Source organism: Mesocricetus auratus, unplaced genomic scaffold (assembly GCF_017639785.1).
Source record: "Mesocricetus auratus isolate SY011 unplaced genomic scaffold, BCM_Maur_2.0 Super-Scaffold_100023, whole genome shotgun sequence".
In the NCBI taxonomy this organism is placed as follows: Eukaryota; Metazoa; Chordata; class Mammalia; order Rodentia; family Cricetidae; genus Mesocricetus; species Mesocricetus auratus.
Window position 1 is genome coordinate 4,693,399 of NW_024429204.1, and position 70,173 is coordinate 4,763,571.

Consider the following 70,173-nt stretch of genomic DNA (forward strand, 5'->3'; position numbering starts at 1 on the left):
TGTGAGCTGCCTGATGTGGGGTGCTGGGACCTGAACTCTAGTCCTCTGGAAGAACATTCGCCCCGAGCCATCTTTCTAGCTGTTTGAGCAGCTGCTTCTGCAGCAGGGTCCTTTCAGCAGCATTCTCCTCAGATTCCTTTTTTACCCATGAATTTGTGTCTCCACAAGTTGGAGCAGTCGTCAACGGAACACCTGCTTTCCCTACACCTGTCTTGTCTGCCAAGATTTTAAGTATGTTCAAGCTCCTTCAATGAAGCCCGGCGTTGGTGGCGCACGCCTTTAATGCCAGCACTGGGGAGGCAGAGGCTAGGCGATCTCTGTAAGTTCAAGACCAGCCTGGTCTACAGAGAGAGTTCCAGGACAGCCTCCAAAACAATACAGAGAAACCCTGTCTTGAAACCCCCCCTCCTTCAATGAAACTTCATTTTTCATGTTTTTCTTCTTTCTGGTTAAGAGCGAAGAGCAGTGACTATTCTGCAAGCTGGATGTTAGGCAGTCATAAAATCCCTTGCCAAATAACTTAGCTCATTACCTTTGGGCTTAGCCTTAAATTTTAAAACTTAAAATTTCAGGACACGGCCAGAATACAGCCAGGCTCTTTTCCCGAATCGGATGCAAAGGACTTCTAGCCTACATCCCAATGGGATCCTTCTTCCCCGCTGAAACCTTGGGAACCAGGGCTTCACTTACATTTCTGTGGGCATTCTGGAACCCTCCCCCCCTCAGTATGGCTCATTAAGCTCTACTTTCAGCATTATAGAGTGCTCTAGCCTACAGATCCAAACTCCCCCACTGTTCCTGTAAACCTGTTTCCAAGGCTTAGGAAACACATGTTCGGGCTTATTAGACCAGGGATCCCATTTTTGCTAACAATTTTGCATATTATTTGCCTTTTTGGTTCTCATCACAGAACACTGTAATACTCCACAAAGTCAACACAAGGGAGGAATCTAGTCTGAATGAGACATCTTGCACAGCCTCGGGCATTTGAATTCCTGGTCCCTGGTTGATGGAGCTGTCTGGGGGTGTTACTGGAGGAAGTGTGTCACATTTCCAGTGTGCTTTCTGCTTCCTGCTTGTGGTTTGGTTTGTGAGCTCTCTGCTAGGTCTGTGAGCTCTCCGCTACCCGACCGCCAGCTCGGGTACACACTTCCCTGCTGTGACAGGAATGGACTGTTATCCTTCTGGAACATAAGCCCAAATAAATACAAGTTGTCTTGGCCATGGCATTCTATCACAGCAACAGAAAAGTAAATGAGCACAAAAAGGGTTATTTCTTCTCATCGCTTGTAGCACGGTGGCGAGGGTAAACTAGCTCTGAAGGCAGAAGTCTGAGAGACTGTCACACCGTATTTGTAGCCAGGAAGCAGAGAGACATGAATGTTGGTGCTTAGCTTTCTCCTTAAAAAAATATTTAACATTTTTTTTGCTGCATTTACTTGTGTGTACACGTGGGTGCTACCGTGTGGATGTGGAGATTGGAGACTATCTCTCAGTAGTTCTCATTTTCCACTGTGCGGGTCCTGGAGCTACAGCTCAGGTCATCATTCTTGGTGGCAAGTGCCCTTATGGGCTGAGCCTTCTCTCTCTAGCCCTTGTTTATTCTTTTTAAGATCTGCTTTGTTTGTATTTGCGTGTGTCTGTCTCTCTGGGTGTGAACGTGAGTACAGACAGGTTCTGGAGGAGGTCTGACGAAGCCGTCGGATGCCCTGGAGGTAGGTAGCTGGGGTCACGGGCACTCCACGTGGGTGCTGGCGTTCCTGAACCCGAGACACCTCACCATCCCTGGCCAAAGCAATCCTGTGTTGGCTCCCGGCCCAGCAGATGCTGCTGCGCTTTCGTGGTGAGCGGTCCAAGTTCAAGCTGGCTGGAAACTCCCGCAGAGACACTCCCACACTTGTCTCCAAGCGGATAAAGAAAATGTGTCATGGCACACTGTAGTAAGGACGGCCGGGGTGTAATTTCAGGAGTGCCCGTCCCTTTGTGCAAGCAGCTCCGTGACCTCCGGGCCTTCAGTTTGCTCAGATGCAATCGTAAAAGGGATTAAAACAGAAAAAACCCCAGTTCCGGAGTTCCTAAAACCCCGAGCCAGGTGCCACCCATCCTTTCAACCGGTGAGAGATGCGCATGGTTTGAGAGAGCAGCTCCGTATCTGCTGTTCTGGAGCCGGAGGCTGACAGTTTTCCTGTCCCTGCCTCTGTCCTGAACCCTTCCTTCACGACTTGCATTCATTTCGGGGCTCCTCGCCCGGACGTGGAGCTCCCGGCACGGGCTCACTGTGCTAGCTAACCCTGAAATACGGGTCGGCGATGCTGGGTGCTGAGCTCTACGGAGGTGAACACTTGCTGCACTGAACGGGAATGAACAATGTAAACGCACTAAAAGCTCACTTTTAGGGAGGTTCGCACGGAAAACAGGACGGTCACGTAAAGCTTGCGGACGGTGCAGGAGGCTGGGGAGTCCGAGTGGCGTAAACGCGTGCGCACTTCCAGGAGGGCGGGCGGCGAGCAGGGTGGCAGCCGCAGCGGGAGGAGCGCCGAGCCCCGCCCACCCGGCGGCAGCGGCGCCCGGCGTCCTCCAGGCCCCGCCCACCCGGCGGCAGCGGCGCTCGGCGTCCTCCAGGCCCCGCCCACCCGGCGGCAGCGGCGCTCGGCGTCCTCCAGGCCCCGCCCACCCGGGGGGAGGGAGGGTGGCGCGGGGCCCCGCCCCGTGGCGCGCGTGGGCGGAGCGGCGTGCGCCGCGGTCAGCTGACTGCTCCGGCGGGCGGGCACGTGACCGGCTCTGGGCGCAGGGGTCGAGGAAGCCGAGAGGCCGGAGCCGCGGTCCGGGAGGGATGGAGCGCTGAGCGGTTAACGCATTCCAGGCTCCGCAGCTCCGCAGCCGCCGCCGCCGCCGCCGCCTCCAGAGACACCTGCCCGGGTCGGTGAGCCCCAGCCCCCGGCCCTGCAGTGGCCGCCGGGGAGGGTGGGGGCGGGCGGGGGGCCTAGGCGGTGGCGTCGGAGCTGCAGCCGGCCTGGGCGTCGGGTGTCCGCGCCTCTGGGCCTAGGGTTGGTGTCTTTGGATCATGGGGGCCTCGACGGGAGCTCGGCGACAGAGGGAGTGGTGTCGTCCGTTCGGGGCCCCCTTGGGCAGGGGTCCTGGTCACTAATGGGGTGGGAAGAATGGCTCAGACGGGGATCTGGTGTGTGTGTGTGTGTGTGTGTGTGTGTGTGTATGTGTATGTGTGTATGTATATGTATGCGTATATATGTATATGTATGCTTGTGTATGTACATGTATGCGTGTATGTATATGTATGCGTGTATGTATGTATATGTATGTGTATAGGTGTATGTGTGTATGTGTGAGTATGTATGTATGTATGTGTGTATATGCACATATGCAGTTCCCACTGCGTGTTCTGGCCTGCGCGGGAGGAGAGGGAATGATAGCCTTCAGGAGCCTGCCGCAGGCGGGCGGGGGGCGGTGACAGAGGACACAGGGTCATGGTAGGCAGTGGACAGAACGGGAATTACCAAAGCCGGCTCACTAGAATGCCAGATCCCCTGACAAGGAACTTGCGGGCAGTCCTCTCATGAGGCAGATTGAATCACCTCTGAGGCATAGGAGGGGGAAGCTGGTATTCTTTTTCAGAGGAAAAAATGTAGTGTAGTGTGTGTTGTAGTGTGTGTGTGTGTGTGTGTCTGTGTGTGTGTGTGTGTGTGTGTCTGTGTGTGTGTGTGTGTCTGTGTGTGTGTGTGTGTGTGTGTGTGTGTGTGTGTGTGTGTGTGTTGCCCTGGGAGTGGAATGGTGGGGTGTTGAATAGCCCAGTCCAGGAGTTCCGCGCTGATGGTGAGAATATAGAGTCTCGGGAGACAGGATGAGTTTGTATGGAATTAGTAAAAACAGAGCGAGGATGAACGTGCCATGGAGGAAAGAACACTTGGGTTTGGGTCTTGGCAAGCTAGTGGGGTTGGAGAGAATCTAGGAGAATTTACCACTCAGGGAAGGGCCCCACGAGAGGGAAGATGCGTTTCAGGGGGAGCCAGGGGCCAGGCTTGCAGCAGACTGCACTGTGGGAAAGTGGAAGGAGTTTTGCGTGCCGCCTGCCCGGCTATGGGAGTGCTGTGTACCAGGTACTGTGGGGACAGCAGGGCTAATCAAGCCGACATGGCCTCTGGGCTCGCAGGGTTCACAGACAAGTAATAATAATAGTCACGCAGGTTGGGTGTGGTAGCTGAGACCTCTAATCGTAGCACTTGGGAGGCAGAGCCAGCCAGAGTTATACGGTGAGACCCTGTCTGGACAAATAAAAACGTTATCGGGTGCGGAGTGTTTCCCAGGGATTGGACCCCCGTGGAAGAGTCAAAGAAGGCTTTGCTGGGGGTTTGACCGGGCATGAGGCCTGAAAAGAGGTGTGTGAAGAGGGGATGAGCAGACAGGAGTGGAGAGAACGTTCCAGGCTGAGGGAACAGAACGAGAGGAGGAAGACAGCTTTCCAGAAACTACAGGGGCTGGGATGGGAGAGGTGCGTGTTGCAGACTGGCAGAGAGGCAGTCGCGTGTGTCTGAGCTGGGTCCGGCTCTCCAGGGCTTTCCTGTTAGAAGCAGAGAGGATCCAGGGAAGTTATAGGCAGTGGGAAGAGTCAGGCTGTGGCTTTAGAAGACACAGTTTTATGAAGATATGGAAGGTGGTCTAAGTCAGTGAGACTGGCCACCAAAGGATGTGTGGGTACCCTGTCTCTGCACTGAGGAGTTCAGGGGGTTACTTAGCTGTATTCGCCCTCAGAGGGATGAAGGAATTGGGGAGGGAAAGGAAGATTACATTCCACGCACCCTTCCAGGAGGTAGTTATTATGGCGCTCTAAGTGTACAGCGGAGGCTGGAGCCGTCTGAAGCTGGTTGGAGTCTTTTGTGTTTTTCCCTTTGTGAGGTCTTCTGTCGCCCTTTCCTGATTCGGTGTGTAGACAGGAACCCGTGTAGACCCTTGGGACGAGAAGCAGAGAGGCCAAGTGACTTGTCTAAGTCTAGCATAACTTCCATGGTTTCGGACCGCAGGTGGGATTCACTCAGATGACCTATGCAGTAACCACAGTCACATGGAAACGAGGGTGCTGTTTTGAGGTGCTGCTGTCTTAGATTCCAAGCCTTTGGTGAAACCACGTGGTTAGAACAGCTGCAAGGGATCCCGCACTTGCAGTTTGTGCTCTGGAGACTGCTCTGTAAGCCTGTGTGGTGCACTTGTAATTCCAGCACCGGGGAGGCCGAGGCAGGAGGACCCCACAGGCCTGAGCCAGCCTGGCACACACAGTGAGTGGCCGGCCTTGGAAAACTGAGAACTGCTCTTCTGTGAGTGTGGATCAGGGGCTTCTGTGCTGTGCAGCTGGGGGAGGTAAGGAGCAGCAGGGCGAGCCGCAGGGCTCCAGGTGTCAATCACGGTTCTTTGGCAACAAGTGAGGGAGTCTCCATTGTGCTGACTATGGGATCCTATTCCCTTTTGGTTCCTTTGCAGATACTAGGTCAGGTCTGGGGAAATAGTACTCTGCATCCTGAATGTTGAGAGCTAGGTGGTTCCTCTAATTCCAAATCCAAAACAAGGCAGGAAATAATCTCTCTCTTTTTCTTTTTTTGCTTTTTCTAGACAGGGTTTCTCTGTATTGTTTTGGAGGCTGTCCTGGAACTGGCTCTGTATACCAGGCTGGCCTCGAACTCACAGAGATCCACCTGCCTCTGCCTCCCGAATGCTGCCTCTGCCTCCCGTGCGCCACCAATCCCTGTCTGGATGTAGAGCTGTATTTTATTTTAGCTACAAGTTAATTTCCATTTGATTTCCCTTTCACCAATGATTTTAAGACAGCGTTAGCATGTTGTTCTTGGAAAGAGTTCAGTCATTAAACCAAGGTGACCCGGAATTTCTTTTTCCTTTTGTTTTGAGATAGGGTCAGATGTAGCCTAGGGTGGCCTTGGGCTCCTGATGCTCCTGCCTCTGCCTCCCAAGTACCAGTATCACAGGCATGTATGACCGCACCGGTCTTGCCGTGTCCTCCTGTGGGAAGATGTACTCGTGACAGCACACTGTCCTGCAAACGTGCTATACACTCAGTGAGTTGAGAGGGTTGGGTAGAGTAGTCGGCGGAGGAGAGTTGCTTATATTGTAGCAGGATAAAAGGTGGCTTGTTAGCTAGCTGTGGGTCTGAAGTGAGGAACACAGTTGTGCATTTAGAAATAGAATGTCGGGTGGATGCAGTATCTGCATTCCGTAGAAAGGGTGATGCCAGTTGTGATGCACGCCTTTAATCCAGCACTTGGGAGGCAGAAGCGTGTGGAAATCTATGAATTCCCTCTCAGCCAGGGCTGCGTATTGAGACCCGTAATGGGGGAAGGGGAGAGGCATTCAAAGTACACTGAATGAATAGGAAGTTTCTTTTGTGAATTAAAGAAAGAAATTATTTTTGTTTTGTGTGTATGAGTGTTTGTCTGCATGCATGTTACATGTACCACGTGTTCTGGTGCCTGTGGAAAGCAGAAAAGGGCATTAGATTCCCTGGAGCTGGAGTTCCTTCCTGGTGGTTGTGAGCCACCGTGTGTGTGTGCAGGGAACTGAACCAGCTCCTCTGCGAGAGCAGCCGGTGCTCCTGACTGCTGAGCCGTCTCCAGCAAATGCTAATGCCGTTGGCTAGCTCGTTCCGGTTCACTGGTTCTTCACGGTAATGCTGAAGGCCTTAGACAGGGCTGCCCCATGTTTAGACTCTTCTGTCAAGTTCTGCGTAGTGTCGGCACATCGGGACACCTGCAAGTCGTCCTGTGCATTTCTCGAGGAGATGGATAGGCATGCAGTGTCAGTACATACTTGGACAAATAAATGATAAAGAAGGCGAAAATAAGAGTCATACTTTTGTAAATCCAGTTTTGTTTTGATGGCTGTTAGTATGAACTCCAGAAACTGCATTGTGATTTTTAGAATTGTATGAAAACCTTCAGTAGGTCTCTGTCTCGGTGTAGCTACTAGCTATGACTTTGGACAGATTCCTTCATTTAAGTTCTCTGCTCTGCAAGATCAGTAGTAACATCTGCTCTAAAGGGATCCAGCATATTAACATATTGAAGGGGCTCTCATTACTCACGATTCAATATGTGCTGTCCTTGAAGCAGTTAAAAAGCTCAGATGAGCTGGGAACCAGCTTGTTTCAAGAGGGGAGTGGGGGTTCGGGTTCGAGGAATTGAGTCAGAGTGTTGTGCGTAGCTAGGCAGGTGTGTACTCCGTGACTTAGCTCAGCCCTGATTTTAGGTCTTTAACTCAACTTTCAGACTGAAGAGGTCACCTTAGACCAGAATGCATCGTGGTCTAGTCGGGATTATACATGACCAGCCCGCGAGAAAAGGGAAGTGGCGTTCTGGAGGTGGGGTCTAGGTGGGTTCAGGGGTTCCTGTGGTGTGCTCTGTTGATGCAGAGTCTCCTGAGTACCCCAGGGTGCTGACCCACCGGTGAGCTTCTCTGTCACTGCTGTCTCTGCCTCCCATCTCTGTGCAGGAGTGTGGAGGTCACAGTGGCCACCCAGGCTCTGCAGCTAGAACGTGGATCACCAGGCTGTACAGCCAGGGCTCTTACCATCACCTTGGTCCTGCCCTACAGGTTTCACACCGTAGCCCAGGCTGGCCTGGTGCTCCCTATAAAGCCCAGTCACCCTAACTTCAAACTGCTCCCCATCTCTGAGACGCCGAGATTCCAAAGGCAAGCCCCTTGCCAGGCCGGAAGAGTTGTATTTAATGACTTTCAGTAGTAGACACACAGCGGTGTTGGCCCATGTGCCAGGTCAAGCAGGTCTCAGCAGCTTTACCAGAAACTGCTAGGTACTTCCCGACATTGTGTTCTGTATAATGGCTTACTTTTATTCTTTCTGAAAGCATCTCGTGTAAACCAGGCTGGCCTCACCTAGAACTGTATACAGTCAATGATGACCCGCCTGCCTGCCATCCGTCCTTTTGAGAAAAGGCGTTACTGTGTATAGTTCAAACTAACCTGGAACTCACAATTGCCACTTAGGCTAGCCTTAAACTTGCCTGGGATTATAGGTGTGTGCCACCACAGCTGGGCTACAGCATTGGGTTTCTTGAAAGCATTAAATGCAGTGCAGGCTTGGGGTACTTGCTGGGACACTGTCCTGTTTTCTGTAAGCGGATACATTGTTTTTATTTTACATTCAAATTAGTGTGGTAGGAGAGTCGTTCTAGCCTTCAAATTCACATAGGCGAGAGGCTGGCGATTAAAGAGAACAGAGCTTTGGGCCCAGACTTTCCCTCTGCTTGTGAGCTTTGCTCCCGTGAGCTGCTCATGTGTGCTGCTGAGGTTGTTTTCCTGCCTTGACCCCCGTGAGCGCCCCCTCCCCCTCTCTTTACCTGTGGACGTTTGCCTGCCTCATGGAGGTCTGTGGCCATCACTGAAAGTAGCTTGATGGCAGGGACTACATCATTTGTTTTGCTTCCTAGAGGCAACCACAGTTCTAGCGACTCGAGATTAGTAAGACTCTAAATTGAAAACAACGACTAGTTAAATCAGAGACTAGACATGAAATATGCATGTGCCTTGATACAGCCGGAATGTTTACGTGGGTTCAGTGGCTGAGATTGAGAGTTGAAGTGTGGTATGTGTTGACGGTTTGCCGGCAGTGGACTTAGTTGAGAAAATGGCTTGATCACATTTATTTGTTTTATTTTTACTTTATGTGCTCTGGTGTTTTGCCTGTATAAGGCTGTCAGGTCTCCTGAAACAGTAAAGACAGTTGTGAGCTGCCGCGTGGGTGCTGGGAATTGAACCCAGGTCCTCTGGAAGAGCAGCCAGTGCTCTTAACCGCTGAGCCGTCTCTCCAGGCCGAGCTTGGATGGCCTTTATAGGCAGAGTTTGTGCAGAGTGGACCGAGTGGAGAGGCAGAATGGAAAGAGAACCAAGGGCAGGCTTGAGGCTAGGGTGGAACAGACCCAGGAAGGTTTGAGGATAAGGCAGGAAAAACTCTCCCAAGGGCTGATGGGCAGATTCACATTTCCTTCCAAGTGGGAACCAGCGCTTGGTGCGTGTGTGATGAGTCACTCAGCCTGTTACCTGGCGAGGAGAGAGTGTAGGCACAGAGCGTCTGTTGTTTGTACATGTGACATTGGAAATGCTCTGCTCTCTGTCCTGCCAAGCTCACCCTCACTCAGGGCAGGACTCACCGTGCGGGGTCTCTCCCACCTTCCACCTTCACGTGACAAGGGCCGCGGTCAGGCCTGGAGGAGAGGTCAGGCCTAGTGGAGAGGTCAGGCCTGGAGGAGAGGTCAGGCCTGGTGCAGAGGTCAGGTCTGGAGGAGAGCGCCTTTCCCACTGGGCCACTTGCTAGATTCTCCAGTGTTCTGTGTGATGCCCTTTGTAGTCTCTGGACTTCCTGGTGTTTAAGAAGAAAAGACACCTGGTAGGCTGGGAGTGTAGCTGGGCGCTGGAGTGCGTGTCCAGAACATGGGAGGCCCTAAGTGTGGTCCCCAAAACAGATGAGAGATGAAACTGAGCCACACAGGGGACCCACACTGTATTCCCAGCTGCCTCAAAAGTGAGGCAGCAGTCTGCTTGAGCCCAGGCATTTAAGATCAGTTTCCAAATATATAAGTAAATAAATAACATCCCTTTTGTAAAATAACAACGTGTGTTTAGGTAGCTTATCTAAAGCATTACTATTTTAGACATTAGAGCCTTGAAAACAGTTTCACTATGCAGCTGTCTTGGTTAGGTTTCTGTTGCTGTGATAAAACACTGACAAGACCAGCTTGGGAGGAGAGGGTTTCTTTACCCTGTAGGTTACAGTCCTCAGAGGGAAGGGAGGCAGGAACTCGAGGAATGCCGCTGCAGGCGCGCTCCTCAGGGCATGCTCAGGCTGCTTTTATTTTCTTTCTTTCTTTCTTTCTTTCTTTCTTTCTTTCTTTCTTTCTTTCTTTCTTTCATTCATTCATTCAATTTTGGTTTTTTCCGGGACAGGGTTTCTCTGTGTAGCTTTGGAGGCTGTCCTGGAACTCACTCTGTAGACCAGGCTGGCCTCGAACTCACAGAGATCCACCTGTCTCTGCCTCCTGAGTGCTGGGATTAAAGGCGCGAGCCACCATCGCCTGGTTAGGTTGCTTTTTAGATGTAACCCAGGACCATCAGCCCCATGGAGGCACTCCACCGTGGACTCCACTGTAGTCTCTGCCTTTCCACATCGATAATCAGGAGACTGGCCCTGCAGCTCGCCTACAGTCTGGAGGCGTCTTCTCTGTTGAGGTTTCCTCTTCCCGGGTGGCCCTGGGTTGTGTTAGATTGACAAAAAGCTGACCAGTACCGTACCCCAGGCTAGCCCTGAACTTTTAGTTAGAAGTTTGTGCCGACATGCCTGGCTTTATGTATTTGAATCCATGATGACAGGTTGTTATAGCTTCTTTAGCTCCTGAATGAATTTACATTTTGCCAATCAAGACAGCTTATCAATAGTGTATGAATTTTATTTCTAATAATTACCAAATAATTCATGTTCATTGTTGCCCGTGTTCTTCACAAATAGTATTGTCCCTTCCTTCCTTCCTTCCTTCCTTCCTTCCTTCCTTCCTTCCTTCCTTCCTTCCTTTCTTTCTTTCTGCCTTGTGAATTTTTTGTTGTTCGTTGTCATTCATCCTGTTTTGTTTTTTAACTTTAAGTGCCAAACACAAGGTTGAGAAAGTGGGGAGACTAGAGGATGTGCTGGTCCCCACGCAGAAGGAAATATTGGTTACATAACAGTACCAAAGGTTGTGACTCACGTACAGCCAGACTAGGTTCTGACGGAAAAGGCTCACTCTCCCATCACACACAGCTGCAAAGCTGGCCAGGCAAGGGGGAGAAACGGCTTCCACACTGTGGGTAGCGGGTAGTGCTGGTTGGAACCCAGAGAAGGACACAGCCCACAGAAGGCCCCCAGCTTTCTCCCCTGCAGATCGTTGTGCTGCAGTCAGGACGGAAACTCAAGCAGAGAAGCTGAACTTTGCTGACTCCAGGCTGGCGGATGACTTCTAGTCAGGTAAAGCTGACAGAGAAACATCAGTACCCCTGTAGGTCCAGTAAAATTGCCAGCACCATCGCTTCCCTGTTCTCCCCTTCCCCTCCTCTCTCCTTGAATCCAGGCCTGAGGGGTTGCCAGGCAAGTGTCTGTCCCTGAGCTGTTTCTGTTCCAGTACAACACTCTTAAACAGGAGAACAGAGTCCAGCAAACCAGGTGCCTTCCAGAGCAAAGCTCAACATCGGTCTCTAAAAAAAGAATGAGTCTGGGCTGATGACCCATGCTAATTTCAGCATCCCAGCAATGGGGAGCAGAGGCGGGCTGATCTGAGTCTGAGGCCATCATGGTCTATATAACCAGCTCCAGGCTAGCCAGGGTTGCACAGTAAGACCTTATCCCAATCATTTTTCAAAAAAATTACACTGTGCGTGTGTGCGTGTGCATGAACCTGTGTTAAAGTCAGAGAGGAGCTTGCAGGAGCTCCACCGTGTAGACCCTAAAGGATGCAGCTTAGTCATCAAACCTTCACCCTGAACCATCTGGTTGGGCCTCCAGCATCCTCAAAAGGAAGATCAAATCCAGTAATCAAACTGTAACATGATAATTAGGAATATGACCAATGACTTAATGATGAGCAAGGAAATGGACGTTTTGGGGTTCTTTTGTTTGTTTGGTTGTTTTTTTGGTTTTTCATGACAAGATTTCTCTGTGTAGTTCTGTAGACCTGGCTGACCTCAAACTCACAGAGATCCGCCTGCCTCCTGTGCGCCACCACCGCCCGGCTGGAAATGGAAGTTTTTCTTTTTTTTTAAAATATTTTATTTTGTTGTATTTTAGAAGCACTCTTATTTACATATCAGTCTCCCCATTCCCTTGACCATCCATCCTCCCATGCTCCCCAGGAAATGGAAGTTTTTGAAAGCTGGAACTTAGTGTACCTGAAGTAAAATGTTCCTCGATAAGAAGGACAGGTGGAAGAGAAGTCGGGCTAGAGCAGTGACTGCACACACATGGAGTTCACAGCCGTCCACACTCTAGTTCAGGGCTGCACAGGCCTTCTCTGACGTCCGAGGGTGCCGGGCACACGGTGCGTGCACACGTGTAAACGTAGTGAAAAGAAGTGAGTGAAGGCAGGAAAACAGAAATAGCACTGCCGTGCCAAGAGAAAACAGCAGAGAGCAGCGTGCGTCAGTGGCAGATAGCGCCGTGGCCTTTGGCTCAGCCAGGTGAACAGACACGCATTTAAAGAGAACACTAGCTGAAAAATTCCAAGTGAGAACTTCCAAACAGGGTAATATTTGACTATGGCAAGTCAAGTCTTTCTGTGGCACAGAAAAATATTTTTAAAGGTGATAAATTGGACATTGGCCACACCTCTCAGAGCCACCATTGAGAAAATAGGAACTAGGGGTCAGGGAGACAGCTTAGTGGGTAAAGGTGCTTGCTCACAAGTTGTCCCGTGTGCACACCTACACAGGGAAATAAAGGTGATAAAGATAAGAGTCGGCTAGGTCAGCCGTGGGCTTGTGTCTGTAAGCCAAGTGCTCGGAAAGGGAGGCAGCAAGATGACCAGTTCGAGGCCAGCCTGGGCCACGTGACACGCCGTCTCCACACCGCTCCTTCCCAGAAAGAACTCCTAGATAAAAAGAGTGTGTGTCTGTGTGTCCTTGTCACACACACATATGACAGAACAGTAGAAAGGGGAATAGGAAGAAGCCTAAAGAGACAGGGATGCTTTCTGTTGTGGCATCTAGATTTAACCTGCTTACATAGAGGGCAGTGGGGGAGGGGTTGTGTGGAATATGAACAGGGTACGGCAACATAGATGAATAAAAAAGTTACAGTGAAAGCCGGGCGGTGGTGGCGCACGCCTTTAATCCCAGCACTTGGGAGGCAGAGGCAGGTGGATCTCTGTGAGTTCCAGGCCAGCCTGGTCTACAGAGTGAGTTCCAGGACAGCCTCCAAAACAATACAGAGAAACCCTGTCTTGAAAAACCAAAAAAAAAAAAAAAAAAAAAAAAGTTACAGTGAAGCCCATTACTGATTAAAGAAGAAGACAGCTGGGCAGAGGCTGACCACTTTTCAGTCTGGTCTACATAGAGAGTTGAGGACATCCAGAGCTATGTGGAAAGACAGAAAGTCAGACCACATGGGTATAAATAACCCACATGTACTTATGTGGTGTTGCTTGGGTTATATATTTTTGTGGTACTGGGATTTGGACCTAGGGCCTCATGACCCAGAGCTCTACCCGAGTACAGTACCAGCCCCATAGTGGGGTCTTAAGTTGGGTGTGGGGGGGCATCTATGTGGAAAGGTGTCTTAGCGCTATTGGAAGATAGTGGATTCTTTCAGAAGGGCTAATCGGGAAGTCTCTAGGTTGTTGGTGGCGGCCTCCGAGACCTGCGGGGCTGTTGTCCCTCCTCTTTCTGGTCTCTGCTTCTGCCCTGGTGAGCTTTGCTCTGCTGTCTTAGCACTGCCTGGGTGGAGCGCCACCAGCTGACCCCAGACCAGAGCCTCCACGGCAGCGAGCAGAGATTTGCTCTTTATACATCAGTTATTGCCGGTTATAGGGGCTCGGGGCTAACGGTGCAGAGCTGATTGTGTTTCAGACTCCACCAGAGTACAAAACTCTAGAATCCACTAATAACTCAGTTTCGTTTGGTGTGTGTGTGTGTGTGTGTGTGTGTGTGTGTGTGTGTGTGTGTGTGTGTGTGTGTGTTTAATGGGTACACAGGAACTGGGGAGATAGCTCAGTCAGTAAAATGTTTGCTGTACAATGAGGGCCTAACTTCAACCTCTAGGGCTCACTAAAAAAGAAAAGGCAGGCGTGTCTGTTGGCACTCCTAAGCCCGGTGCTAGCGAAGCTGCGACAGGTGGATCCATGGGGCTCACTGGCCGGCCAGCCTCACCTACTTGACGAGCTGTAGGCCAGCAAGAGACCCTGTCTCAAAAAGGGGTGGTGGATGCTGCTTGAGGAACAACACCTGTGGCTACCGCCTGGCACCTATACACCTACACACGTGCACAAAAATGTGAGCAGTGATTTTAAAAGAAACTATAAAGGATGCACAAATCTCATTAGCCCCCATGGAGATGCATTGTGGGAATGAAAGGTAGGATCCCCCTGCAAGCACCGAAAGACTGAAGATGAGGCCGTGAGTTAACGTCAATGAGCAGGTGGGCTTGAGGGCTCTGGTATCAGAGCACAGGATGTTCTCCCTGGAAGACAGTTGGCAGCTGCTGTAAGGTCAGATATACAAGTTACCTGCTTAGACTACACTTCTGGCTGGCCAGGTGGTGGTGCACACCCTTAATCCCAGCAGAGGCAGAGGCAGGAGGATCTCTGCAAGTTGGAGGCCAGCCTGGTCTACAGAGTGAGTTGCAGGACAGCCAGGGCTACACAGAGAAACCCTATCTCGAAACCCCCACCCCTCCAAAAAAAAAGTGCATTTCTACAAAGTTAACCCAAGGGAAGTGGAAACATGTTTTCACAAAACACTTGGTTCATAAAATGCCTTGTTCTTAATACCCTAGACCAGTAAATTCAAACGTCCCCTGTGAGTAAACAGATGTACTTAGTGGTATCCCAAGCAGTGCAGGGACATTTGGGGCCCACGGAGCACATTGCATGTGCTTCCTCCAGCTCGTGGGCAGTGGAATTCTAACCCAGGCAACGCTAACCAGTGGGGGCGGAAAGCAGAGTGGCCCGTGCCGGGGCTGACTGGAGCGGGATTGATAGGACGAGGTTGGGGGACAGAGGCTGAAGTAACTGTGAATGCTGAGACTGTGGGCATGTGCCACCATGCCTGACTTGTTCTTGACTGTCGAGGCAGGGTCTTTGTTGTGTAAGTCACCCAGCCTCGGATCCCTGGGAACCTGTTTGAGTCCCAAGTGGACCACCCTCCTGAATGAAAAATACTTTCAAGACAGGGTCTCGCTGTGGTCCTGGCTCTCGGGGCTCTCCTGCTCTGCTTTCCTTGTGTGGGGTTAAAGGCACGAGCTACTACAAATGTTCTTTGTAGGGAGACATCTTACGTACCCATAGCGCTGCCCATGCCCGTTTGGGCGTGGTCACAGCTGCGTAGTTTACAGGGGATAAAAGAGCTGGGGGAAGGAGACGGCTCCTCTTTGGGTTCCGGCTGCGTCTTGGAGAGCAGCGTGCAGACCTTTGGTTCTTGGCTTTCTTGGTTTCTCATGTAAGTGATTTCTCCCTCAATAAAATATCACAGGACATCCCTACTTTGTGTACCTTGATATTTCCATGGTAGTTCTTAATTTTGGTTTGGCAGTGGTTTAACGGGAGCTGATTGAAGCCTTAAGATGGGTGTGTTTCATTGTGTATAGATTATATTTCAGGAACGGGAAAGTGGGCACCAGCCATAGTTCAGCAGCTTATCTGTTAGCTCGTTTAATCCTCAGGGTTATTCCTTCAGCAATATCCGAGAGGTGCAGGGCCAGGGAGATGCGAGGCGGGTGAGTGCATACCTGTGATCACAGCTCCTGTGGTGAGCCGGAAGAGACATGGAGGTCACTCCAGAGAACACAGTGCAGCAGACCCCGGAGACCCCGACCTCCACACATGCAGTGATACACGCACGCACGCACACATGCACGCACACATACACTCACAAGCACACACACACACACACACACACACTAGCGTTCTTTTCTGGCTCAGCCAGGAGAGAGTCCTGTAGAGAATGTGGCTCTCGGAGTCCAGCGCTGGCCCTGGACCACTGTTGTGTGTTGTGCCCTCAGGAGTGTCTCATGGGTTAGTGTGAGAAGGGAACATGACCATTTGGAGACCTATGTGTCGTAGTAAGTACCAAATGCAAAGGCCACGTTGGCCCTCCCTGCTCATCTCCCCAAAGGGCTCCTTAGATAGCTTTCTGTGGTTTTCCCAGACACTGCTGGCTGCACTGTGTGGAGAATGATTCTTGACATTAGTTCCTTTATCCTGGTAAAAGCTCATTGGAGTAGAGGCGCAGGGTCTTTGGGACATCTGCGAGCCGGTATCTTAGAATGCTGAGATGGACATCTACTGGCTTGCACCGTACAGAAGGGGCAGAGCTCAGGACGAAACTCTTGTCACAGACTTAGAGCAGTTAGAGAGTAGAAAAACACACCCACAACAAACATACAAGAAAACATCAAATTCCCCAAAACTGGCCACCTAGGAAACTGCAATTATTAAAGGTAGTTCAGACTGGGCTAATATCCAGGCCTGTGACCCTATGTGCTTGGGATGCCCAGGAAGGAGGATTTAAAGTCCGGGCCTGCCTGGGCTGTAAGAGAATGCAAGGCCAACGTAGGAGTGTAGTGAGACCCTGTCTCTCGGACTGGGAAAAGACTCGATGTTTACCTAAGGTGCCCGAGACTCCGGGTTTAATCTCCATACCACTAACCAGACAAAGCAGCCAGAGGCTTGAAGATGCAGTAGATTCTCCTGATGGTACAGTCAGGGCAGTCTCTTGATTGGTGTCTGGGGTAAAATAGTTTAGTGACTGTAAGTATCAGGCGGAAAAAAGACAGCATCTTCCACAAATGGTGCTGGCATAATTGAGGCTGACATGTAGAGGACTGCAGATAGACCCATGTCTGTCGCCATGCACAAAACTTAAATCCAAATGGATCAAAGACGTCAACATAAATCCAGCCACACCAGATAAGGGGAAATAGCCCAGGCCAGTAGCCGAGGTGGCAGCACGGAGGCTGATGGCCGTTTCGACTGTTGCTGTCTCAGTGCGGCAAGCCCTGCTTGTTTTCTTCTTTGTTGTTGTTTTTTCAAGAGAGGGCTTCTCTGTGTGGCCCTGGCTGTCCTGGAACTCGATCTGTAGACCAGGCTGGCCTCAAACTCAGAGATCCCCTGCGTCTGACTCGCATGTTCTGGGATTAAAGTGTGCGCCATCACTGTCCGGCCAAGTGAGTCCTGCGTTCTTCATGGCAGTGGCAGGAAAGGAGCTTGGCGGCTTGTCCCCGTAATTGAGCCGTTTGGGAAGCCGAAGTGAGAAGCTTGCTTGTCTAAAAGTTTGAGGCCAGCTTGGGCAAAACATTGAGACTTTGGATTAAGACAGAGGGGAGGGAGGGAAGGGCCAAGGTCCCAGTGTCCCCTTCAAATGCATTTCCGTTGTGCTCTGACCTCCCCCAAACACACACCCCTTTGTAGCCTGCCAGTAGCCCCTCTGACTGGGGATCAACCAGGTTCTCTGGGGCCATTTCAGACCCTAACTGCTGTAAGGTTTTACTCAGGACAGTAAACGTTACTGCTCTGTTTTAACACTACAGCTTCTCCGCTGATTTCCAAAGAAGCAACAAACATGACTGAGTTCTGGCTCATATCTGCTCCCGGGGAGAAAACGTGTCAGCAAACATGGGAGAAACTCCATGCAGCAACTTCCAAGAACAACAACCTTGCGGTGTCTTCCAAGTTCAACATCCCTGACTTAAAGGTGAGGCTGCGCTGTGCAGAGAACTGTGCCCAGGGAGCCTGGGAGAACTGTGCCCAGGGAGCCTGGGGGAACTGTGCCCAGGGAGCCTGGGGGAACTGTGCCCAGGGAGCCTGGGAGAACTGTGCCCAGGGAGCCTGGGAGAACTGTGCCCAGGGAGCCTGGGGGAACTGTGCCCAGGGAGCCTGGGGGAACTGTGCCCAGGGAGCCTGGGAGAACTGTGCCCAGGGAGCCTGGGAGAACTGTGCCCAGGGAGCCTGGGAGAACTGTGGGTTTGGGGAGCCTGGGGGGCTGTGGGTTTGGGGGAGCCTGGGGGACTGGGGGATTGGGGGAGCCTGGGGGGACTGTGGGTTTGGGGAGCCTGGGAGGACTGTGGGTTTGGGGAGCCTGGAAGGACTGTGGGATTGGGGGAGCCTGGGGGGCTGTGGGTTTGGGGAGCCTGGGGGGCTGTGGGTTTGGGGAGCCTGGGGGGCTGTGGGTTTGGGGAGCCTGGGGGACTGTGGGATTGGGGAGCCTGGGGGGCTGTGGGATTGGGGAGCCTGAGGGACTGTGGGATTGGGGAGCCTGGGGGGCTGTGGGATTGGGGAGCCTGGGGGACTGTGGGATTGGGGAGCCTGGGGGGCTGTGGGATTGGGGGAGCCTGGGGGGCTGTGGGATTGGGGAGCCTGGGGGGCTGTGGGATTGGGGAGCCTGGGGGGCTGTGGGTTTGGGGAGCCTGGGAAGGGCTCTCTTTGTTTGGTAGAAGTGAGTTTCTAGGCTCCTTGAGTAGGAAGTCACCCCTCTCCAGATGTTGATATCATTTAGAGTAGACCTTGGTCTTGGATCACTCTTTCCTCCTGTTTTTCTAAATTATAAGGAAGCCTTGATGCTCCATCACAAGTGGGATTTTCAGAAGAGCAGAGTCTTAGTATATATTTTTAAGCATCACAGTAATATTTGTTATTGTTTATACTCTATTACCAGAGTGCCTACTTAGGCTTTATTTAGTCTATTAAATGTACCTAACATTTGTTGGAGACCTGTAATCCATCAGTTGTAGTGAAGCAGACTGCCAGGATGCCAGCTGAACTTTTGTGAAGACAGCTTTAACTGCTTTTTGGTTTTTTGAGGCAGGGTTTCTCTGTGTAGCAGTTTTAGCTGTCCTGGAACTCACAGAGATCCGCCTGCCTCTGCCTCCCGAGTGCTGGGATTAAAGGCGTGGCCACCAGCCTGGCTAACAGCATTTCACTTCTAAAGCATGGCCTTTGGCACACAGTTGTGCACACAGACTCAACAACAGGCCTGTGGTGGATGCCCACAGACCCATCCTAAGCAGGACTTGACATCACCATTGTCCCTGGCCTGTTAGAGCAGGCATGGGCCTAGTCCTTACCTGCCAAGTTTTCATGTCCTGTGTGGTAGTTTCCACTTACAGGATTAACTCATATATACAAATGCACTTAAATGGTCAGCATTTCTATATTTTTCTATATTTTGTGAAATAAAAGTGGGCCCTTCAAATAAAGATCCATCATGTAGTTTTTAAAAGTGAAGAGGGGGGAGAGTGAGGGTGCAAGCCTGTAATCCCAGCACTCAGTCAGCAGAGGCAGAAAGATCAGAGTTCAAGGCCAGCCTTGGCCACATACCAGGTTTGAGGCCAGTGTGGACTAGATGGGACTCTGTCTCAAAAAAAAAAAAACCACCCCCAAAACAACAACAACAACAAAACACCAGCCCCACCCACTCAGAAGGGGGTGGGAGACAGGGAGACAAGATGTTGTGAATCTGTAATCTCAGCACTGGAGAGACTGGAGGGATGGAGGTCTCACACTGAGGACTGGAGGACGGGGGTCTGGGCTTCTCCTCAGTTACATGGTAAGCCCTGTGTCTAAGCCTCCAATAAGAGTGGAAGTGGTGAGCGCTAACACTAAGCTGCATCTCCCGTAGGTCGGCACGCTGGATGTCTTGGTTGGCTTGTCGGATGAACTGGCTAAACTGGATGCCTTTGTAGAAGGGTAACGTATCTGCGTGTGTGAGGCTGCTGTGGAAATGGGCTGTCTGCAGAGTGTCTTTGCAGACACTGCTCTCTGTGCGCGCTGAGTGACTTCAGGAAACGGCTTTTTCTTTGTCTGTCAGTGTTTGGTGGGTGTTTCTGTGTGTGCACGTGGCGTCTGTGTGTACCTGGGTGTGAGAGCATGTTCATGTGGGTGAACGTGTGTGCAGGAGCACATGTCGGTCAGGACGCAGGGCCTCTCATTGGAACCCGTGGGGCTTGCAGATTCGGGTAAGCCACCGACTGCAAGCCCCGAGATCCTCCTGTCTGTTTCCCTACCCCGGGACTGCAAGCATGGACCACCATGCCAAACGCTTTCCTTTCATTAGAGAACGATATTCCTTCATATTCATTATTACCAAATGCTTCATTATGTCTCATGTTTTATTAACCACCCACTTAGTTTATTCTCTTTGGCTTATGTATTTTTTGTGTGCTAAGTTCTCGTTTCTCTTGAGTGTATGTGTACTTGGGAATGGAATCCTTGGGCTCTTTGGTTCTTTTCTGAAGAGTTGATTTGAAAGTGGCTGTACCAGTTCCCATTTACATTGTCAGGTTTCACACTGTAGCCCAGGCTGTGTGAGAACACGCTCTGTATGTAGCCCAGGCTGTGTGAAAGCACGCTCTGTAGCCCAGGCTGTGTGAGAGCACTCTCTGTATGTAGCCCAGGCTGTGTGAGAGCACGCTCTGTAGCCCAGGCTGGCTCAGAGCCAATAGCAGTTTTGCTTCAGTTTTCCTAGTGCTGGGATTACAGAGGTGTGGTCAGTGCTGAAGTAGTTTAATTTTGCGACATTTGTCCCAGGAGCACATTTTGTTAACCCTCCTGGTGGGTACAAAGTAGTATCTCTGGGTTTCTTCTTTTAGATTTTTTGTTTGTTTGTTTTGTTTTTGTTTGTTTGCTTGAGAGACAGTCTCACTTTGTAGCCCTGGGTAGCCTTGAACTTGGTACGTAGACCAGTCTGGCCTCAAACTCATAGAGATCCTCGGCCCTTGAGGCTCACCCTGCCTGCCACAGTGGGATTTTCATTCACATTACTCTAATCAATGGTGTATGGAGAATTCTATTTGTTTATTTGTGTATGTGTGTGTTGTCAGTGTGTGTGTGTGTGACGTGAGTGTAGGTGCCTGTGGAGGCCAGAAACAGCTTTAGGTCCCCTGGTGCTGGAGCCACAGGTGGTTGTGAGCTCCTGACTCGGGTTGGAAACTGAACTTGGGTTCTCTGGAAGTCTGTTTCTGTAACTGCTAAGCCGTATATCTCCACAGCCCCTTGTTTTTGTTTTGAGACAGGATTTCTCTTTTGAGCCCAGCCTGGCTTGAGTTCAGTGTGATCCTACCGCCCCTGCCTCTGAGTGCAGGGACTGAACTGTGCACCCCCATGTCCAGTTTGAGGGGTGATTTTAACATACGCACACGCAGTAAGGATAGCTGTGGTACTGTACTGGTGGCCTGTCATACTGAAGGCAAGGCGGCCTGCTGTTGTAGATTAGTGAAAAGGTGCGTGACTGGGGACATGCTATACATATGTTTTTCCAGTTTTCGAGAGGCCGCCGCAGGAAGATTGCCTGTTGAAGCCAGCCTGGGCTGTGTACTGAGACCCCATGTCTTACAACCAAGTTGGGGGGAAGCCTAAAGGAGGTCAAGGCTGACCCTTGAATGAGAAAGCGGGGGGGGGTCATAAGTTACTTTTCGGGTTGTAATTCCTCTTGCATCAGAGAATGGTCTCCAAGTTCTGGCCCTCCTGCCTCTACCTCCCAAGTGCTCGGATTGCAGGGGTGCTCCACCATGACCAGTCCGCATAGCTGCTTCCTTTCTGGATTGAGAAACACTGCATTCAGTCCCTGTAAAGCCCTACAGCTATACACCTGATTTCTCCATAGAACCAGACCCTGATCCTCCGTATTCCTTAAATGCTTCATGTAAGATAGGACTCATTATATAGTATGTCCTAGTGCAACAGTCATTTTATTGCATGGATTTTTTTTTCCTAAAAATGATCTTCTCTGTTTTGTTGACTTCCCAGCGTGGTCAAGAAAGTGGCCCAGTACATGGCTGATGTGCTGGAGGACAGCAGGGACAAAGTCCAGGAGAACTTGTTGGCCAGCGGAGGTGAGCTGACCCTCGGTGACTTTAATTGTCGGTGTCTGACATTAGTGGCTCAGGAACATAAGCAAAGAGGACGTAGAAACCCATAGGTGAGGACGCCACGTCACCAGAGAGCTGTGCGGCTACCGCTGGTGACGTCACAGTCACACCTGTCCCCTGGAACATGGTTTCGTGTTACTCCTAATGATGCAGAGTGTAGTGTTAGACGCAGTGTGTGCTCTCCTGTCTGAGTGAATCTCAGCATTACTGCAGGTAGATGCCCAACCAGGAATGCACGAGCTCAGCACAGGGTAATTCAAGCCTCTTCCCCTCCAGTTAGAATATTGCTTTTCTATAAAATAGACCACTAATGTACATGTCTGCAGCTGTAAGTTAATAGAGCCTGTTCTGGGGAATGATGGCTTTATAAAGAATGCTTTGATCTCATACTGTTGATTTTATTCATTTTTGAGACAGGGTCTCACTATGTAGCTCAGGCTGGCCTATAACTTGCTAAATAGACTAGGCTGAACTTGAACTCACAGAGGTTCTCCTGCCTCTGCCTGGGATTAAAGGTGTGAACTACCACACCCAACAATACAACTTTAAATAAAAAGTCTGTGTTCTGGGGCTGGACAGATGGCTCAGTGGCTAAGAGAACATACTACTCTTGCAGAGGACCTGAGTTCAGTTCCTGACACACACATTGAGAGCTCACAACACCTGTGACTTCAGGGAATCTTTTCTGGCCTCTGCAGGCTCATGCACTCAGATGAGTACATACCTGCTCTCTAACTCATATACATGATTGAAAAAACAAAATAAATCTTAATTTCTGTGTTCTTCTAATCTCATCCACATTTATTTAATCAGGACCCTTCAGAAATGGTATCTTAGCCTGTGTTAAAAAAAAAACAGTCTTGGGGCTGGAGAGATGGCTCAGAGGTTAAGAGCACTGGCTGCTCTTCCAGAGGTCCTGAGTTCAATTCCCAGCACCTACATGGTGGCTCACGACCATCTATAATGAGATCTGGTGCCCTCTTCTGGCATGCATGCCAGAACATTGTATACATAATAAGTAAATAAATATTTTTTTAAAAGAACAGCAATAACAACAAAAAACAAACAGCCAGATGAGTGGCGCACGCCTTTAGTCCCAGCATTCAGAAGGCAGAGGCAGATGGATCTCTTAAGTTTGAGGTCAGCCTGGTCTATAGAGTGAGTTCCAAAACAAAAAAATGCTGCAACTTCTCATCAGTAATTAATTTATTACCTTATTTCAGTTGACTTGGTTACTTATATAACAAGGTTCCAGTGGGATATGGCCAAATATCCAATCAAGCAATCTCTGAAAAATATTTCTGAAATAATTGCCAAGGTAAGACAAAAATTGAGGCAGGTAGGACACAGTGATTTATGGAAGATTTGTTTAAAGTGTGTGTGCGTGTGCGTGTGCGTGTGTGTGTGTGTGTGTTACAGCTATGAAAAACTTTTTAGGTATTTCCTCTGTTTTTTGAGACAGGGCCTCTCTTTCTGTAGTCCTGTTTGTCTTAGAAGTCACTCTGTAGACCAGGCTGGCCTCAAACTCAGAGATCCGCCTGTCTCTGCCTCCCGAGTGCTGGGATTAAAGATGCATGCCACCACATCTGGCCTTGAGGCCTTTTAATTAGTAATCTTCAAATCCAGAGGCCTGGGGTCCTTGGTTTAAGTACTGTGACAAAAGCAATTAAGTACATGGATAGCATAGTATAAAAGATTCATGTGAAAATTTGTTATTTTCTAAATGCCCTTTTAGAGTTGTGCTCTTAATGTAATCACATACTCTTAATCGGAAACTGTTGGAATTGTGTGAGCAGAGGCAAACCCAGGAATCACTGCCTGTGTTTCTTCTCTTTTGAAGGGAGTGACTCAGATTGATAATGACCTGAAATCGCGAGCGTCTGCATACAACAACCTGAAAGGGAATCTTCAGAATTTGGAACGAAAGAATGCGTAAGCTCTGAAGTCCTTGTGGATGCTGAGTGTGCGGGGGCATGGGGCGCTGTTGGATTGAGAAAGCTCGGTCTGTGCTGTTTCTGTGATCAGCGGGGGTGGACGGAAGGCTCAGCAGCTAAGTGCTGGCTGCTCTTAGAGAGGCCCGAGTCGGTTTCCACACTGGCCTGTAACTTCATTCTGGGCATCTGATGCCGTCTCCTGACCTGCAGGCTCCTACACACATGGTGCACACAAAAACACCTTTTAATGTTGTTTGTTTTTAATTTCGTGGAGAAAGGTTACTAATTTTACAGAATTTGAGCAATTCAAAACAGATGTGAAGCTGACTGATTCATTAAACTTTCTCATAAATGAGCCAACCTGGATGTTGGCTTATTTCCTTATCCATTTGATGTTTCACTGGAAATTGTGTAAAATAAATTACTTTAAAACGAGTCAGTTATTGCATAGCAATCACCTGCCGCTTAAAAAGATTTTTTTTTGTTTGTTTGTTTTCTTTTGGTTTTTCGAGACAGGGTTTCTCTGTGGCTTTGGAGGCTGTCCTGGAACTCGCTTGGTAGTCCAGGCTGGTCTCGAACTTACAGAGATCCGCCCGCCTCTGCCTCCCAAGTGCTGGGATTAAAGGCGTGCGCCACCAACGCCCGGCGCTTAAAAAGATTTTTATCTAATAACCTGTTTATGCTGTAATGGTTGTTTTCTACTTTCTCTGTTTTCCAGGTTTAGATTTTTGACGCTTCTGCTTGGAACCATATTTGACTGATCTCCTTGTAGTGTTGGGCTGTTTTGATGTGGTCGGTTCTTGGGGCATGGGGCATGGGGACCCCTGTACAAGTGGAGAGTTTCATTTTACTTTTTAAGTGTGTGGAGTGTGGTGCACGCCCCTTTGCGTGCATATGTGGAGGACAGAGGAAGTCGTCAGGTTGCCTCTTCTGAGACTCTCTGCAGCCCTCGGGGTCGCCCTGTCTCCATGCCCCATGGCTCTTGGGCTGCAGGCATGGGCGTGGCTATGTGCAGCTTGTTACGTGGACGCTGGTGCCTGGACCCCAGTCCACATGGCCGTGTCGCAGGTGCTCTTAGCCACCGAGTGTAGTTTCAAGTGCGCACTTTTCCAAGTTGTTACCATAGTCCGAGGACAAAGCGGGATGGAGATGGTCTGTGGCACAGACAGGCATTTCGTTCCTGGAAGGCCAGGCGAAGACTGTTTGAAAGTTGATTATTGTGTTAATTAACCAAAGCTGTCTGGGATCACCTGATGTCCAGGGAAAAGGAGAGGACCGCGGTTGTGCTTACATGACATAATTTTGTAATTACAATGAAGTAGACTCTGGCACTGGATGACTAGTTCTTTCCCAGTCAAGGTGTGTAATTACGAGAAGCGCTGAGTTGCAGCAATTAAAACAAGCACCAAGTTAGACATTAGAGGCAACTTTTGACAAACATTGATGCGTCCTAGGGAGCAGGGGTAGGATACAGCTGGTTATGTGTTGACTCTGTAATAAAACTGAGGAAATTCATTTTTCTTTGCCTGCATATATGGATGTGCACCAAGTGTGTGCCTGGAGTCCTTGGAGGTCAGGAGAGGGTGTCAGATCCCGTGACCTGAGTCACCCACCGTGTGGGTGCTGGGAATTGAACCTGAGTCCTCTGCAGGAACAGGGACTCTTTACGACTGAGCGTTTACGACGTGTGTTTAGCCTCCTTCTCTCCTTGTGACACGGAAGTGCACACTTAACCACCAATGAATCTTCTCTGTTCCTCAGGGGGAGTTTGCTGACTCGGAGCCTGGCAGAAATCGTGAAGAAAGATGACTTTGTTCTTGACTCGGAGTATCTGGTCACGCTTCTGGTGGTAGTCCCCAAGTATGCCTGTTACCAGAAATGCCTTAAAACTCAAGTACAAAGTTGTCCATGTTGCGTACACAGTGAAATGTTTCGTGATGTGGTAATGGACACATCAGTTACAAGGTGGCAGGCTTGAATGACTAATCTTGTTATTAAAAGTTTAAAAATAACATGTTTTAGGTTTTTCAGATCAGGCCATTGAACTCGTTATTCTGAAAAATATTAACTATTAGTTGAGGTTAACCTGAACTCTGTAAGAATGAAGAATGTGGGCCAGGCAGTGGTGGCGCACATCTTTACCGAAGCAGAGGAGTCAGAGGCAGGCGGGTCTCTGTGAGTTCAAGGCCAGCCCGGTTTACAGAGCGAGTTCCAGGACAGCCAGATACATAGTAAGACCCTGTCTCAAAACAATGGCAGCAAGAGCCTGAGAGCCTGAGAGAGACAGAGACATTCTTAACGACTGTTGGCATCTCTGGGGGAATTAAGCTGGGACGGGAGACAGACATTGGGCAATGCCTGCCTGCGTTCTGTTTTACCTGGTTAGGGGCTGAGGAGGGTGGAGAGGACTGTGAGGACTCAGTTTCCCTGACATTACCTGGCTGTAGCAGCTCTCCTCTATGTGAGTATGCAGGCTTTTGGATTTTCCTGCCTGTGTGAAGAAGAGCTAGGCTCTGGCTGTCCTGAACTGCACTGTGGTCTGGCTGATCTAGGGCTTGTACTGCTCCTGCCTTCCCTTCCGGGCACTGGGGTCGCAGGCACGCACCGCTGTGCCCAGTGTGGCAAGCTTTGCTTCTTCACTGGACATCGGGACATATTATTTATTCATAATTTCTATGTTTCTGTGCTTTAGCAGCTTACAGGAAAATAACCTTTGCCCACATTTTTATGTAGCTTTCTTTAAAATGTGTGTAGAAAATTTCAGTCTTTGTGCCTTAAAATGGAAGAAGGAGCCCTGTAGGCCACTTTACATGATGAGTTACCCACGCCTACAACCACTATTGTAAATCACACACACGGTTGTCTCTCCAGCCCCAAAGCCAGAGGCCTTTCCAGAAAGCTGTTGCACGATGTTGTGAGGCTGCGTCAGTTACTGCCCCTTGTCTCCTCGCTGCTTCCTGGGGTGCACCCTGCTTTCTGTAAATGGTTTTATTCAGCCCTTTGTAGTGACCGCCAAGTGGTAGAGATTCCCCATGGCCTCTTCTGTTTTAAAACGCAGTGTGTTTTTGAACCGTGCAGTTTAAAAATAACTTAGGATCTGTTAAAAATAACTTAGGATCTGTTAAAAATAACTTAGGATCTGTGCTGGACTTTGCCACCATAACAAACCAGGCTCTAGGCTGTGCCGCTGTTGCAACAGTTACTAGCTCGGAGGCGATCAGAACTCCCTGCCTCAGTGTGTTTGAGACATGTTCTCAGTAGGGAGTTTGCTACATACATACATATGACGTGTTTTCCTGGAGCTTCACTTCCCGTGTGTCTGTGTGTTCTGTTTCTGGGTGCGGCAGCAGTAGGACACACACACACGCACACGCACACACACACAGACACACAGCCGAGTGCACACACACAGACACGCCCGCGCGCGTGCACGCACACCCGTGCTTACGGTGCCTTTTCTGCAGGCTGAACCACAACGACTGGGTCAAGCAGTATGAGACGCTCGCGGAGATGGTGGTCCCAAGGTCGAGCAAGTAAGTAGCCGCCTGCGACAGCGCTTCCTTCCCTAGAAGCCTCCACGGTTTGTGTGGCTAAGAGACATCTTTGTGGTCTGTGTTTCCTTTGCAGTAAACCTGTAAAATATAAAATATACTTCATGAATTGTCAACTCAGTTACCATTTTATATCTAGAAGGGACTTGGCACAGCCAGGCCGACCCCCTCCTGTCTGTAGATGAGAGGTTGAGGAGAGTGAGATGAAGTGTCAGCCTAGAGCCACGCCCTCGCTAACGGCGGGGCTAGAGCCAGAACCAGCCGTGGGACTTGTTCGGCTACCCCTTGCTGCCTTCCGAAGCCTTGTCTGCCGTGCCCTTTGCCGTCTAGGATGCCGTCTAGGAGCTAACTTCTTTACCTCACAGAGGGACCACACAGGCAGCTCCTGGAGGCCCCGTTGATCTCCACTGTTTCCACTGTCACTCTGAGAAGAGATCTGAGGCCGGATCTGTTCATCTTCAAAAAGAACAGAATTTTGAGTTGTGAGTGCAGCGCTGTGAGGCAGTTTAGGCAGCTGATTTCCCCATAGGTGGGGAAGCCATGTTGTAAGTGGTCCAGGTTCAGTGCCCGGTGGCACGGCAGGGCTGATGGGGGTCTGGTAGCTCCTGACTGGTGTCCTCAGCCCATGCCTGCTATGGGCGCGGCAGCTCTAGGACCTCTTTCCCGTTCCCTCCCGTGCGTACGGTGTCTTTTCCGCCGGCAGTGTGAGACAGACGTCCTTGTAAAAGCAGCTGGAGTTGGTCAGGTCGGGCCGTGGAGGGCTTTCTTTTCTAGTTCATGGGTCAGCTTAGTGTGGTGGACACCGTGGGCCTGTTGACAGTTCTCAGCTTGCTGTGTGACCTGGTGCTGGCGAGTCCTTGACCTCTCGGGGCCTCTTGTCTTGTCTCAGATGACCCGAGCTAGAGACTATAAAATACAAGGCTGCGCCATTGACACGCGGCAGGTGTTGATCTTCTGAGACCCGGAGCTTGAGCTCACTGCGATTCTTCTCCCCTCCATTTGAGCTATTAACCCATCTCGACATGCTAAACTGAAGACAGTGGCTGTGTCTTGACCCTCATTCTCGTGTGGGCTGTTGTCCCTGGCGGTAATAACTGCTCTGTAGGGCACTGGAGCTCGGGTTGGCACGCTGTCTAGGAAGCAGGTACCTAGGAGGAGCCTGAGGGTCAGTGCAGCTCCTCTAGAGGTAGCCGTGCAGGGCAGGCTTCAGGGTTGGTGTGGGTGCTGTGGAGGACAGGGAATAGGCCCTAATTCTGAAAGGAGAACTTTAACTACACCATTACAGAGAGTTAGATCTTTTGTTAATCACTGTCACAGTTTAAAGGAAGAATCGTTAAATGCAAGCAGTACTTGTCCCAGAGGCCTTCTGGTCCCCAGGCCTGCTTCCGTCGGGGCAGACATGCATGTCTGTGGCTCCAGCTCGGTAGCACCAGGAGGGTCTGCACTAGGTGAGCCAGGCCTGGGGCGCTGCTCAGATACCCACTGTCCGGGAAGAGCTCTGCGGCTTGATGGAGATTGTTTGGCCTGGCGCTGGCCTTTTCCTTCTTGTGTGTGTGGTGTTGAGGATCAGACCCAGAACTCGGCTTGTGCAAGGCAAGAATTCTGTTCTGAGACGACTCCTCAACCTGGTGACTAACGTGTGGCAGCCATTGTTACAAGTCCTTCACTCAAATTAAGTCCATTAGATGTGGACGGTAACAGGGCTAGAGAGGTGAGCCGGCAGTTAGGAGCATCGGCGGTTCTGGCGGAGGATCCAGGTTTGACTCCACCACCACCGCGGACAACCATCATTAACTCCAGTTAGAGGGGATCTGACTCTCTTCTGACCGCCAGGGACACCGGGCGCACTCATGGTGCGCAGACACATACGTGCCGGCAAACACCAGTACTCGCAGAAATAGATATTGAAACGTGTGCATAGTGTCACTTGGTTGGTTGGTTTGGCCTTGAGACAGGGCTGTGCCATTCAGTTTGGATTGCCTTTGCCTCTAAATCATCCTGCTTCTGCATGCTGGGGCCACAGTGTCCCACCGCTTCCAGCCTCAGTTTACACAGAAGGACTTTTAGTTTCTAGTGTGGGCAGACATTCTGTGGAGGCCAGAGGACAGCTTGGGTGGCGGGGTCAGTTTGCTTCTTCTGCCCATCTCAGTTCCGTGCCTGAAAAGGAGCCCGGCACAGAAGTGTATTCATTCAGAGCCATCGAGACTGTTGCTTGTGAAATTCTGATTGGGGGTGTGATGGGAAACAGGGCTGAATGCCTGGGGTCCTGGGTGATGACAGTGTGGAGTGACTGAGTCGGACCCTGCTGGGCTGGATAGAGGAAGAACAGTGCATGAGACAAGCAGTTTGACAGCTAGCCTGATGCTAAAACAGCGCACTCCTGATGGGGTGGCTTCCCCTAGCGGGTAGAGCGCTTTGTTAGCTAACGTGCAGGAGAAGGCGTGAAGCCTCCTAACCAGGGAGCCTCACACACAGGACCCCCTTCCCTGTGGGAGGCGGTGCAGATGAAGGGGGAGGTGGTGCTCCGAGTTCCTCCCCTCCTCCTGTTTCTGAATCCCACAACCATCTAGAACTCACAGTGACTTCCCTCTCTAGTGTTCTTTCAGAGGACCAAGACAGTTATCTTTGTAACGTCACCTTGTTTCGAAAAGCAGTTGATGATTTCAGACACAAAGCCAGAGAAAACAAGTAAGTCTCTCTGTCCCTCTCATAAATGTATGCGTGTGATTTCGATCTTTTGGGTTGACTGTACATGGTGTGAAAAAACGTGGTTTTTCCCTCCATATTTAGGTTCATAGTCCGTGACTTCCAGTACAACGAGGAGGAGATGAAAGCAGACAAGGAGGAGATGAACAGGCTGTCAACTGACAAGAAGAAGCAGTTTGTATGTGACGTGCCTGGCCCTGCCTGTGTTCCTCAGGGATGAAGTAGTTAGTGCCGTCAGTGACTTGGAAAAGACAGTTCTCTGGGTTCTGCCTCTCAGATAGTTGATTTTAGTTACTTTACTGTTCTGCTTCTTTTTTGAGACAGGGTTCATCCAGGCAGAAATCACTGGGTGGCCCAGGGCTGTCTTGAGCTCTTGGGGATTCTCCTGCCTCGCCTTCAGCGCATTGGGATTACAGGCAGCTAGCAAGCACCAGACACCTCCTGTCACCAGTTCCCACGGCACTGGGGGTGCTGACATCTGCGTCTGTGCCTGGCTTCTTCTTTTTAACCTGGGGTTCAGGGATCTGACTTCAGGTCTTATGTGTGCACAGCAAATGTTCTCACCCCTGAGCCTCTGCCCTCCCTTGAAGGCTTCATTGGATTTTGTAGAGTGTATTTTACTTTTGAGTCTTAGGAAGATGGAGAAATGCATTCTGGAGATCCTGGAAGCCTGGGAGTCTTAGAGAGAAACATGGAAAAGTAGTTTAGTCGTTGCTAGGAAACCGTAAGTGTCGGGGCTGACTCTAGCTCAGTAGAGTGCTTGACTAGCACACAGGACCACAGTGGCGCACTGACAAAAACTGGTTGTGGCGGCGTATGTCTGCAGTCTCAGCATCAGAAGGGGAGGGAGGGGCAGGAGTATCCATCCGGTCATCCGTGGCTGCAGGAGAACTTATCTCAAAAAAGACTAAAATATACGTGGATGGATGGATGGATGGATGGATGGATGGATGGATTCCCAGCTCAGGGTTTTGTGTACAGGAGGAGCCTCTGGAAGCACTCCCAAGTCAAACCCTGGCTTTCTTCAGGTGCCAGGGAGCCGGCTGACACTGACATGGCCGGGCATGCCGCTCACTGCCCTGCCAACCCGCCCTGCTTTCTAAAAGCAAATGTGCTCAGTGCTGTTGACCACAGCAGCTCAAAGAGCAGACATTTGATCAGAACTTTTCACTTTACTGTATCCTCTTTGCTTGGTACGTCCAGATGATCCTATATCTCGGTTAACCTAAGTGTTAACCGAGTCAGTAATGATGTCTTTAGAGGTGGACAGGGGAGGTATTGCTTGACATCTTTATAGAAGTTTCTAATTATGCCCAACATTTAAGTTCAACAAGAACTTGCGTTGCCACAGAAGCAAGACAGTGTAAAACATGAGCAGGTTTCAGAGCCTCGGAAGAAACCCTGCTCACAGGTTAGAAAACTAGGGATGGGGTGGCCGTGTAAGTGCACAGGAATGCATCTGAGTGTCCTGTCGTATGTTGGCGTGTTTGCGCACAGCTCTCAAGCCCAGTTAAAGTGCTTTCCTGAAGCCGTGGCTCTTGCTCTTGGTTAGGCCGCTCAGCCCTAGAGTCTGCTGAGGGTACAGGGTAGTGGCTCCCCTTTCATTGTAGAGCATGAAGGGAGGTGATACTTTGGAACCTCATAAAGTGGCTAGTCACTTCTTTAAAAATGTTTGAACTTTCTAATTGCCATTTGCAGACCAAGTTTGTGGTAATTTCGTGTTTTTCTTTTAAAGGGACCACTTGTGCGGTGGCTTAAAGTGAATTTCAGTGAGGCGTTTATTGCGTGGATTCATATAAAAGCACTAAGGGTTTTTGTCGAGTCTGTTTTAAGGTAAGAAAGCTAAGGAAATTGGAGCTGCAGAATTCAGTATGCCCCTTTCTCACGACAGTCCAGCCATGTGACTGCCGGGGTCACACCGCTTGTCACCTGTTTATTGTTCGGGAGAAGAGATGCACACTGCTGCACTCTGTCTCTAACGCAGTCGTGACCGTTTGCTGAGGGTGGGGCTGAGCAGTTAGTGACGTCATTGTGGGGGACACAGAAGGTGCCATGTGGCTGCCTAGTTGCTGTGGGTAGCCGTTGCTCAACATGGCCGCTTGTTTTGTTTGATCCGGTCTCTTCCTGGCCGACTTAGAATTCACTTTTAGCACCGGCTGCCTCAGACGCCGATCCTCCTGCCTCAGCCTCGTGAGCACATCCGTACCAGGTGAGCACCGTCACGCTCGCTCCGCTCACATGGCCGCCTTTCGATGCATCTAGAGACGCTGTGTAATGCAGCTCGGCCTTTTATATGGTCTTCACACTTTACTATGAAGGTGCAAAGGCCTGAGCTCCACCAACACAGAGTGCAGTGTAGTGGATGCTGAGCCAGGAACGCGCCCCCCCATGAGGTCACGTGACATGCACTGGAGGCGCAGGCATGCTTGCTGCAGCTCTGCCAGAAACCCCAGGACTGCGCACACTGATGGACAGCGCCAGGCAAAAGAAACTTTTAGCTCCTCTGTAATTAGGGGTGCACTGCCATTTAGAAAATGACTTATTTGCTGTGTATGAGTATTTTGTGTGCCTGGATGTTTGTGTACCTCATGAAGTCCAGGAGAGGGTGTCAGATCCCCCAGAACTACAGTTACAGCAGCTGTGAGCTGCCATGTGGGTGCTGGGAATTGAACCCAGGTCCTCTGGAAGAGCAGCCGGTGCTCTTACCCCTGAGCCATCTCTCCAGCTCCATGGGATCACCATCAGTTTTGTGGTCCTTGGTTCATGAAATACATCTGTGTGTGGCACGATTTGTAATTAGAAGATATTAACCAAGTTGGGTGTAGTGGCACACACTTTTAATCCCAGCAGGTAGGATGCAGAGGCAGGTGGATCTCTGGGTTTAAGGCTAGCCTGGTCTACACAGTCAGTGAGACCTTGTCTTAAAAACAAAAAAAAGCCATTGTTTGTTTAAAATGAAGATTTTTAAGATATTTTGTATGTAGTTTGATGTACAGTATAGATTTTAAGATAACTAAATATCAGGTGTCTTTTGAACCTCTCTGTACATGTTGCTCCTGTTAGAAATCACTTAAAAATTTACCTGTAACCATTCTTCTCACTTTTAAATTTTTTTAAATGTTTAAAGTAGGTATGGAAAGTTTAACTATAAATGTCTTCTAGCCCTATATTATTTTTATGTACTGGGCATATTTATAGATTACTGTGAAACTGAATATTAATGAATTACAAGTGATTGGCTTGCCTATTTTCCCCTCTGCTACAGCTCAGGCTGGCCTCAAATTCACACAAGCCCTTGCGTTAGTTTCCTCAGTGTTGAGATCACAGGCGTGAGCCACCACCCCCGAAGTGGCCTAGTTTTTAGTGACAGACTTGTGGGCTCAGGGGTGTTTACACGCCAGTGTAAGCTTCTGTGGCTGGCGGTGGGCTTGGGAAGGATTTTTAACACGGTGCATGCTGTGTCCATGGAGAGTCTTACACAGAAGCTCTGAACAGAAAATGCCTCTGTGTGCGCCATGCTACACACTGCTTCTGCTGCTTTTTAAGGTATGGCCTGCCGGTGAACTTCCAAGCGATGCTCCTTCAGCCTAACAAGAAAACAGTGAAGAAGCTAAGAGAAGTGTTACATGAGCTGTACAAGCACCTAGACAGCAGTGCAGCCGCCATTATCGATGTGAGTACGCGTTAGAGACGAGGGAGCTGGGGAATGCGCCTTCCTAGAGAAGGGTAGCAGATGTGTCGTGACACAGGCCGTCCGTGCTCCCCTGAGCAGCTCCCGTAGGCCAAGTCAGCAAGTGCTTTCTTGTTTGTGTGCCAAGTGCAGCATTCTCGGGGGTTTTAGGAGCCAGTCACTGCCAAGAGAAAGAAAATACCAAGTTATCTTAATTTTGTTTGGTAGAAATAATGAGGTCAATAGATTAGTAGTTTACATTTTTATTTATTTTGGGAGGATACACACATGCCTAGTGCATATGTGTGTGTGTGCGTGGGTATATCGGTGAGTGCCGAACCCTACGGAGGCCAGAAGAGGGAGGCAGGTCCCCGAGAGCTGGAGTTCCAGACAGTGTGAGCAGCCTTGTGAGTACTGGGAATGGGACCCAGGTCCTTTGCAGGAAGAGCCAGTGCTCTGCAGGCTGAGTCGTTCCCCAGCTCAAATTAGCCTTTAAAGAAAACATGGCAACCTGTGTGTGCTTTTGTTGTTTGACCATGTTAATGGGCTTTTATTTTACAGTTTACATTTCGAGTATCTTGTTTTTCACATTAGTTTAAGACGGCAGTATCTTACATATGAATCAGAATAATGAACAATTAGTTTTTTTGATAAGAGAACATGCAGGAAATGACCTGCTGTCTTTTCATAAAGTCTCCAAGAAAATAAGAATCCTGCCTTCAATACAAACTGTACTGTTGGTAAATTCTTCCAAGGTGCAAATAGACCTGAAATCTTTAAAAACCACACCTGATTTATTTGGATACATTGTCCCCTAAACCCAAGGTTTAGAAAGTTGACTTTTGCGCTTTTCACATAAATTGACCTGGAAAAGTCAGGGTGCAGTCCCCACTTTCAGTATTGGAGCTGGGCTGAGTCTGGGTTCCTGCTTGCTTGTTTCTCTGTGACTCAGCAGCCTGGAACTCTTCCTGTACTTAAAGCAAAGTGCGTGCCCAGCTCAGATTCAGTTGGTTTAAATGGATAACTTGAGCCCAGATGAGGTGTCGGGAAAGGCCCTGTAAGTCCCTAACAGGCGTCTGTGATTTCTCCACAGGCTCCCATGGATATCCCTGGCCTAAACCTGAGTCAGCAAGAATACTACCCCTATGTATATTACAAGATCGATTGCAACTTGCTGGAATTCAAGTAAACATGCGCTGCTCCCAGACAGTCCTGTTGTTGTGTTGGCGCGTGCTCACGGAGTCACTCTCAGCCTCGCTTGCCCCGCCCCTTCCCAGGCAGATCTTCTCACGTGGTCCGTATCCCTCCCTTTGCTTTCCAAAGGAAAAAAAAAAATATATATATATATATTGTTTCTTTTTATTGATCAGGTCTGTAAATGTGTACTGAAAACAATCAGAGTTTATTTATAAATAGGATAGTTTATTTAAAGAGGTGTTTTCCTCCCTGATATCATGGTATGCGTAATTCTTTGCTACATTGTGCACAGCCTCGTTCCCAGGAGAATGGGGTAAACATGCCGTTTTGTTCGCTGCATTTAGTAGACCTAACTGTTCAGTAGTTACTAAGCCGTGATGTGGAGCAGTGTGACAGCGTTCAGGTGTGTGCTTTCTGAATTTCCCACACTGTCTGTCTGCCCATGCTGTTGACACCCACAGGACAGAATAAAAGACCCTGTGCACGGTGCGCTGTTCGTGACTCGAGGGTTTCCCTGCAGCACGGGCTCAGTGAAGGCGCCGTCTAACCGACGGGCCGCTTCCAGGACTGCACTGTGCCGAGCCGGGAGCATTTGCGTCTGACTTGCATATGATTTAATTGTGCCAAATTCGGGTCAGAGCACAAGTCCGAGCTTATTTTTCCAGCACGTAGTGATATTTGTATTTGGATACCGGACGCTTAGTTCTCTTAGATAAGAAGCGGGGCCAGGGCCAGTTTGAATAAAGTTTAGCAAAACTATGCAGCATTAGTTGTTTATTTTGTCTAAGTCTTTGTTTGTTTCCTAATCCATAGTTACAAAGATCTCATGCTGACTTTGTCGTTCTGACATGGTCTGAAAGTAGGCCTCATTGACCCTCAGAATCCCTGAAGTGAACGACTCGGCTTAAGATCTAGCAGGAGCTCTGGGAGTGGGGTTTTGTGGTAATCTGTAGTCACTGTACACACACAGCTTTGCAAGTGGGAGAGCTATGCCTTCTAGAAAATTAGCCTTCAAGATCTGTGCTACCTGGGATGTTTATTTTTGTTTCATAAGTGCTTACTGACCAAACATAGAAATGTCTACAGAGTAGAACATGTGAGAGATCCCCCCCCCCCGTCCCCAATTCTCGCCCTCAGAGGATGTCTGTGGCTCTTTTCTGTGTTGAGCGTCTTCCTCCCTCCCCTCCTCCCCCCTGCCCCCATCCCTGCCTCCCCTCCTCCCTCTCCTCCTCCCTCCCCTCCTCCCTCCCCTCCTCCCCTCACATAGAGCTTCTTTGAACAAAGCAAGGATTATACTGCACACACCTGTCACTTGCTGTTTGGATTCACAGTTTATCCAGGGCCCACATTGCTGAGACTTGAGCTCCTCACCCTTCCTGATGATGCGGTTCTACCGAGTGCCTGTTACGGGTCAGCGGTGGGCGTTCAGGGTGTTCAAAGTGATGCAGTTTTACTCCTGACGCATCCTTGCGTAAGTCTGTGTATGTATTTCAGCATAATAACCCTGTAAAGGGATTCTACAAGGGTATATAGTTAAATTTTGATACATGCTGCAACATACTGTCAGAGTTCTAAATTTCAGGTAGTTTGGAATACAGGGTGTGGTTGTTGTAGAGACTGTGTAGCTCTACTTGGCCTGGAACTCACTGTGTAGACCAGGCTGGTCTTGAACTCAGAGATCCATTGACTTCCGCACTCCAAGTGCTGGGTTGTATTAAAGGTGTGTGCCACCCGCCCAGTACCTGCTCTCGTTCCTAAAGTATAGTCTAAGGTATTGGAAATGACGTAGAAATTGGTGTAGATGACAGAGTTTACTGTCAGCTTCCTTTTCCTTTTAAGAAAATGTGCACAGGGTTAAAAGCCACAGCCACAGATATTACAGACTGCATATAGGGAAAACCTTTGCTGCCTTTAGAAAAATATATGGTTCCTGTTTCAGTAGCATCAGTAAAAGAAGAAATTGCTTCTTGGTTTCTTGATTAAAATCAAATGTAGTCAGTCGGGGGACTTTTGTTATGGAAAGTCTGTAACAGTATTGTGCTCTGTGGAAAACATTGCAGTTTTGAGACAAGCACTCAATTAGAAATTAATTATGCCTAGTGTGATGGCAGACAACCTTTAATCCTGTCACTCAGGAGGCAGGGGATCTCTGTGACTAGGTCAGTCTGGTCTGCATGTGATTTCCAGGGTAGCCAGCGCTATACAGAGGGAAGAATCTGTCTCAAACAATCAAAAGACCTTAAAATAAAAAGTTTCAGTTACCACCTCAGTATATGAACTTACTCATAGTTTGCGTCTTTATAGTACGAGGGGACTATATAGTCCTGACTGGGGACTAGAGAGGAGGCTCAGCTCTTGATGCTCTCACAGAGACCCAGGTTCAATTCCCAGCACCCACAGGATCCCAGACACCTCAGACTCCAGCTCCAGGTGATCCCTCGCTCTCTGGCGTCTGTGGACACTGTAGACATGTGGTACACGTATGTAGGCAAACACTCACACAGATACAGGTCTTGTAAAAAACCTGTAATTCTGGCTTCTTTATGAAGAATGTATCACATTGGAGCCTTTTCATTTTCCAGAAGAGCTGCCTTTACAGTGTGTTTCAGTCCAGGTCCCTTACGAGAGAGAAGGGATTGGAGAGAAACCATGGGGTCATCTGGTCAGAGGAGCCTTTCCTGTGGGGTAGCTCTGTGGAAGAGACAGCCAGGGATGGTCAGCAAGAAGGCAGCAATAAACGGGGTTTCTTTCCAGTCACGCTGTACTGAGATTGGCTGTCCTGTCTGTGGGGTCCATAAGAATAATGATAGTGCCGATTCATTATTGACTCCCTAGGAGAGAGGCAGTTTACAGTCCCGCACAGATCCGAGGAATACTCTACGTCAAACACCCAGGAGATGCTTACGCTTGTGGTCAGCAAGTGGGATCCAAGCTGCCGTTGAAGAGGCTTCCTCCAGACTCCATGGTAGGGAGCCTCCGTGGACCTTATTTAATAGTGATTGGTATCTACCATAGATGATGGTGGTCAGATACTCGGGCTTGTCACCCGAGGAAGCAATACATCACCGTCACGTCTGATCCACAAAGCCCTCTGGGAGCCCTGCCTCCTCAGGCTGGCCTGCGTGCAGACGGTGTCCTGTGCAAGGCTTTAGTGTATCACACTGTAAAGCCTGCCCATAAGGAGCAAGGTCACATTCATCTTTTGGTTCAGAGCCCGTTGCTATGATTGACCGTATGTTTGTGAAATGTGACGAAGTTAAGACTTGGAAAGAAGACATGGCTTGTGTGAGCAAACCATAGGGCGTGAACACTGCAGGGAAGATTACAGCCCGCCTCGGAAAACGTCGGGACTGTCGAATCCAGAGAGCAGGCTTCATCGCATTTTGCGGGTAACTAGGCTGGTGGTTGACCTCGGCGGATAAGTTCCGTTCTCTGTAATACGGATCGCTCTGTTTCACAGTTTCCCGTCTTATATTTGGATTGATTCTCCGTGTAGGTCTGTTCTTCCGTACAGGGTTTCTGTTTATCCCACGCACAGACCGTGCAGGGCTTGTGTGTTGTCACCAGAGGGCACTCTAGCGCCGCTGAAAACCGAACACTTCGCTTGTCCTCTGCCCAGGTGGTTGGTTCTGAAATGTGTGTGTGGTTAAGAGACGTCCATTCGGTAGCATTCTGCTTGGGGCTATTATATTAAACCATATTAATAGAAAACTACCAAAAAACCCACTACAGAATTCATCCTGTGACTTAATCCCCAGGGTGTGTGTGTGTGTGTGTGTGTGTGTGTGTGTGTGTGTATGTGTGCGTGTGTGTCCGAGCACACGCCCTTGCACATGCGCTTGCGCACTCACACCGAGCTCTGGAGTGCGAGCATGTAGCAAACCATTGCTGTAGCTTCTGAGCTTGTACTGCGCGCCGTGTGATGCGTCTGGCTCCTGTGGTCTAGAGTTCCAGGCTGTGGTAGGGGAAAGCAGGGAGTGCGCCAGTGCCCGCGTGCCTCCTGCAGAGTCAGGCCGTGCCGCTGGCCACTCCACATTCCCTCCACCACTCGCTTCCACCTGGCGAACTAGCCCTTTCTAACCCGTGAGCCACACGGGCCTCCCTCCCTTACGTCGCCGTTGTCAGATGTTTGGTCTCAAGAAGAAACATGGCTGATCCGGTGTGATGTGTCTGTCCAAACAGTTCAGCTTGTAGACCCCACACTTTCAAATGCAGCCACACAGTAGGTCTAGCTGAGGATAACACTGCCCAAAATAACTGTCTGTGGTGGTACTGTAGATGGCCCGTAGCTGGTGATCACCTGAAAGGTAGCCAACGTGACAGGAACGGGCATTTGACTTTTGACATGGTTTTCTGTGGCTCACGGCCCTGCGGTGGCCATGCCCGGTACTGAGCCCCGTGGCCTGTGTCGTTGACCTTTGTTCCTATAACTAGGAGAGCCAGCCTCTCTGCCTGATCGCCAGGCTGGGTTTCCCAACAGTCTGAGAACAAGGAGGGGAAAGGGTTGCTCTGTGAGTCGCCGTTGATGGTGCCTTGGATTGCCGCACACACAGCACGCCCTTTGTCACCAAAGGCGCCGCGTGCATTCTGTGTGCAGGAGGATACACGGTTGCAGTTTCCGGTGGGAAATATTGAATCAGCAGAACTGAAAGCGCAGCTGCGTGCTTCCGATGGGAGCGTGATTTCCTGTCAGTAAGCGCCTGCTTAGCATTTGCGGGGCAGCCACTGCACCGGCTCTAAGGAGGCATCAAGCTTGACACAGGTCCCGGAACTACGCTATTAGTGCCCTCGGGAAGGGGCACTCTGTTTCATCAGAGGTGGGCGGGTGAGGTCTTGTCTCTTCCTTGACAGGCACTGCCCTGCCCAGCAGCGGGTTGGGGGTTGGGGGGCTAAGATCCTTGCACTTGCAGCCTGGGGCTGCCTCCTGACCCCTGCTCTGGTGTCTCACCTGAGCTCCTGGCCTGTGAACGTTTTTAGATGTCCCCTCCCTCCCCCCAGGTATTCCCTTGCCACCTCTGCTGACCATGTCCCGTCTCCGGTGTGATTGGCGGCTCCTTAGTGGTCACCTTGTCCCCATCTCCGCTTCCCTTCAGTTAGTCCTCTTGGCTCTGAGGTAGGAGGTGGCTGATCGATTCGAATCATGAGGGGCTCGTTTTCCATGGAGGTCTCCTGTTCCAACTGGATCTTCTCTTTTAGACTTGGCTTCTCTGTGCTTCCTGGAAGCAGAATCTTCTCCAGTGTTTGTTTTATAATTTGATGAGAACCTTTTTTCCTTTATGTAAAAGGAGCTCTTAATTGGTCTAGGTAATAAAGCCGGAGTCAGATATACAGGGAAACATTGAGAGATCAGAGAGAAGGAGCAAGCCACAGCACACCTTACCTCCTAAGCGTCTCAGCAGAGAAGAGAGCGATTTCCTGTTTCTCCCTGCTTATATCCTGTTTCTGCCCAGCTATGTCACTTCCTGTCTGTCTGTCCAGACCCCCAGACCTCTGTGGTTGGCTAGAGGCTAGCTAACCCCCAGACAGGCTTTATTTGTGTAAGAAAGACATCACCACACCTTTATTTATTTTTTATGTATATGGATGCTTTGCCTGTATGGTTGTTTGTGCCGCACGGTGCAGTGCCTGCAGAGGGCAGAAGAGGGCGCCAGGTTCCCTGGAACTGGCGTTAACAGGCATGGGTGCTGGGAATTGAACCCAGGTCCTCTGGAAGAGCAGCCAGTGCTCTTAACTGTTGAGCATCTCACACACCTAAAAAAAAAAAACCTGAAACCACACAAAAACTTAGGAAGATCGGGGCATGCAAAGCATGTGGGTGAACTTTGAGAACATGCTAAGAACACGCGCACACATATGCACGCACGCACACATGTGTGCACCATGATTTCATTATGTGAAATGTAGTCAAATCCATAGACTCAGAAGGCTTAGTGGTTGACGGGTACCAAACAGGAAGAGATTTGTGACAACACCAGTCGGTAGAGGCTTTTAAAGAAGGCGGTAAAAATCAGATGCTGTTGGTAATGGTTGCACACTAAAGACCGTCAAGTGACACAAGTTTTAATTTTTAGCTTTTACCCTGTGTGTATGAGTGCTCTGTTGATGCATGTCTGTGTGCCGCATGCAAGTATGGCGTCCTCAGAGGGCAGAGGAGGCGGTCGGATCCCAGGAGCTGCGGTTGCTTGTCGGCTGTCTCGCAGGTACGGGGAACCGAACCCGGGGCCTCCGGTAGAGCAGCCATTTCTCCAGCCCCAAGTGATACACCTTTGAAAAGGCAAATGGTATCCTATGAAACTCAGTTTTAGCAGCCTACCCGGGGTATCCAGAATCCCCAGTAGTGGTTTGTCTGAGTCTACACGGTTTGAAGATACGCCATCCCCCCACCCCCGTGAAGGCTAAGGAGTCGTGCAGCGCGGTTTCTCTTCTGTTCATGTTTCCTCTGTTTGCATTTGCTCCACACGGCATTTCTGCCTCAGCTGCAGCCTCCTGCAAACCTTCCTCTGCTTGCAGCCCAGTGCTCCAGGCAGGTCCCTTAATTGGTCACGGCGTCCACAGTGTCATGTGTTCTTGGTGCCCTCTGAAGCCGCCCGGCTGAGGAGCTGTAGTCTGGGACTTGCCGGTTTGATGATCTCTGTTGTTTCGTACCTGCCATGCCCAGGACACTGCCTTTGGAGAATTCAGCAATCCTTTACTGGGCGTGGACTCCTTATTCACCACGCTTTGTTCTTGAGAGGTTTTCAGTGAGCAGCCCTAGCTGGCCTGGAACTCAGGACGCAGACCAGGCTGGTCTGGAACTCACAGAGATCCTCCTGCCTCTGCCTCCCGAGTGCTGGGATTAAAGGCGTGCGCCACCATGGAACCTCTATTGTCCAATCCATCGCTGACAGGAACCCCTTATGAAATTTCCAAGAAGTCTTTGTTGTCTTCATGTTTTAGAAGAAAACATCATCCTGCTCTCCTAAACCCCCACCAAAATTGCCCACTAAGCTGTTTACAACATCGCAAAGCTCCTTAGCCCCAAACCGTCCCACATCCCTCCCACAAACCAGCTCCAAATGCCTGAGATGCACGGCCAGGTCTCTCACAACAGTGGCAGCCGCGGCTCGCATTGACACCAGTTTTTGCCGTTGGTCACTTTTGTGGTCGTTGTGATAAAATATCTCAATGCAGCACCGGGGAAGGAGGAAGCATTTAGTTTGGCCCATGATTTGACACTGGGAGAGGCGCAGCCAGGGTGAGCGCAGGAGGCTGCTTGTTCACATTGAAGAGGAGCAGGGCGGAGCTCTAATCCTCAAGGACCGCCCCCACCAGTGACGTGCTCTCCGCTAGGCCCCACCTCCCACAGCCTTGACTGCATCCCTAAACGGTGCCGTCAGCTGGGGACCAAGATCCTCAGCTGGTAGTGCTATTCCGGGATGCTCCGCAGACCTTCGGAGGTCTGGCCCTGCTGGAGGAGGTTGAGTGAGTCACCGGCTCCTCGGAGACGTCTTGTCCAGCTCCGCCCCGCTTCCCACTCTGCAGGATGCTCTCATGCGGCTCCGCCCCGACCTGCTCCCCGCACAGGGATGCTCTGCCTCCAACCGGTCCAGCCAGCATCAAGAAGACAGATGGATGCAACCAAGCCCAAGGAGATGCTTTCCTGCTTCAGCTGTCAGTATCAGGCGTTTGGGTCCCGGCGACACAACACTCAGCACCCCAGTGTGGCGGCCACATTTTCAAGGATTTACTCGGGGGTTCATAACCACGGTTCTTTCTGTGGTCCCCAGTACGTTCACAGCGGGCTCTGGGTCCTGGCTCTCACCTGAATGAACTGGCGGGGTCTAGTCTGCTCCAGGAAGTGGGTTAGACTCTGCTAGAAAGTTCTCTCCACCTTTCCCTTCAGGCTCTCTTTTCCAGTACTAAGGACTTCATGCAGGACCTCACGATCTGGGGCACCGGCAGCCTAGGTCTTGTTGTTGCAGACAGACTTAATCGTGTTCTGCAAGGGACCATGAAGTTCGTTAGAATTTTGTAATTTGTAAGCTTTATTTGTTGATTTTATGTGTGTGGGCATTTTCACCGTCACGTATGTCTTGTGCGCGCTTGGTGCCAGGAAGAGTGTGCTGGACCCTCTGGAACTGGAGTCACAGATAATTGCCAGCCTCCATTTGTGGGTGCTGGGAACCAAAACCGGTCTTCTTCAAGGACAAGTTCTCTTAGCCGCCGAGCCAGCCATCTCTTCCACCCTGACATTTGTTAACTTTGTGTCTCAGTTCCTTCTCCACTGCTCTGATAAGACACCACGATGTATTTGTTTATTTAAGATTTACTTAACGTATATGGTGCTCTATCTGCATGTACACTTGCCAGCCAGAAGGGGGCATCAGATCCCACTATAGACAGTTGTGAGCCACCATATGTTTGCAGGGAACTGAACTCAGGCCCTCTGGAAGAGCTGCCAATAGTCTTAACCGCTGAGCTGCCTCTCCAGCCCCTGGAAGGGTTTTTTGAACTAACAGTTCCGGAGGGCTAGAGTCCACCAACATCGTGATGGGGAGGTGTCGCCGCAAGCACCAGGCAGGGCGGCAGGGACAGCCGAGAGATCGTGTCTCACAAGACAAACAGGGAGCTGCAAATGGTGCAAGTCTTCAAACTCTCAATCCCCCGCCCTTCCCCCACAGATATACGCATACATATACATACACACCTCCTCCAGCAAGGCCACACCTCCTAAGCCTGCCCAGACAGGGCCACCAACTAGGGACCAAGTATTCAAATGCCTCAGGATATGGGCGGGGAGGGGGCATCTTGTTCTCCAGCACGCTTTACGACTGGACTGGTATAGCTGTTCTGTCATGTTGGGTAATTGACCACAGGGGCCTTTTTGTTTTTTGACAGGGTGACACTGCCTTTTGTTTTGCTTTTATCAAAACAGGGTCTCTCTCTGTGTAACCTTGCCTGTCCTAGAACTCCAGAGACCAGGCTGGCCTCAAACTCACAGACATCCTCCTGCTTCTGCCTTCCAAGTGCTGGGATTAAAGGCGAGCGCCACTATGGCCCAGTGAAAATAATTTTTTTTAAAGTTCTGTGGTGGAAGGGCCTGGAGAAGGATGGCTGACACCGTCTTTCTCTGGGGTTTTTCCGGTGTGTTTACGTTTCTCACTTCTGCCTCCTTCAGTGGGAAGAGCTGTCTTTGTCTGAAACTGTCCCAGCCTTGTACTGAGAGACAAGAGCAACGATTTCCACTTACTCCCCCAGAAAGTGTGCGTATAGAAACTGCTGTTCTTGCTCCCCTCTTACTGCGTGAGCCATTTGAAGTATTGGCTTGGGTGGCGGGGCAGAGTCCTTCACCTTTCCCAGGGCCCGTGCAGAATCTCAGGGGAGCCATGGCCCTTGGGACGCCGAATCGAGAGCCTGAGAAGCGTTAGCGCCCTTCCGAGTGTGAGCCCGTGTAGTTAGGGACCTGTCTGAAAGGAAATGTAAAATTTCCATAGTGCCAGCTTTCCAGATTTCAGCTGGCGTGCACCTTCACGCCAGTTTCTCCTCTTATCTCCTCAGCCAGGCCCACGGCTCCGTCCCTCCCGACCGCTGAAGTTAACAACTAGGTCACCGTGTGTGCCTGGTACTGTCCCCCTCTGTCACTCTACCCCTCACTGGCAGGGAGGGGGCAGTGAAATGTATTTGTCCAGCTTCTTTCTTTTTAAAAAACGCCAGTGGTTATGGATCTGACTTTCCTTTTGTGTTTGTGTGTTTCCTAACTACCTGACACGTACCTCCATTTGTAATTTATGTATTATCCCATACTTTTATCCCACTTCCTTTCTAATCTTCTTCTTCTTCTCCTTCTTCTTTTTCTTCTTTTTCTTCTTCTCCTTCTTCTTCTTCTTCTTCTTCTTCTTCTTCTTCTTCTTCTTCTTCTTCTTCTTCTTCTTCTCCTCCTCCTCCTCCTCCTCCTCCTCCTCCTCCTCTTCCTCCTCCTCCTTCTCCTCCTCCTCTTCCTCTTCTTCTTCTTTTTGGTTTTTCTAGACAGGGTTTCTCTGTATTGTTTTGGAGGCTGTCCTGAAACTCGCTCTGTAGACCAGGCTGGCCTCAAACTCACAGAGATCCGCCTGCCTCTGCCTCCCGGGTGCTGGGATTAAAGGCGTGCGCCACCGACGCCCGGCTCTTTCTTCTTCTTTAAGGGCTATAATAAAAAGGAATCCCTTTTAGCAACGCATGGCAGAGTATTTGTTGTCTCAGTTAGGGTCACTGTTGCCGTGATGAAACACCATGACCAGAGCAGCTGGGGGAGGAGAGGGTTTATTTGGCTTACACTCCCATATCCCTGTTCATCACTGAAGGAAGTCAGGACAGGAAGTCACACAGGGCAGGAGCCTGGAGGCAGGAGCTGATGCAGAGGCCATGACGGGTACCGCTGACTGGCTTGCTCCCCATGGCTTGCTCAGCCTGCTTTCTTACAGAACCCAGGACGGCCAGTCCAGGACTGGCACCATGCACAATGGGCCGGGCCCTCCCCAGTCAATCACGAATTAAGAAATTGCCCTACAAGCCTGCCTACAGCCTGATCTTAAGGAGACATTCTGTCAACGGAGGGTCCCTCCTGTCAGACGAATCTAGCTCGTGGCAAGTCGACATAAACCCGGCCACAGCAATGGGATATGGTGATGTACTAGAATTCTTTAGAGGAAGGAACCCTCATATTTATGTATAAGTACAAAAATATCTACTACAAAGAATTCGTCCCTCCAGTGTCGCTATCAGAACCTGAAAGCCAGAAGAAGCCAATGTCCCAGCCTGAAGGTCATGAGGCAGAAGCTTTCCTTTCTCCCTGAGGTTAGTGTTGCATTCTAGTTAGACCTTCAGCTGGCCAGGTGAGGTCCACCTAACCCCTGGAGGGTGCGCCCCTCTCCTGAGATCCACTATGTAGATGCCTCACTGAGAAACACTTCACAGAGCCCAGCAGATTAATGCTTGACTATCTGTCTGGGAACCCTAAGGCCACGTTACAGTGGCCGCTCGTTGGGTCCTTGTTGCTCGGTATGTGCAGAAACGAAATCAGAAGACAGGAAACAGCTGTTCGTATCCGTGGAACTGTCTGGTCACCCACGTCCTGGTCATCGTGAGTTATATTTTGCACAGGTGCTTTTCGCCGGTCTCTGGTCACCTGTCTGCCATTGCCCACAAGAAATGTGTCAACTTTTCTCTCCATTTAAAGGTCCTTCCCCAAACTCCTGCCCTCTGTCTCTGCGTTTCAGATCTAGTCTTGTGTTTCACAGACTGGAGACACTGGGCTCCCAGAGGTTAAGGTCGTGCAAGTGACCAGTGTGAAGGGGCACATTCAGAACTAACTCAGCCCCACTCCCTGTGTGTGTGCGGTGTGAGAGTGTGTATATGTGTATGTGGTCTGAGTATGTGCAGTGTGAGTGTGTGTGTGCGGTGTGAGAGTGTGTATATGTGTATGTGGTCTGAGTATGTGCAGTGTGAGTGTGTGTGCGGTGTGAGAGTGTGTATATGTGTATGTGGTCTGAGTATGTGCAGTGTGAGTGTGTGTGTGCGGTGTGAGAGTGTGTATATGTGTATGTGGTCTGAGTATGTGCAGTGTGAGTGTGTGTGTGCGGTGTGAGAGTGTGTATATGTGTATGTGGTCTGAGTATGTGCAGTGTGAGTGTGTGTGTGCGGTGTGAGAGTGTGTATATGTGTATGTGGTCTGAGTATGTGCAGTGTGAGTGTGTGTGTGCGGTGTGAGAGTGTGTATATGTGTATGTGGTCTGAGTATGTGCAGTGTGAGTGTGTGTGTGCGGTGTGAGAGTGTGTATATGTGTATGTGGTCTGAGTATGTGCAGTGTGAGTGTGTGTGTGCGGTGTGAGAGTGTGTATATGTGTATGTGGTCTGAGTATGTGCAGTGTGAGTGTGTGTGTGCGGTGTGAGAGTGTGTATATGTGTATGTGGTCTGAGTATGTGCAGTGTGAGTGTGTGTGTGCGGTGTGAGAGTGTGTATATGTGTATGTGGTCTGAGTATGTGCAGTGTGAGTGTGTGTGTGCGGTGTGAGAGTGTGTATATGTGTATGTGGTCTGAGTATGTGCAGTGTGAGTGTGTGTGTGCGGTGTGAGAGTGTGTATATGTGTATGTGGTCTGAGTATGTGCAGTGTGAGTGTGTGTGTGCGGTGTGAGAGTGTGTATATGTGTATGTGGTCTGAGTATGTGCAGTGTGAGTGTGTGTGTGCGGTGTGAGAGTGTGTATATGTGTATGTGGTCTGAGTATGTGCAGTGTGAGTGTGTGTGTGCGGTGTGAGAGTGTGTATATGTGTATGTGGTCTGAGTATGTGCAGTGTGAGTGTGTGTGTGCGGTGTGAGAGTGTGTATATGTGTATGTGGTCTGAGTATGTGCAGTGTGAGTGTGTGTGTGCGGTGTGAGAGTGTGTATATGTGTATGTGGTCTGAGTATGTGCAGTGTGAGTGTGTGTGTGTGGTGTGAGAGTATGTGGTGTGAATGTGCATGTATGCATGGTGTGCAGTGTGAGTGTCTATGTGTGGTATTTATGTGTGGTGTGTATGTGTGGTATGAGTGTGTGTGCATATGTGTGTGTGGTTTGAGTGTGTGTGCGTGTGTGTGTGCAGTGTGAGTGTGTGCATTGTGAGTGTGTATGTGCATGTGTGAGTATGTGGTGTGGGTGTGTGGTATGAGTGTGTATGTGCATGTGTGAGTATGTGGTGTGGGTGTGAGAGTGTATGTGTGTGTGTGGTGTGTGCAGTGTGAGTGTGTGTATTGTGTAAGTGTGCGGTGTATGTGTGAGTGTGCGCAGTGTGTGGTGTGTGTGTGTGCGGTGTGAGAGTGTGTGTTGTGCAGTGTGAGTGTGTGTGCAGTGTGTGTGGTGTGTGCAGTGTGTGTATGTGTGTGCGTGTGTGTGGTGTGTGCAGTGTGTGTGTGTGTGTGTAGCACTGAGAGGATCAGGTCTCTGTAACAGGTGCTTGTGATGCTGAGGGAGCCCGTGGCCATCATCCATTTGTTATGACAGTAGACATCTCAGTTTGCCATTTGTCCTGGTTTCTTAGGGACCTAATGGGGACACTTAGCCAAGCACTTGGGGTTTAATTTTTCTCATTCTTGCCACCATCTCACTAAACTGGAGTTTGGAAAACAAGATTGAAAGGAGTTGTAAATGTCAGTGCAGGAGTTTGTCTGCTCCGGCTGCAGGCTCTGCGGGACCACGCTGGTGTGAGGTCACAAGGGAAACAGCCAGGGACTGAGGTTCCGGTGGGAACCGCATCTCACCCAGAATGGCTGTGGCAGAACAGCAGAGAACACTCAGAATGGAGACGCTTTCAGGTTGATCAGTAACGATCCAGGTGTGACAGGTCCCAGCCAGAGGTCAGCGAGAGGACTGTCAACCCTCTGAGGAGGGCGGCGCCTCAGACTCCTGCCCTGCTCCCCACACGCTCTTAACCCTGGAGAGGCGGGTGTTAGTGCATGTGGGTGCAGTAACCGCTCCTCCTGAGCCTCGCCAAGGATCCTTCTAGAAGGGGATCAAGAGTTTGCAAATTGAATAGATCAAGCCCACAAACTCCACCACACCAAAGTAAAACCATCAAACCCAGTAGGTCAGGCTTTCCCAACAGTAGGGGCTCTATCCACCCATACGATAAAGGAGAAAAATATTTTCCCCAGTACAGACTTGCTGTGATACCTTGATCTTTATAACTGCTTAGGAATTGAACACCACATCTTAAATTTAACAGATATTTAAGTAATTATTAAACTTAAGTCATGCTTTGAAAAGTAAACTGCCTGGGGCCGGGAGTGTAGCTCAGTGATAGAACGCATCCCTACAAGAGGCTCTGGCTTCAGACCCAGGACACCCGGGCACAAAAGCTAGTGCTCAAAATCCTCACGAGCCAGACCACACCCACCGCTTGCAGCGTCTGAACCACGTGGCCACGCGGCTGGGGTAACTCATGAATTCACGGTAGCGGCTGCAGCGTTTGCAGAGGGTCTGGTGAGTGTCACCCTGAGCTAAGCCCCCCAGTCATCACTTCATTTAATCTTCCGAGCAGCCCTGTGTTGACCCTGGTGGCAGGAGGCTGAGGACAGAGCCAGCCACACAGCCCTCCTCCAGTCTGCCTGGCTCCGGAGCTGAGACCTTAACCACCCCCACTGGGGGGAAAATTGCCCTCCCTTCTGGACTTTCTCCATGGTGCTCCTGAGAGCGGCCAGGTCTTCCCCGGGAAGGTCTTCTTTTGAGCTTGGAGAGCAGGGAGCGATTATTACTCATGATCTCAAAAGACTTGGGGGCAGGGAGCACTCTAGCTTGTTCTCAGGTCTGGGGAGCACTCTAGCTTGTTCTGAGGTCTGGGGAGCACTCTAGCCTGTTCTGAGGTCTGGGGAACACTCTAGCCTGTTCTGAAGGTTGGGGAGCACTCTAGCTTGTTCTGAAGGCTGGGGAGCACTCTAGCCTGTTCTGAGGTCTGGGGAGCACTCTAGCCTGTTCTGAGGTCTGGGGAGCACTCTAGCCTGTTCTGAGGTCTGGGGAGCACTCTAGCCTGTACTGAGGTCTGGGGAGCACTCTAGCCTGTTCTGAGGTCTGCAGTTGAATGTAAGGTAACCCAGTCAATTCAGCCAGCTGCTGTTTTACCAGTGATGCTATTCTGGAAAGAGATTCTTACTTTCGGTCTCAAGAGTCTTATTCCCTCTGTTGTCAGTTCAGGGCAAGGCCAGAAGGGAGGAACCCTGGATTCTAGTCCGGACTTCTTTAGTTAGATGGGGGCCCGATCTTTAACCTTCTAGAATCTTCTTGGAAAGTACAGGTATTTGCTTGGCCCCCCTCAGCTGTCAGGTTGACCAGGTCAGGTATTGCACAGGTGGGTGGCATCGTGAGGTCAGGGCAATGCAAAAGGAGTGTTTTCTGTGGAAAATTCACTGCCTCCCTCTGAGGGAAGCGTGGCATGCCACCCAGGGAGGGAGGGAGGCTTCGCACGGGGATATTTTTGAGACTGATGCAAAATCCTAAGCAGTGACGTTCCAGTGACTCAGCTGGTGGGTGGAAGTGATTTTAAATAATGACAGTATCAGCATCTCTCTCCTCCTACGGCGTCACACATCACCAAATACGTGCTCACTGGCCCCGAACCTCCTGACTCAGCCAGTCTGCACCGCCTCAGAGACAATAAAGGGAATGCAGGAGGGTTGCCGGCTGTACCTCTGGACCACGAGAACTGTCTTTCTCTTCCTCAGAAACAAGCACAGGAAAAAACGGGTGGGAAAGGTCACCTTGTCTGTCCATCCTCCAAATTTTAAAACAGTCCTCTAGGAGCTAAGTGCAGCGTAATTATAGCCACCATTGTCAGGAAAGAGGCCACTTGAGCTAACTGGAAAGGGAAGCCACCCAATTGCAGTTAGAAACATGGAGGAATTGGTAGCGTTTTTGAGAGAACGGAGCGGTGGTGACTGAATAGCGCCATTTACAGACGTCTGTTCAGACAGAGCGGCAGGAGAATCAGCTCAGCTCAGGAGTGCGGGTCATGGCCATGCTTGGAGCTAATGTGTGACCAAAACAGCGCCTGTCACCAAGGCAGTCAGTCTTGTGTCCTCCCAGACCCTGGGTGCCTTCCGAGGTGAGGGGTCCGTTCAGGACTGCGCTGGGCGCCAGGAGGATGGCGGTGACCCCACACCAGCGAGCAGCGGGAGGCAGTGAAGGGTGGTTTGCCAGGAGCTGCCTCCTCATGAATAAACATGAGCTTGAGGGAGAGAGAGTGTGTTGGGCTGGGGTGGCCAGGGTGAACCGGCCAAACCGAAGGCTGCCATGGTTACCGGCTTCCGGCCTACCGCTCGCCTATGCCAAAGTCGGGGCTCCTGGTGGAGAGCTGAGACCCGGGCGTTGGTTTCTATGAGTACTGTATTGAGAAGCAATCAGAGGCTGGGGCGTGGCTCAGTGGGCTCGACACCTTTGTTCTATTCCCAGAACCATCACCCAACAAACAAACCACTGTAGACACATGTAAAGACACATGCCCATGAAGTGAGGTTCGATTCTCACTGAGAGCAAGCTCTGGGAGTGGCGGCCAGTGTCTGGGACACCAGCACTGGGAGGCTGTCAGGGGACCTCGAGGTCCAGACCAGAAAGCCAAGCAGACTTCTCTCCCCTCTCGGCTTTTCCTTTCTGTTTCTTGGAGCATTTATTCTAGAAGACTGAGAACTGTAAGGTCTTCCTCCCTAGAAATGTACATAAGTTCTCTTGGAGAGCCTGTTGCCATTTTGTTGGCTCTCTGACCTGGAAATGTCTCTCAAGAGGCCAGAAAAGGGTGTTGGATCCCCTGGAGCTGGAGTTACAGACAGTTGTGAGCCGCCTGCCCTGGATGCTGGGAACCAAACTCCCATCCTCTGGAAGACCTGCTGATGCTCTTAACCGCTGAGCCATCTTTCCTGTCCCACATCCTCTTAGTTATTATGCAACAACAACAACAAACAAACATGTCTGTCTGTCTGTCTGTCTGTCTGTCTGTCTGTCTTCTAAGATGGCTTTAAGCCCGCTTATGCATCCCAGGCTGGTCTTACCATCATGACCCTCCACTTCCATTTTATAGCTATGTGTCACCATGCCTACCTTAATTTTTTTTTTCTTTCTAGACGATGTCTCATCGGCTGGAACGCCTGTGTAAACCAGGCTGGCTTCAAACTCACAGAGATCCCCCTGCTTCTACTGATAGGAGATGTCCTTATGTATGCTGTAAATACCTATTTCTCTTATTGGTTGATGAATAGACTGTTTTGGCCAGTGGACAGGCAGGATGTAGCCAGGCAGGAAGTATAGGCAGGGCCATCAGATTAGGAGGAACAGGGAGAATGAATCACAAGAGGGAGATGCCACGTAGCTACCTGGAAGATAGGCCCCTGGGTATTCTCTGGTAAGCCTATACCATGTGGAGATACATAGGTGAATAGAAATGGGTTAATAATTAAGAGAGAGCTAGCCAATAAGAAGCCTGGGCCATCGGCCAGTTTATAATTAAGCCTCTTTGTGTTTATTGACTGAACGGCTACGGTACTAGGTGGAGCAGAAAGTTCCATCCACGCTCTGCCTTCTGAGTGACGGGATTAAAGGCACGCACCACCATACCCCACTCTGGATATGCTCTGCTCCACCCGTAGGTGTACATAGCAGGAGGTCCTGTACATGTGTCCACAGAGGGACTCTCATATCCTGTTCACGGCGGTTTGCACTTGGTGGCAAAAATCTGGAAACAGCCCAAGCACACTTGCCGAGAGGAGAATGGATGAATGAATTGTACATCCGTAGCACAGAATACTACCCTGTCATTAAAATAAATGAGCAGCGTGAGGAATAGCGTTAGGGATTCTCCAAAACAGTGTGTCGCTCTGAAGACGGCAGACACAAAGACTGCACACCGTGATCTACAATGGCAAATTAATCCACAGCCGAGGAGGTGGTTTGGCAGCCGCTGCCTGCAACAGGAACAGGAGACGTTGACCGCAGTGGGGAGGAAGGGCCTTTGTGGGACGAAGGCATGGTCTACATGTGTGGGCGCACATGTGTGCAGGCATGCACAGTCTGGAGGTCAACCCGGGGTGCTGTCTGTGCCTACCTTGTCTTGTTAATCTTTTTAGAATTTTATTTTAAGCATATGTTTTGTTTGTTTGTTTGTTTGTTTGTTTTTGGGACAAGGTTTCTCTTTATTGTTTTGGAGGCTGTCCTGGAACTTGTAGACCAGGCTGGCCTCGAACTCACAGAGATAACCCTGCCTCTGCCTCCCGATACTGGGATTAAAGGCGTGCACCACCAACGCCCGGCCACGTATGGATGTTTTGCCTACATGGATGTACATGCATACCCGGTGCAAAGAGAGTCAGATCCCGTCGAACTGGAGTTGCAGATGTTGTGAGCCACCATGTGGGTGCTGGGCATTGAAGCTGGGTCCTCTCAAGAGCAACAGTTGCTCTACATGTGCTTGCATGACCTTGCCCCTCCCGTCCTGGTCACTAGGAGGTTGATGCCCTCTTCGTGGCCAGGAGCCAATCAGAAGTTAGTGGTGGGCCTGTGCTTTACGGCTCTGGGTGTGCTTTTCAGACAAGTGCACAACAGTGACATGCAGAGCATAGCAACCACCCTGGGAGGGCCTATGGGCCATAGCAACCAGCTGACCAATCAACACAGGGTAGGTAGTCCAAGCCTGGAAGCGCACCAATCCTGAGACTGTTGTGTACTCCTAGCCACTCCCCTTACGGTGCCCTATAAGATGCCTGCCTCGTGGGTTCTCGGGGTCTTTCGGCAGCCTTCCCCCGTGGTGGGTGGGTGGATGGATGAAAGGCCTGAGCTAATGGGGTTAGCTCATTAAACTACAACAATGAAAGACTCTTTACTTTTGCATCGAAATGGGCCTCTTGGTGATTTTGGGGGTTCCGGATTTGGGCACAACAACTGGTCCACCTCTCCCCCATCTTCATGTTCTGTCTTTGCTGTTAAAGTGGAGAGTGCAGTAAGTATGTGGAGAGTGATTGGAGCGCATCAGTAGTTGATTAAACTTGAACTGTGCGTAGAAATGGACATCCTTGTCCGTTTGCAGTGCTACACAGAAAGACCCTGGACCAGGGACCTTGTCAACAATAGAAATCAAGTTCGTAGAGTTCTGGAGTCGGGATGCCAGCATGGCAGGGTCCGGTGAAGACTCTTTTGACAACATTTCTCTGTATCCTCACTGATTCAGCATCGGGTTCTCTGGGTCTCTTTTATCAAGGCGTGAATGCATTCACAGGGACTTACGGCCTAATCGATTCCGATGACTCCTGCTTCCTGGTATCACCACACAGCGGTTTCAGTTTCAACATGGACATTTTGGTGGAAAGCCCAGCAGTGGGTATGACTGATTGAATAGAAAGTATACTTAAGTTCATTCTAAGAAGTAATAATACATTTTCCCCGAACAAGTCTTGAAATTAAAAAAAAAGAAATTTCTTTTTTTTCTCCAAGAAGAGGTCTGGTTCACACGGTGGCATCAGGGAGATGCTCCCTTGTGGAGTCTTGTGGTGACACGTGGTGCAAGGCTTGCCACAGGGTTACCCCTCACCCATCCCTGGGCTTTGTCAAGATGCAGGCAGAGGTTGGTTCTCAAGAAGCAATCGGTGGCGTCACGCAGCTCCCTGGGGAAAGCCTTCACTGTCGGAATCACGTGCAGCCCACAGTCACAGGTTTGTGGTGAGTCACGATCATGCGTCTGCAGGGATGAGAGCTCCATGATTCACACATGTCAAGGTTGATGGGAATATTATGGGGTCTCTTCCTCAGGAGGGAAAACAGAGAGCTCTGTCTTTAAATATTTCATTTCCTTCAAGAGATGTCACATCAGCTCACTGTGGAAGCATTGATTTGCTTCAGGGTTTTGTATTTGGTTAAGGACAAAAAAAAAATTCTCCTTGGCAAAGACAGACAGTGAAGGACTTAGGGGAAGCAGCAGACCCTTGTCTGGGTTTGTGAAACGCAGAGAGAAACCTGCATCTTTTCCCTGGTTGGTGACATGCTGTTTCTACCACCAGCTGGGCAGAGGCTCCTTCTCGCACCTTCCCATAGGACCAGGCAGGGCTAAAAGAGCCTGAGTCAGAGGCCCTGTAATTAAGGCATCATCAAAGTTGGCAGCTGTCAGGGTGGGATCTGAGAGAGGTTTTGAAAGCAGGTTGTGTGCGTTGGTTGGATATCCACTCCCTTGAAGGGGAGAGAGTGCAGGAGTCTACAGATGCCAGTCCAGAGGACAACTTAGGATGTCTGCCAGCCACTCCTGGAGGGAGGGAGGAGAGAGGAGGAGAGAAGCTAGAAGTGTGGGGTGTGTGTGTGTGTGTGCACACGCGTGCATGAATGTGTGTGTGTGCGTGCACGTGTGTGTCGGTGTAATGGGGGAGTAGGTGTGTGTATGTGAGAGCATCGGTCTCTGGCTAGTGAAGCTGCCTCTGGTCAGCTCAGAGCCCACCAAGTGCGCCCTCCCATGGTCATCCTGAGATCTCTCTGAATTCTGGAACCAGCCGGGGATGCACTCAAACCACTCAGAAGAGTTGCATTTACACCAACAGGCAAGCATCATTCTTAGAGCCGGGTGGGGGGGGTGGGGGGTGGGAGGGTGGGGAGACCCTCACTCAAGTCTCGGGATAAGCCGGGGAGACCCTCACTCAAGTCTCGGGATAAGCCGACGCCCCAATAATTCAAGAGAGACTGTTCTTGCTGCAAGCACACGAGGTTTATTCGGGGAATCAGTGCACTGGGGCTGAGCTCATGACCCTCACAGGGGCAGAGGAGTTCGACCCCTAGTAGCTGCAGTTGGGGGTTTTAAAAGGGAAAAACTGAATCGGGGAGTTAGGCAAACATCATAAACATAACGGGTGAGGAAATTAAATGATAGCTTATGTCTTAACAGGAAGGTTATATCAAGCAAGCATTCTTTAGGCATTGTACAGTTAAACATTGAGCAGGGATGTGGTGAGCTAGTTCCTGCATCAGGGAGGGTTATCTTTTAGGTTTATCTTGAGGTCTCCGGTTTCTCAGGAGAGGGCAGAAGGGCAAGTCACTCTGTGATGGGCTAGTCACTAGAGGTCTAAAAATGTTGAGTTGGGATCTCTCACATCAACTAAGTAACTAAAAAGAGAAGGAGAATGAATTTGTTATTGTCTTAGGGTCACTGTTGCTATGATGAAACACGGTGACCAAAGCAACTTGGGGAGGAGAGGGTTTATATGGCTTAGACTTCAACGTCACAATTCATCAAGGGAAGAAGGGAGGGGGAGGGAGGGAGGAAGGAAGGAAGGACGGGAACACAGACAGGGCAGGACCCAGAGGCAGGAGCTGATGAAGAGGCCGTGTGTTGGGCCTAAGAAAGGCTCCGATTCGAGGCCCAGTGTAAGCTCCTGAGCCTAGCTAGAGTTTGGCGACCTGTCTCTGACCTGTAACCTCCACATGGGGGTGACTCAGCCAGACCTGATGTAAGATTGCCCCCTGCCTAGCTACCTGCCTGCTTGGTGGAATACTATTGGCCCTTATTACTCACATCACCTTACCCTATATTAAGATTCCCATCCCCTACCTCAGTCCTATATAAGTCCTGCCTGTTGGAATAAACTGAGATCCTGCTTCGACAGACTCCCAACTCAGTGTGTGTTTTTTCTCCCCGGTAACTAATGGGGGGAGGGTCTGAGTCGTAGATACTCACCTGCCCGCTCAGCCCCCAGGAAGAGACAGGCTGGACCAGCCCTTCCTCTGCTCTACTGCAGGAAGAACCCTCGGCCTTGGAGGGAGCTGCTTACCGGCTTGCTTTCCTTAGCTTGCTCAGCCTGCTTCCTTATATAACGCAGGACCAGTGTTCCAGGGATGTCACCACCCACGATGGGCTGGACCCTCCTCATGCATCACTAACTGAGAAAATGTCCTACAGGCTGGTAGTACAGCCCGATCTGACGGAGACCTCCTTTCGGTGACTCTAGCTTTTGTCAAGTTAGTGTAAAACTAGCCAGGATGGCTAGGAAGCAGTTAATTAAAGAGAGAAGGAAAGCTGAAGATGGGTACCGAGCCACCAATATTCCGGGAAGTGAAGTCGTACGATACTTCATTAGAGAGAGAAACCGAGAATGGAGGTCAGCGCTCTGCTGGCCCCTGACCGCGACCCCAGCCCCAAGAGAGAGTCTGACTCCTCCTTCCTTGACCTTGACCTTCACCTCTGCCTCTCCCCACCCATTTGGCGTGGTCAGTGCTGCAGGTACGTGAGATCTCTACCTACAGAAAACTTATTTGTTTTTTTTTTTTTTTTTGGTTTGGTTTGGTTTTCTCTGTACAGGGTTTCTCTGTGGCTTTGGAGGCTGTCCTGGCTCTCGCTAGGTAGACCAGGCTGGCCTCAAACTACACAGAGATCCGCCTGCCTCTGCCTCCCGAGTGCTGGGATTAAAGGCGTGCGCCACCAACGCCCGGTTGGAAAGCTTATTTGTTATGAAGTAAATTTCATTAGACACCAGAAAGCCAAGACTTAGCCCTCCTGCAAGAATGGGCCACCATTCAGCATTTTAGAAACAGTAGCCGTGGTAACAAACTGGAGGATGGTGGTTGAGATATATAAAAGAAATGAAAATAGCATCTCTGGCTGGGCGTTGGTGGCACATGCCTTTAATCCCAGCACTTCATAGGCAGAGGCAGGCAGATCTCTGTGAGTTCGAGGCCAGCCTGGTCTACAAGAGCGAGTTCCAGGACAGCCTCCAGAGCCACAGAGAAACCCTGTCTCGAAAAACCAAAATAGAAAAAGAAAAAAGAAAAAGAAAAAGAAAATAGCATCTCTGGTCCCAAACATACTGATGCTAATAACAAGTTACATTTCTGAATGGTACCGGAAGTGATGGGGTTGGGCTTCATGCCTTCCCAGCCCTCCATAAGGGAAGTGGCGTCACCATCTATGTTCCTTTGGCGCTCTGGGTTTCTGGGTAAGAAGTATAGCTACCCAAGTCTCACTGTATAACAGAGAGAGAGACAGAGACAGAGACAGAGACAGAGACAGAGACACAGAGAGAGAGAGGGAGACAGAGACACAGAGAGAGAGAGGGAGAAAGAGACAGAGAGAGAGAGGGAGAAAGAGACAGAGACACAGAGAGAGACAGAGACAGAGAGAGATAGAGGCAGGAGGGGAGAGGAGAGAGAACCCCTCTGAGGTCACTCACATAGCTGTGAACCTGAGATTTCAGTTCGGACAAGTTAAAACCCAAAGGGTTGACCACTGACCCCAGCTCCTGCAGCGTCCCTGCTGGGTCATGTGTTCTCCGAGTCACATTTATTTATTTATTTATTTATTTATTTATTTATTTATTTATTTATTTATTTATTTTTATTGCCGTCTCCCAGCAGCAGCCGAGAAGCGCAGAGGGTGAGCAGAGGAGGTTCCAGCAAGCCCTCACGCCTCTAACCGATGCCGGAGCCCCAGTGTCATAGCCCTGTTCCTTCAGTTTGAAGTCTGCGAGTCGCTCATAAAAGTTCCCACCGGTGGTGGTGAAAGGTTCAGGCATTAGGCTGGCCTGCCCTGTTACCTGGCAGGATGCACTCAGGCAGCTCTCTGGCCAGCCCAGAGTTCTGTGAGAACCACACAGATGCAAAGGACCCCTTTAAAGGACTAACCCTGCCCGCTTATGTTCTCTCTTGCTTTCTCCTTTACTCTCTATCTCATCTTCTCTCTGTCTCTCTGATATCTTCTCTCTCTCTGTCTCTCTCTGATATCTTCTCTCTCTCTCCCCTCTCTCTCTCTCTCTCTCTCTCTCTCTCTCTCTCTCTCTCTCTCTCTCTCTCAGCTCTGCACAGGTTGGTTACCTCTCACCCTCCTGTCCCTCCATGTATCCCAATAAACTCCACGTGGGATGGTTGGGTCGCGGTCTGTGTCTGGTTACTGGGTAAACCTAGGCATTTTAACATCAGGTGGGATGTGGTGGCAACATGTCATCTCGTATTAGTCATGTGCTTCAACGAGGACGAGTTTATAGGAAGCTTTCCTCTTGGAAGGCCTTTTCCCTCTCTTTGGTCAGCAAACAAAGATCTGGGAGTCACTACGGGATATCTTTATACCTTGTTCTCTTACACCTGGCCCGCCTCTGCCTTCTGTCTGCCTCTCCCCTGGCTGGGAGGTTTCCACAGCAGCCGTGGGGAAGAGAGGAAGGAAACCAAGGGCAGGGAAGGAAAGACGCAGTGAAAACAGGAAGACCAAGGTGCTGAAGAGCCGGAAGCCAGAGGCAAACGCTCGTTTATCATCACTGAAAAGCTTTGTTGGAGTGGGGGCCAGGCAGGGCAGCTCGGTTGGTAAAGGCGCTTACCGCCAGGCCTGAAGCCTGAGTTTTATTCCCCAGGACTCACGTGTTGGGAGGAGAAAACCACCAACACCCATAAGTTGTCCTCTGTGCTCAAGACACAACACGATACATGCTCCCCACCCCGCCACGCCAAGAAGGCAGGCCTCAGTGAAGGCTGGGATGGTGGTCCCCTCAGGTCCAGTTCAGGACAGGTCAGGGACTCCTCCACAGGCCAGGGTATCGGATTACACTTCCTGGAGAAAATCACTGGAGAGTTTTGGCTTAACCGGTGAACCACCCCAATAGGAGGTGGGAGACCTCTAACCGCAACAGTGTGTCTGGGGCTGTATATTGGAAATCTATTCCATCCTGCCTTGAGTTCAGAGAGCTCAAGTCACTCCTGTTGTCTTTAAGATATGGGCTTAATGGCTACAGGCTGCCCTGGCCTCGTTGGTAAATGGCTCCTATCTAAATAACGACAGACTTGGGCCCAGGCACGTTGACACTCATCCTGAAGCTAGGGATACAAGCAGCTGTGGGGCTCCTGACGGCTGAGTAGTACCCGCAGCTGCGGAGTGTCTTTAGGATTAAGGGAAGTCATTGCTGTCTGCCCTTCACACATGATAACAGAAATCTTCTGCCATCGCCCCCACCTTCGGTTGGTTACTTAAGATGATGCATGAATAAACTGGGCTCATTCAGTGTTAGCTGATCCTGCCCTCACGATATGATCCCATGTCTCCGTCTTTCCTTTAACGCCCATAGCGAGCCTTCCCTCATCCACACTCCCCCATTCAGGAATGGACCCAGGGCTGTTCGGCTGGTCCCGATGGCAGCCCAGCAAACACCGGTCTGCGACATACGGCCCTCCACCCTCCAAACCCCCACACCCCTGCAACGTGGGGCTAACACGGATGGAGCAGGACACAGTATAAACACTGTTGCGCGATATTCACAAATGCCTGGAGCATTTAGCACTGGAGGGCAGAGGGCTGGTTGGAGAGTCCTGACTGGAGCCTGGCTGGAAGGTGGCAGAGGGCTCTGGGGATGATACAGTTTAGATGTTGTCTCCTGGGTGATGGGGAGCTCATTTGTCACCTACGTCACCTGGCAAGAATAACTGGGTTTTGTTGTCAGTACCAATTCTGAAACTAGGCCACAAATTTCTTCAAAGTAGGAATCTTATCTTTCTTTTTTCCCTTCCTTTTTCTTTCTTTCTTCTTATTATTTTTTAGTTTACTTTAGTTTTGTTTTTGTTTTTCAAGTCAGAGTTTCTCTGTGTAGTCTTGGCTGTCCTTGCTCTGTAGACCAGGCTGGCCTCGAACTCACAGAGATCCGCCTGCCTCTGCCTCCCGAGTGCTGGGATTAAAAGTATGTGCCACCGTCACCCGGCTGTTTTCATCTCCTTTTATCACTTGTTCTAAGTAAGGTCTGCTGTGTAAGGTGTCAGGGACTAAGTATGGAGATAAGACATGCCGGTCCACCCTCAGAATGCCCACAGTCTGCAGAGCCTTGGGGAGGAACAGACACCCTCGGCATAGTGACGCCATGGCAGACCACACACACTGAAGACTAGCCATGGCAGACCACACACACTGAAGACTACCCATGGCAGACCACACACACTGAAGACTAGCCATGGCAGACCACACACACTAAAGACTACCCATGGCAGACCACACACACTGAAGACTAGCCATAACAGACCACACACACTAAAGACTACCCATGGCAGACCACACACACTGAAGACTAGCCATAACAGACCACACACACTGAAGACTACCCATGGCAGACCACACACACTGAAGACTACCCATGGCAGACCACACACACTAAAGACTAGCCATAACAGACCACACACACTGAAGACTAGCCATGGCAGACCACACACACTGAAGACTAGCCATGGCAGACCACACACACTGAAGACTAGCCATGGCAGACCACACACACTGAAGACTAGCCATGGCAGACCACACACACTGAAGACTAGCCATGGCAGACCACACACACTGAAGACTAGCCATGGCAGACCACACACACTGAAGACTACCCATGGCAGACCACACACACTGAAGACTAGCCATGGCAGACCACACACACTAAAGACTACCCATGGCAGACCACACACACTGAAGACTACCCATGGCAGACCACACACACTGAAGACTAGCCATAACAGACCACACACACTGAAGACTAGCCATAACAGACCACACACACTGAAGACTACCCATGGCAGACCACACACACTGAAGACTAGCCATAACAGACCACACACACTGAAGACTACCCATGGCAGACCACACACACTGAAGACTAGCCATGGCAGACCACACACACTGAAGACTAGCCATGGCAGACCACACACACTGAAGACTAGCCATAACAGACCACACACACTGAAGACTACCCATGGCAGACCACACACACTGAAGACTAGCCATGGCAGACCACACACACTGAAGACTAGCCATGGCAGACCACACACACTGAAGACTACCCATGGCAGACCACACACACTGAAGACTAGCCATGGCAGACCACACACACTGAAGACTAGCCATGGCAGACCACACACACTGAAGACTAGCCATAACAGACCACACACACTGAAGACTAGCCATGGCAGACCACACACACTGAAGACTACCCATGGCAGACCACACACACTGAAGACTAGCCATGGCAGACCACACACACTGAAGACTAGCCATAACAGACCACACACACTGAAGACTAGCCATAACAGACCACACACACTGAAGACTAGCCATGGCAGACCACACACACTGAAGACTACGACGAGGCTGAAAAAGCCCCGTTTCCTAGTGAGGTCCTCCAAGCCATCACTGCTGCAGTAGAACACTGCTGTCCCGTGTGTGGCAATGCCGGAATAAACAAGCCTAGTGAAAGGCGGCAGATACAATTGGTGCACGATACGCAATGCTTGAGGATAAATGACAACATTACTACTACTATATTTATGGAATATGTTTGTTCTACAATGCTATCCATTAAATTTGTCTTTGTTTTTTTTTTTTAAAGATTTATTTATTTATTACATATACACCAGATTGAATTGTAGATGGTTGTGAGCCACCATGTGGTTGCTGGGAATTGAACTCAAGACCTCTGGAAGAGCAGTCAGTGCTCTTAACCTCTGAGCCATCTCTCCAGCCCCTAAATTTGTCTTTGATAATTTCACACACACACATACATACACACACACACTCTGATTAACATCCCAACCCTCTCATTTCCCCCCCCCCGCACCTCTGTTCCCTCCCCCTTCCCATGAGTCCCTTTCCAGGTCTGCATTATTTCATTTTGTTTTGTTGCTCACTGATTCTCCCTAGCGTTGTTAGCATGACCACAAGTTTAGAACTACTCGTTGGAGCCAGGTGGACTCCCTGTTGGCCAGACAACTCAAGACAACGATTGTCCGGTCCCTGTAACACCCGTCGTCCATTGTCCCGTGCAGAAGGGAGGAGCCCTGTGAGCCCCGCCCAGATTCATGATTGGCAGTTGACTACAACGATCTTGTGCAGGCTCGGTGCAGGCTACCTTTGCTTCCCTGAGGTCTTGTTGGCCACAGCTGTGCCAGAAAGGTTTCCAGCTTTTAGGAAAGGAATAAAGTTCCATTCGGAGGTAACGTCCACTGTGGCTGTAAGCACGGTCTTTGGCTACTTGGATTATTTTTATTCTTGTTTTTTTTTTTTTTTGCCGTAGACTGGTTCTTTTTTTTTTGAGACAGGGTTTCTCTGTATTATTTTGGAGGCTGTCGGTCCAGCCTAGCCTCGAACTCACAGAGATCCGCCTGCCTCTGCCTCTCGAGTGCTGGGATTAAAGGCGAGCGCCACCAACGCCCGGCTCAGATTCTTTTTATTCTTTTTTTTTTTTTTTTTGGTTTTACGAGACAAGGTTTCTCTGTATTGTTTTGGAGGCTGTCGGTCCAGCCCGGCCTCGAACTCACAGAGATCCGCCTGCCTCTACCTCCCGAGTGCTGGGATTAAAGGCGTGCCCCACCAACGCCCGGCTATTTTTATTCTTTATTCATGTAGACATGTAGGTGTCTGGTTGTGTATGCAAGTGTGTGCGGGTGCTCCCGGAAGCTAGAAGCAGACGTGGGAACCCCTGGAGCTAGAAGTACAGATGATTGCGGGCTGCCTGGTGTGGACGCTGAGAACAGACAGAACGCGGGTCCTGGGTGCTGAGTCAAGCCTTCATCCCCCGATGACTCTCACTGGAAGCAATTCCGTGTACAAGATGGTTGTTTCCATAGAGGCAGTCTTCACTGCAGGTTTTATTAATTGTGTTGAAATTCTTGACTCATCTGGTGAAGCTTCAAGCAGACTCTGGGCTGGGATGTTCCTTCTCTCTCCTTAATCTCTCCTCACTCTCCATCCTGCCTCAACTCAATGAGGTCTTTATTATAGGAGAGGAATTAAGGATTCTGTGCAAACACAAGTCTCAAATGTATGTGTCCCTGTGTGTGTGTTTGTGTGTGCCTCTGTGTGTGTCTCTGTGTGTCCGTGTGTATCCATGTGTGTCCCTGTGCTGGTGCGTGTGTCGTGTCTCTCTCTGCATGTGTCTGTATATGTGTCTGTCTTTGTGGTGTGTGTGTGTGTGTGTGTGTGTGTGTGTAGGATATATACCCGAGCTGAGTCTTGAAAGCCCAGCAGGAACGGTGTAACATGTTTCTGGCAGACTCTGGAGGAGCAGGTCTCCGCTTGCCTCCTGACATGAGCGGATGTCATTCCAGAAGTCTCCAGGGCCTCTGCACCCAAACTTCTCTTGAGTAAAAACTGCTTCGGAAGGTGATAACAGACAGATGTACAGAAGGCAAGCTGACTCCAGAGAGCACGGTCACCTAGTTCACCCTGTTGATGTTCTGAGAGACTCTCCATATGTTAATGTGCCGTCAGCAACAGACTCCGTGGTCTGCAGAGTTGGAGTTCCGCTCTCTGCGGAAGTTCTGGGAAAATTTATGAAGTGCACGCTCTTCAGTGAGGTGCAGAGTAACAAGGGACTCAGCAACCCTCGAGCCCTCCCCTCCTGCACTGCCCATCAGAGCCAACTACAGGGTCCAGAGACTTCACAAACAAACGATGGTGGAGCCGGGCGTTGGTGGCGCACGCCTTTAATCCCAGCACTCGGGAGGCAGAGGCAGGCGGATCTCTGTGAGTTCGAGGCCAGCCTGGTCTACAGAGCGAGTTCCAGGACAGCCTCCAAAGCCACAGAGAAACCCTGTCTCGAAAAACCAAAAAAAAACAAACAAACAAACAAAAAAAAACGATGGTGGATGCGGTGGGCGTGCCCATAATGTCTCATCCCCAAGCAGCCTTTGTCCTTGTCACAGATGAGCAGCTTGTGGCATTATCTGTGCCCGGGAGTACAGCACCGATACCTGGTTAGTGGAAAGCCCGGTGTAATCATGTTGCTGAGGCGGGGTGGGGCGGGAGGGGCGGGGCGGGGCGGGAGGGGCGGGGCGGGAGGGGCGGGGCGGGAGGCAGGGGGAGTTAAGCAGCAATGGGAAGGAGAAAGGAATCCAGTGGAGTCTCTTGCCTGCCAAGAGAGTCAAGAATTGCAGCACAAAACTGCCTGTGTACTGGAAACCCCGCCCCTTTGCTGCAAAGCTGCTTGGCCTCCGGTGGAATCAGAAGGAGCCGGGCTCAGAGGGAGTGGGAGTTGCTGTCTGAGTCTGGGTGCCTCCTGGGTGCCTGGAGCCCAGGGCATGACTGTTTCTCATAGTAAAAGAGCCTGACTCACGGGAGAGACTTAAGACCCGCGTTTGTTCTAAGAAAGGAATTGCAGTTAATGGCTGGTGACTGGCCCGGCAAACAGTGTCTCATACCATCAGAGGACAGAGTGGGGAGCTCTTTGCGTCAACTGAATGAGCTGTGAAACACTTTCCTAACTGACCAATAGGAAGCTTGGGGTGATGAGTATGATCAGCTGCCATTTGTGTAGGAGTGACAAATTGACCACGTATCCCTGGACTGCCGTGCTCTAATAATGACTGTCGGTGGTTGAGGATATTTAAAAGCGGCCCCCAAAGGAAGCAGCACTCTTGGGAGGTGTGGCTTTGTTGTAGTAGGAAGTGTGTCACTTTGGAAGCAGGTTTTGAGGTCTCACATATGCTCAAGCCACACCCGGTGAGACAGACCACTTCCTGTTGCCTGCAAGATGTGGGACTCTCGGCTCCTTCTCCAGCACCGTGTCGGCCTGCACAACGCCATGTTTTCCTTTGTAAGAGTCGCCATGGTCACGGTGTCTCTTCACAGCAATAGAAACCCTAATACAGGGGTGGAGGGGACAAAGCCCCACACCGCCACCAGTAGCTTGAGGAGGTCTACCTTCTAGGGACCGCCCACTCCAGCAAGCTAGAAACTCTACTAGCTTTGGAAGAAAATTTCAGGACAGGTCAGAGCTGAAGCAGAGTCGGTGAGTTTATTAGGCAAAGTAAATCATCTACATGCTTCAGATCCAAGTGTAGGCTTTCGGGATGCCCAGGAAAAAGACAACGGGCATCTACAAGACATGGTGTGGGCTTCTCTAGGGACAGTCACCCGCCCATAGATGTCTTTGGGAAAGCTTGATGCAAAATCCTGTGTGTCTAAATTACATTCTCAAAGGGTGTAATTACAACAAGATCAAAGATTAAACAAAGTTTAAAAATTAAGCAAAAGGCTTATCTTTCCTCTTCTTAAAGAATTTCCATTTAAGCCGGGTGTTGGTGGTGCGCGCCTTTAGTCCCAGCACTCGGGAGGCAAAGGCAGACGGATCTCTGTGAGTTCGAGGCCAGCCTGGTCTACAGACAGGACATCCTCCAAAACAATACAGAGAAACCCTGTCTTGAAAAAACAAAACAAAACAAAAAAGAATTTCCATTTGTTCCCCCAACATAATGTTTTTGTTAACTATTTGGAACTTTCGTACAATGCACCCCCTCAGACTCACAACCCAGTCCTCCTAGGCCCACCCTACCACCCTGGTGCCTCCCCCCCAAAAAAAAACTCCACCAAGTGCAATTTGTGTTGTTCATATATTCACTGGAGCATGCTCAAAGTCCCAGGCACCAGCCCAGTAAAGAGAACTGAGTCCTCCCCCCCCCACCAGAAGCCAACAACTGGGAAGAGCTACACTTCAGCATCTTTATCACAATTTTTTTGTTTTGTTTTTCAAGACAGGGTTTCTCTGTATTGTTTTGGAGCCTGTCCTGGAACTCACTCCGTAGACCAGGCTGGCCTCGAACTCACAGAGATCCGCCTGCCCCTGCCTCCCGAGTGCTGGCATTAAAGGCGTGTGCCACCAATGCCCGGCTCTTTACCACAATTTTTAAGGACTCTCTTCAATAGCTTCCTGTCTGAGCTGTTTTTATTGGAAGGTGGGTCGGGGAGAGGTTGGCACCGACGCCTTCTCTGTCTCTCATTTTCAGTTATGAGTCTGCCATCATCGATACCACTGCAGCAGATGCGTCCCCGCCCATGGCAGTCAGTCAGCAGCAGCACAAATCACGACGCCAATGCAGTTTCTGGTGGCAGCACAGATCATGGAAGTCTTTTTTGTTGTTGTGGGTTTTTTGTTTGTTTGCTTATTTTTTTTTAAGACATGGTTTCTTTGGGCTGGAGAGATGGCTCAGCAGTTAAGAGCACTGGCTGCACTCTCAGAGGGTACAGGTTCAATTCCCAGCACCCACATGGCAGCTCACAACTGTCTGTAATTCCAGTTCCAGGGAGTCTGACACCCCCCACACACACACAGGCAAGCAAAACACCAATGTACATAAAATAAAAGTAAAACACACAAGACACACATGCAAGAGAAGCATGTGCATAAAATAAAAATAGAAATCTAAAAACAAAAACAAAAAAAATACAGGGTTTCTTTGTGTAGCCCTGGCTGTCCTGGAAATTGATTTGTAGACCAGAGATCCAAGTGCTGGGATTTAAGGCGTGTGTCACTACCACCTGGCTATTTGAGGTGACTTAACACAGAAAACAGACCATTCTTCATCTTGGATATTGTGTTGTTGCTCAGAGTCCGGGTAGTTTGTAGTGTGGCTTGGCAGTGTATCTGGGAGCAGGACCTGCATGAGCTCCAGGATGCTTGCCCTCCGTGCCAGCCACCCTGCCATTACCCCAGGCACGGCCATTGTGTTTGCAGCCTGAGGGAAGTGCCTTGGAGCCATGCTCCAAGAGTTTCCATTTGTGAAGGAAGCTGTAAGGTGGCTTGATAAGGTACATTGTTGGGCTTAGGGCCACAAACATTCTAATCCTACAGAAGCACAATTTGGTCTTTCACTTTTGAAGATTTATTTTTATTATTTTTAATTATGTGTAGGTGTGTGTGTGCACGTGCGTGTGTGTGCATGTGGGTATGTACATGTGAGGGCAGGTACCAGTAGATGTCAGAGGCATTGGATACCCTGAGCTGGGGTTGTGGATGGTTGTGGGCCGCTTGGCATGGCTGCTGAACTGAACTCAGGTCTCCTGGGAGAGCAGTGCATGCTCTTAACTGCCAAGCCATTGATCCAGCCTGATATAAAGAACTCTGCTGGTTTTTGTGTCCTGTTTGAGAACCCTTTGGGAAAAAAAGCACTGTGTAATTTCTACTTCTATTTATTTGTTTATTCATGATTTATGTGTGTGCTGGTACATTCACCTGTGTGCGTATATGTGATGTGTGTATGTTTGTGTGTGTGTATACATGTGTGTGTATGTGTATGTATGTGTGTGTATATGTTGTATGTATATATATGTGTGTGTATGTGTATGTATATGTGTGTATGCATATATGTGTGTGTATGTGTGTATGTATATGTGTGTGTGTGTGTGTGAGAACATATAACTTAAAAAACAAAGTGCTGAGTTGGGACTGTAACTTGATGTCCTAGGTTCAATCCCCAGTAATGCAAAATAATTAAATAAATAAATAAATAAGATGCAGAGTCATGAGGAAGACACCCAATGTGGACTTTTGGCCTAGACACATACACACATACACACACACACACACACACACATACACATACACCCATATACATACATACACACACATACACACATATATATACATATGCACACATACACACATACACACACATACACACATATACACACATAGACACATGCACACATATACATACATACACACATATACATACATACACACACATATATACATACAACACATACACACATATACATATACACACACATATATATATACATATATACATACACACATATATACATATACACACATATATATACACACATACATACACACATATACATACAGATACACACATACACATACACACATACACATTTACACACACATACACATAAATATACATACACACATATGTGCATACACACATATAAATACACATACATACACGCACATACATACATACACACACACACACGAATGTCAGAAAGTAGCTTGCGGGAGTGTTTCTCCTTTCTGTTTCTTCTCTACAGCATGGGTCAAGCCCCCCAACCTGCTGCCCCCCCAATCTTTCAGGCCCTGTACCTTTTTAAAATATAGGGTCTCACCTGGCAGGAAGCCCCCAGAATCTGCATGTCTCTGCAGCCTGCCCCTGGGGCTAGGCTTTCCACATAGGCTCCTGCACCAGCTTTTACGTGGTTGCTGGGAACCCAAGCACTTTACCCCTGGGGCATCTTTGCAGCCCTGGTAATTTGTCAGTTGTGTGCAAGCTTTTGACTCCTAGGCAGATTCTAGTGAGGGGCTTCTTTCGTTGTGGAACTCTTCCAGAGCCGACTTGACAGGGGATGGGGGCTGCTCTCTCCCTCTCTCTCTCCTTTCTGCTGCTCCAACAGTTAATATCTGGATCTCAGCCTGCCCTAATGGGCTTGGGGACCCGACACATCTCCAGTAAGTTAGCAGCCTGGATGGGACAGGGTTCTGCCAGCTAACGAAGGTGAACGCCATCATCTTGTGTGAGTATGTCAATGGCTGCTGCCGTTGCTATGGAAATCAAACGCCAGCTCCTTCAGCCATCTATAGTGGATTCAAACCAGTGACTCTCCAGGGATCTTCCAGGCCCTCAGCTGTAGGTCATCCCCTTCTGAACTCTCTGGCTGCTCCTGTAGAGCAAGCAGCTCCTGGGTTCTCTGACTCTCTAGCTTACAGAGAGCTGGGACTATCCAGCCTCTAGTTGTTAAGACAGTCTAATGCATCTATAATCATCTCTTATTCTATTTGTTCTGTGCCTCTAAAGAACTCCAGATAAAACAAGTCCCTGTTTTATCTTAGAGCACAGGCAATAGTTCCTGTGTTTCACAAGCCTAGCGCTTCAGTCGTAATCTGTTCTACCCAAAATATGGTTGCCTTAGAAGATGTGGTCTTATAGTATGAGGCCCACTGTGCTGCCATTAGACCTGCTGTTGTTTTAATAGAGACATTCTTATTTGTATGAGCTAAAAAAAGAAATAGCTCCAATTGAACAAACCAGTCGGTTTGTGCTCATTTGCTCCTCTCTCTGTGGCCCTGTTTTGTGAGTAAGTCAGCTTTCCTAAAACCATTTTCCCAGGAGGCTCAGCGCTCAGGCAAACAGTCCATCTGGGCCTTTATTCAGATATGTTTACATTGGCTTTACCTCATCTGACTTTCCTTAAAAACTTCTCTAGTCACCGTGTTCTTTTTTCCCTAGAACGTTTGCATGCCTGCTTCAGAGATCAAAAGGGGACAGAGGAAGCTGTCGTAGTCACTGTTCTATTGCTGTGAAGAGACACCATGACCATGGCAGTTTTTCCTTCCTCCCTCCCTCCCTCCCTTCCTCCCTCCCTCCCTCCCTCCCTCCCTCCCTCCCTCCCTCTCTCTCTCTCTCTCTCTCTCTCTCTCTCTCTCTCTCTCTCTCTCTCTCTCTCTCTCTCTTTCTGCGTCTCCTTGGCTGTCCTGGAACTAGCTCTTGTAGACCAGGCTGGCCTCAAACACAGAGATCCGCCTGCCTCTGCTTCCCGAGTGCTGGGATTAAAGGCATGCACCACCACTGCCCAGCCTGACCATGGCAACTCTTACAAAGGAAAACATTTAACTGGGGCTGGTGTACAGTTTACAGGCTTAGTCCATTACCATCATGGCAGTGCACAGGCAGACACAGTGCTGGAGAGGTAGCTGAGAGTTCTACATCTGGATCCACAGGCAGCAGGAAGAGAGGAAAAACACTGGGCCTGGCTTGAACGTTTGAAACCTCAAAGCCCGCCCCCTCAGTGACATGCTTCCTGCCACAAGGCCACACCTCCTAGTCTCTGTCAAGAAGTGCCACTTCCTAATGACCAAGCATTCAAGTTTATGCGCCTGTGGGGTCATTCTTCAAACCGCCACAGCCACCATCCTGTTTAACACAGCAGGGCTCCCGTACTGAGGGGCTAGCTTGTCTTTCAGTTGTGAAGTCCCTTTTTTCCTTCAGGTCCCACAACCCAGGCTTGAACGCCTTCTGTGTCTGAGCCCAACCCTGGCCCCCTTATCACATCCCAGGTCCGCCTGAGGCCTGGTAATAATGCAATGCAGCCCCACAGCAGTTCTGTGCTAGCTGAGAGCCTGAAATTCACGCACGTACGTCAGTTAATCCAGCCTCATAAAAGAACCCATGAGAAGCTGAAACCCATGATGCGGTGTCCAGACACAGACACCCTATTGGCCCCTTGTTGGCCCATAGCTCAC

At 50.0% G+C, this 70,173-nt stretch overlaps 1 protein-coding gene and 2 long non-coding RNA genes across 5 annotated transcripts; all 3 read left to right on the top strand.

The window, feature by feature from the left end:
- The first annotated feature begins 2,755 nt into the window (after positions 1 to 2,755).
- On the top strand, positions 2,756 to 35,448 carry Atp6v1c1 (ATPase H+ transporting V1 subunit C1). 2 transcript variants are annotated; one of them, XM_040730362.1, is made up of 13 exons: positions 2,756 to 2,923; positions 17,297 to 17,460; positions 19,384 to 19,451; positions 21,510 to 21,595; positions 22,855 to 22,949; positions 23,472 to 23,563; positions 25,327 to 25,425; positions 27,030 to 27,098; positions 29,712 to 29,804; positions 29,907 to 30,000; positions 31,558 to 31,655; positions 33,369 to 33,495; positions 34,586 to 35,448. In XM_040730362.1, the coding sequence occupies exons 2-13, from the start codon at positions 17,329 to 17,331 to the stop codon at positions 34,679 to 34,681; spliced, it is 1,149 nt and encodes a 382-aa protein (XP_040586296.1). In that variant the 5' UTR covers positions 2,756 to 2,923; positions 17,297 to 17,328; the 3' UTR covers positions 34,682 to 35,448. The 2 variants fall into 2 exon arrangements, with proteins under 2 accessions (XP_040586296.1, XP_040586295.1); XM_040730361.1 differs by having other exon boundaries at positions 2,756 to 2,919.
- A 473-nt stretch (positions 35,449 to 35,921) lies between these two features.
- Positions 35,922 to 38,415, top strand: LOC110341358. Of its 2 annotated transcripts, none has more exons than XR_005870659.1 (2): positions 35,922 to 36,170; positions 37,525 to 38,415. It is a non-coding gene; the product is annotated as an uncharacterized LOC110341358 (long non-coding RNA). The 2 variants fall into 2 exon arrangements; XR_002383263.2 differs by having other exon boundaries at positions 35,922 to 36,160.
- A 13,957-nt stretch (positions 38,416 to 52,372) lies between these two features.
- On the top strand, positions 52,373 to 57,811 carry LOC121133677. Its single transcript, XR_005870632.1, has 3 exons — positions 52,373 to 53,875; positions 56,014 to 56,414; positions 57,542 to 57,811. It is a non-coding gene; the product is annotated as an uncharacterized LOC121133677 (long non-coding RNA).
- Positions 57,812 to 70,173: the final 12,362 nt, after the last annotated feature.

Coding starts and splice junctions, on each gene's coding strand:
- Atp6v1c1 (XM_040730362.1), top strand. CDS start 17,329: ATGACTGAGTTCTGGCTCATATCTGCTCCCGGGGAGAAAACGTGTCAG. Junction 22,950..23,471: donor TTTCTGAAATAATTGCCAAG/GTAAGACAAAAA, acceptor TCTCTTTTGAAG/GGAGTGACTCAGATTGATAA. Junction 31,656..33,368: donor TTTGTCGAGTCTGTTTTAAG/GTAAGAAAGCTA, acceptor CTGCTTTTTAAG/GTATGGCCTGCCGGTGAACT.